The sequence below is a fragment of the Lithobates pipiens genome, unplaced genomic scaffold (assembly GCF_037356315.1).
Source record: "Lithobates pipiens isolate NorthernLeopardFrog02 unplaced genomic scaffold, aLitPip1_a1.2 Scaffold_8, whole genome shotgun sequence".
Taxonomy (NCBI): domain Eukaryota; kingdom Metazoa; phylum Chordata; class Amphibia; order Anura; family Ranidae; genus Lithobates; species Lithobates pipiens.
This window is the reverse complement of record NW_027507903.1, coordinates 692137139-692208814: the sequence shown is the minus strand read 5'-3', so window position 1 is coordinate 692208814 and position 71676 is coordinate 692137139. Positions and strand designations below refer to the sequence as shown.

Here is a 71676-nt window from a genome sequence, read left to right as displayed (position 1 = left end):
AGGAGACCCAACCCAGGAGACCCAACCCAGGAGACGCAACCCAGGAGACCCAACGCAGGAGACCCAACCCAGGAGACGCAACCCAGGAGACCCAGCCCAGGAGATGCAACCCAGGAGACCCAACGCAGGAGACGCAAACCCAGGAGACGCAAACCCAGGAGACGCAAACCCAGGAGACCCAACCCAGGAGACCCAACCCAGGAGACGCAACCCAGGAGACGCAACGCAGAAGACGCAACGCAGAAGACGCAACCCAGGAGACCCAACGCATGAGACGCAAACACAGGAGACCCAACTCAGGAGACCCAACCCAGGAGACCCAACGCAGGAGACGCAACCCAGGACACCCAACCCAGGAGACCCAACCCAGGAGACGCAATCCAGGAGACGCAACCCAGGAGACCCAACGCAGGAGACCCAACGCAGGAGACCCAACCCAGGAGACCCAACCCAGGAGACGCAACCCAGGAGACCCAACCCAGGAGACGCAACCCAGGAGACCCAACGCAGGAGACGCAACCCAGGAGACCCAACCCATGAGACGCAACCCAGGAGACCCAACCCAGGAGACGCAACCCAGGAGACCCAACGCATGAGACGCAAACCCAGGAGACCCAACCCAGGAGACCCAACTCAGGAGACGCAACGCAGGAGACGCAACGCAGGAGACGCAACCCAGGAGACCCAACCCAGGAGACCCAACCCAGGAGACGCAACCCAGGAGACCCAACGCAGGAGACCCAACCCAGGAGACCCGACCCAGGAGACCTGACCCAGGAGACCCAACCCAGGAGACCCAACCCAGGAGACCCAACCCAGGAGACCCAACCCAGGAGACGCAACCCAGGACACCCAACCCAGGAGACGCAACCCAGGAGACCCAACGCAGGAGACGCAACCCAGGAGACCCAACGCAGGAGACGCAACCCAGGAGACCCAACCCATGAGACGCAACCCAGGAGACCCAACCCAGGAGACGCAACCCAGGAGACCCAACGCATGAGACGCAAACCCAGGAGACCCAACCCAGGAGACCCAACCCAGGAGACGCAACGCAGGAGACGCAACGCAGGAGACGCAACCCAGGAGACCCAACCCAGGAGACGCAACCCAGGAGACCCAACGCATGAGACGCAAACCCAGGAGACCCAACCCAGGAGACCCAACCCAGGAGACGCAACGCAGGAGACCCAACGCATGAGACGCAAACCCAAGAGACCCAACCCAGGAGACCCAACCCAGGAGACCCAACGCAGGAGACCCAACACATCAGTCATGCAGACATGACGTTGTGACCCCCCTAGGTTTGGCTGTGCCCTCTGAAGAATCCCACGTCATTGTCCATGAAACCAACCACTTCCCATCATTCCTCTCCACAGCAGAAGAATGCAGTTACTATGGGTGACTTGTTGCTATGGGTGAAGTGTTGCTATGGGCGACGGGTTGCTAGGGCTGAAGTGTTGCTATGTGTGATAGGTTTCTATGGGTGAAGTGTTGCTATGTGTGATGGGTTTCTATGGGTGAAGTGTTGCTATGTGTGAAGTGTTGGTATGGGTGATGGGTTTCTATGGGTGAAGGGTTGCTATGTGTGATGGGTTGCTATGGGTGAAGGGTTGCTATGGGTGAAGTGTTGCTATGGGTGATGGGTTTCTATGGGTGAGGCGTTGCTATGGGTGATGGGTTGCTATGTGTGAAGTGTTGCTATGGGTGATGGGTTGCTATGGGTGAAGTGTTGCTATGGGTGATGGGTTGCTATGAGTGAAGTGTTGCTATGTGTGATGGGTTTCTATGGGTGATGGGTTGCTATGTGTGAAGTGTTGCTATGTGTGATAGGTTGCTATGGGTGAAGTGTTGCTATGTGTGATGGGTTGCTATGTGTGATGGGTTTCTATGGGTGAGGCGTTGCTATGGGTGAAGGGTTGCTATGTGTGATGGGTTGCTATGGGTGAAGTGTTGCTATGTGTGATGGGTTGCTATGGGTGAAGTATTGCTATGTGTGATGGGTTTCTATGGGTGAGGCGTTGCTATGGGTGATGGGTTGCTATGGGTAAGGCGTTGCTATGGGTGATGGGTTTCTATGGGTGAGGTGTTGCTATGGGTGAAGGGTTGCTATGTGTGATGGGTTTCTATGGGTGAGGCGTTGCTATGGGTGATGGGTTGCTATGGGTGAAGGGTTGCTATGGGTAAGGCGTTGCTATGGGTGATGGGTTTCTATGGGTGAAGTGTTGCTATGGGTGAAGGGTTGCTATGTGTGATGGGTTTCTATGGGTGAGGCGTTGCTATGGGTGATGGGTTGCTATGGGTGAAGGGTTGCTATGGGTGATGGGTTGCTATGGGTGAAGGGTTGCTATGGGTGAAGGGTTGCTATGGGTGATGGGTTGCTATGGGTGAAGTGTTGCTATGTGTGATGGGTTGCTATGGGTGAAGGGTTGCTATGGGTGAAGTGTTGCTATGTGTGATGGGTTTCTATGGGTGAGGCGTTGCTATGGGTGAAGTATTGCTATGTGTGATGGGTTGCTATGGGTGAGGCGTTGCTATGGGTGATGGGTTGCTATGGGTGAAGGGTTGCTATGGGTGATGGGTTGCTATGGGTGAAGGGTTGCTATGGGTGAAGGGTTGCTATGGGTGAAGGGTTGCTATGGGTGAAGTGTTGCTATGTGTGATGGGTTGCTATGGGTGAAGGGTTGCTATGGGTGAAGTGTTGCTATGTGTGATGGGTTGCTATGGGTGATGGGTTGCTATGGGTGAAGGGTTGCTATGGGTGATGGGTTGCTATGGGTGATGGGTTGCTATGGGTGATGGGTTGCTATGGGTGATGGGTTGCTATGGGTGAAGTGTTGCTATGTGTGATGGGTTGCTATGGGTGATGGGTTGCTATGTGTGATGGGTTGCTATGGGTGAGGCGTTGCTATGGGTGAAGGGTTGCTATGGGTGATGGGTTGCTATGGGTGATGGGTTGCTATGGGTGATGGGTTGCTATGGGTGAAGTGTTGCTATGTGTGATGGGTTGCTATGTGTGATGGGTTGCTATGGGTGAGGCGTTGCTATGGGTGATGGGTTGCTATGGGTGAAGTGTTGCTATGTGTGATGGGTTGCTATGGGTGAAGTGTTGCTATGTGTGATGGGTTGCTATGTGTGATGGGTTGCTATGGGTGAGGCGTTGCTATGGGTGACGGGTTTCTATGGGTGAGGCGTTGCTATGGGTGAAGTGTTGCTATGTGTGATGGGTTGCTATGGGTGAGGCGTTGCTATGGGTGATGGGTTGCTATGGGTGAGGTGTTGCTATGGGTGATGGGTTGCTATGGGTGAGGCGTTGCTATGGGTGATGGGTTGCTATGGGTGAAGTATTGCTATGTGTGATGGGTTGCTATGGGTGAGGCGTTGCTATGGGTGATGGGTTGCTATGGGTGATGGGTTGCTATGGGTGAAGTGTTGGTATGGGTGAGGCGTTGCTATGGGTGACGGGTTTCTATGGGTGAGGCGTTGCTATGGGTGACGGGTTTCTATGGGTGAAGTGTTGCTATGTGTGATGGGTTGCTATGGGTCAAGTGTTGCTATGTGTGATGGGTTGCTATGGGTGAAGTGTTGCTATGTGTGATGGGTTGCTATGGGTGATGGGTTGCTATGGGTGAAGTGTTGCTATGTGTGATGGGTTGCTATGGGTGATGGGTTGCTATGGGTGAAGGGTTGCTATGGGTGAGGCGTTGCTATGGGTGATGGGTTGCTATGGGTGAAGTGTTGCTATGTGTGATGGGTTGCTATGGGTGAGGTGTTGCTATGTGTGATGGGTTGCTATGGGTGAAGTGTTGCTATGTGTGATGGGTTGCTATGGGAGAGGCGTTGCTATGGGTGATGGGTTGCTATGGGTGAAGTGTTGCTATGTGTGATGGGTTGCTATGGGTCAAGTGTTGCTATGTGTGATGGGTTGCTATGGGTGAAGTGTTGCTATGTGTGATGGGTTGCTATGGGTGATGGGTTGCTATGGGTGAAGTGTTGCTATGTGTGATGGGTTGCTATGGGTGATGGGTTGCTATGGGTGAAGGGTTGCTATGGGTGAGGCGTTGCTATGGGTGATGGGTTGCTATGGGTGAAGTGTTGCTATGTGTGATGGGTTGCTATGGGTGAGGTGTTGCTATGTGTGATGGGTTGCTATGGGTGAAGTGTTGCTATGTGTGATGGGTTGCTATGGGAGAGGCGTTGCTATGGGTGATGGGTTGCTATGGGTGAAGGGTTGCTATGTGTGATGGGTTGCTATGGGTGATGGGTTGCTATGGGTGATGGGTTGCTATGGGTGAGGTGTTGCTATGTGTGATGGGTTGCTATGGGTGAGGCGTTGCTATGGGTGATGGGTTGCTATGGGTGATGGGTTGCTATGGATGAGGCGTTGCTATGTGTGATGGGTTGCTATGTGTGATGGGTTGCTATGGGTGATGGGTTGCTATGGGTGAGGCGTTGCTATGGGTGATGGGTTGCTATGGGTGAAGTGTTGCTATGTGTGATGGGTTGCTATGGGTGATGGGTTGCTATGGGTGAGGTGTTGCTATGTGTGATGGGTTGCTATGGGTGAGGCGTTGCTATGGGTGAAGTGTTGCTATGTGTGATGGGTTGCTATGGGTGAGGTGTTGCTATGGGTGATGGGTTGCTATGGGTGAAGTGTTGCTATGGGTGACGGGTTTCTATGGGTGAGGCGTTGCTATGGGTGATGGGTTGCTATGGGTGATGGGTTGCTATGGGTGAAGTGTTGCTATGGGTGATGGGTTGCTATGGGTGAAGTGTTGCTATGGGTGACGGGTTTCTATGGGTGAGGCGTTGCTATGGGTGATGGGTTGCTATGGGTGATGGGTTGCTATGGGTGAAGTGTTGCTATGTGTGATGGGTTGCTATGTGTGATGGGTTGCTATGTGTGATGGGTTGCTATGGGTGAGGCGTTGCTATGGGTGATGGGTTGCTATGGGTGAAGTGTTGCTATGTGTGATGGGTTGCTATGGGTGAGGCGTTGCTATGGGTGAAGGGTTGCTATGGGTGAAGTGTTGCTATGTGTGATGGGTTGCTATGGGTGACCGGTTGCTATGGGTGACCGGTTGCTATGGGTGATGGGTTGCTATGGGTGAAGGGTTGCTATGGGTGAGGTGTTGCTATGGGTGAGGTGTTGCTATGGGTGATGGGTTGCTATGGGTGAAGTGTTGCTATGTGTGATGGGTTGCTATGGGTGAGGCGTTGCTATGGGTGAAGGGTTGCTATGGGTGAAGTGTTGCTATGTGTGATGGGTTGCTATGGGTGACCGGTTGCTATGGGTGACCGGTTGCTATGGGTGATGGGTTGCTATGTGTGATGGGTTGCTATGTGTGATGGGTTGCTATGGGTGATGGGTTGCTATGGGTGAAGTGTTGCTATGGGTGATGGGTTGCTATGGGTGATGGGTTGCTATGGGTGACGGGTTTCTATGGGTGATGGGTTGCTATGGGTGATGGGTTGCTATGGGTGAAGTGTTGCTATGTGTGATGGGTTGCTATGGGTGATGGGTTGCTATGGGTGAAGTGTTGCTATGGGTGATGGGTTGCTATGGGTGATGGGTTGCTATGGGTGATGGGTTGCTATGGGTGAAGTGTTGCTATGGGTGATGGGTTGCTATGGGTGATGGGTTGCTATGGGTGATGGGTTGCTATGGGTGAAGTGTTGCTATGGGTGACCGGTTGCTATGGGTGAGACGTTGCTATGGGTGAAGCGTTGCTATGGGTGAGACGTTGCTATGGGTGAAGCGTTGCTATGGGTGAAGCGTTGCTATGGGTGAGACGTTGCTATGGGTTAAGCGTTGCTATGGGTGATGGGTTGCTATGGGTGAAGCGTTGCTATGGGTGATGGGTTGCTATGGGTGAGGCGTTGCTATGGGTGAGGCGTTGCTATGGGTGAGGCGTTGCTATGGGTGACCGGTTGCTATGGGTGAGGCGTTGCTATGGGTGACCGGTTGCTATGGGTGAGGCGTTGCTATGGGTGACCGGTTGCTATGGGTGAGGCGTTGCTATGGGTGACCGGTTGCTATGGGTGAGGCGTTGCTATGGGTGACCGGTTGCTATGGGTGAGGCGTTGCTATGGGTGACCGGTTGCTATGGGTGAGGCGTTGCTATGGGTGACCGGTTGCTATGGGTGACCGGTTGCTATGGGTGACCGGTTGCTATGGGTGACCGGTTGCTATGGGTGACGGGCTCTTTCACCCAGTACAGGGCCCTGTAGAGGTGACCAATCAGGAGGCAGAGATTTCTGGGTACATCTTACCTTCTGTCATTGTATGATGTCATTGTGTGACGTCATGGGAGGATCTCACACCCCGCCCCCTCTCTCCCCTGCACTCTGATACACACCGCTCTCCGAATCCTGTCAGGAACTCCTCTCGGCCAATCAGAGAGCGGCACCACGGACTTGTGACGCGGAGCGGCGAATCACAGAGCCGATGGGTTCCAATTTCCCGCCAAAAACTGAAAAGGGGGCGAGTCTAGTCCTCCGGCCATTCAGCGGGCGTCTGGCGGTGACGGACCCGGCGGCCGTCCAATCAGAAGTCTCCTCTCCGGTATAAGAGGCGGGCGGCCCCGGGGAGGCTCGGCTCTCGGTGACAGGTGGGGGGAGGGGAACAGCTGACTCCGCGAACAGAAGGACACGCCCAACCGACCCAACATGACGGAGGTGGAGCCCCGGGGGGGCCCCGAGCCGGCCCTACAGGAGCCCGACCAGGAAACCGCGACCCCGCCCACCCGGACCCAGGACCAGGCCAACAAGAAAGTGCTGGGTGAGGGCCGTATATATATATATATGTGTATGGACTGGTGTATATGTGTGTGTGTATATAGACTGGTCCCATATACCGGACCCAGGCCAACAAGAAAGTGCTGGGTGAGGGCCGTATACCCGCAGTATGGACCGGGCTGTATATATTATATATGTGTATGGACCGGGCCGTGTATATATATATATATATATATATATATATATATATACTGGACCCAAGCCAACAATATAGTGCTGGGTGAGGGCCATATACCCTGCGTATGGACCGGGCTGTATATATTATATATGTGTATGGACCGGGCCGTGTGTATATATATATATATACTGGACCCAAGCCAACAATATAGTGCTGGGTGAGGGCCGTATACCTGGCGTATGGACCGGGCTGTATATATTATATATGTGTGTGAGGGCCGTATACCCGGCGTATGGACCGGGCTGTATATATTATATATGTGTGTGAGGGCCGTATACCTGGCGTATGGACCGGGCTGTATATATTATATATGTGTGTGAGGGCCGTATACCTGGCGTATGGACCGGGCTGTATATATTATATATGTGTGTGAGGGCCGTATACCTGGCGTATGGACCGGGCTGTATATATTATATATGTGTGTGAGGGCCGTATACCCGGCGTATGGACCGGGCTGTATATATTATATGTGTGTGAGGGCCGTATACCCGGCGTATGGACCGAGCTGTATATATGTGTGTGTGTGTGAGGGCCGTATACCTGGCGTATGGACCGGGCTGTATATATTATATATGTGTGTGAGGGCCGTATACCCGGCGTATGGACCGGGCTGTATATATGTGTGTGTGTGAGGGCCGTATACCCGCAGTATGGACCGAGCTGTATATATGTGTGTTTGTGTGTGAGGGCCGTATACCCGGCGTATGGACCGGGCTGTATATATTATATATGTGTGTGAGGGCCGTATACCTGGCGTATGGACCGGGCTGTATATATTATATATGTGTGTGAGGGCCGTATACCCGGCGTATGGACCGAGCTGTATATATGTGTGTGTGTGTGTGTGAGGGCCGTATACCTGGCGTATGGACCGGGCTGTATATATTATATATATGTGTGTGAGGGCCGTATACCTGGCGTATGGACCGGGCTGTATATATTATATATGTGTGTGAGGGCCGTATACCCGGCGTATGGACCGAGCTGTATATATGTGTGTGTGTGAGGGCCGTATACCTGGCGTATGGACCGGGCTGTATATATTATATATGTGTGTGAGGGCCGTATACCCGGCGTATGGACCGAGCTGTATATATGTGTGTGTGTGTGTGAGGGCCGTATACCTGGCGTATGGACCGGGCTGTATATATTATATATGTGTGTGAGGGCCGTATACCCGGCGTATGGACCGGGCTGTATATATTATATATGTGTGTGAGGGCCGTATACCCGGCGTATGGACCGAGCTGTATATATGTGTGTGTGTGTGTGAGGGCCGTATACCTGGCGTATGGACCGGGCTGTATATATTATATATGTGTGTGTGAGGGCCGTATACCCGGCGTATGGACCGAGCTGTATATATATGTGTGTGTGAGAGGGCCGTATACCTGGCGTATGGACCGGGCTGTATATATTATATATGTGTGTGAGGGCCGTATACCCGGCGTATGGACCGGGGTGTATATATGTGTGTGTGTGTGAGGGCCGTATACCCGCAGTATGGACCGGGCTGTATATATGTGTGTGTGTGAGGGCCGTATACCCGCAGTATGGACCGAGCTGTATATATATGTGTGTGTGTGTGTGAGGGCCGTATACCCGCAGTATGGACCGGGCTGTATATATGTGTGTGTGTGAGGGCCGTATACCCGCAGTATGGACCGAGCTGTATATATGTGTGTGTGTGTGTGTGTGTGTGAGGGCCGTATACCTGGCGTATGGACCGGGCTGTATATATTATATATGTGTGTGAGGGCCGTATACCCGGCGTATGGACCGAGCTGTATATATGTGTGTGTGTGTGTGAGGGCCGTATACCTGGCGTATGGACCGGGCTGTATATATTATATATGTGTGTGAGGGCCGTATACCCGGCGTATGGACCGGGCTGTATATATGTGTGTGTGTGTGTGTGTGAGGGCCGTATACCTGGCGTATGGACCGGGCTGTATATATTATATATGTGTGTGAGGGCCGTATACCCGGCGTATGGACCGAGCTGTATATATATGTGTGTGTGTGAGGGCCGTATACCCGGCGTATGGACCGAGCTGTATATATGTGTGTGTGTGTGTGTGAGGGCCGTATACCTGGCGTATGGACCGGGCTGTATATATTATATATGTGTGTGAGGGCCGTATACCCGGCGTATGGACCGGGCTGTATATATTATATATGTGTGTGAGGGCCGTATACCCGGCGTATGGACCGAGCTGTATATATGTGTGTGTGTGTGAGAGGGCCGTATACCTGGCGTATGGACCGGGCTGTATATATTATATATGTGTGTGAGGGCCGTATACCCGGCGTATGGACCGGGGTGTATATATGTGTGTGTGTGTGAGGGCCGTATACCCGCAGTATGGACCGGGCTGTATATATGTGTGTGTGTGAGGGCCGTATACCCGCAGTATGGACCGAGCTGTATATATGTGTGTGTGTGTGTGAGGGCCGTATACCCGCAGTATGGACCGGGCTGTATATATGTGTGTGTGAGGGCCGTATACCCGCAGTATGGACCGAGCTGTATATATGTGTGTGTGTGTGAGGGCCGTATACCCGCAGTATGGACCGGGCTGTATATATGTGTGTGTGTGAGGGCCGTATACCCGCAGTATGGACCGAGCTGTATATATGTGTGTGTGTGTGAGGGCCGTATACCTGGCGTATGGACCGGGCTGTATATATTATATATGTGTGTGAGGGCCGTATACCCGGCGTATGGACCGAGCTGTATATATGTGTGTGTGTGTGTGAGGGCCGTATACCTGGCGTATGGACCGGGCTGTATATATTATATATGTGTGTGAGGGCCGTATACCTGGCGTATGGACCGGGCTGTATATATTATATATGTGTGTGAGGGCCGTATACCCGGCGTATGGACCGAGCTGTATATATATGTGTGTGTGTGTGTGAGGGCCGTATACCTGGCGTATGGACCGGGCTGTATATATTATATATGTGTGTGAGGGCCGTATACCCGGCGTATGGACCGAGCTGTATATATGTGTGTGTGTGTGAGGGCCGTATACCTGGCGTATGGACCGGGCTGTATATATTATATATATATATGTGTGTGAGGGCCGTATACCCGGAGTATGGACCGAGCTGTATATATGTGTGTGTGTGAGGGCCGTATACCTGGCGTATGGACCGGGCTGTATATATTATATATGTGTGTGAGGGCCGTATACCTGGCGTATGGACCGGGGTGTATATATATTATATATGTGTGTGTGAGGGCCGTATACCCTGCGTATGGACTGGGCTGTATATATGTGCGGATGGACCAGGCTGTGTGTATGTATGTGTATATATATATATATATATATATGAACCGGGCTGTATATATGTGTGTGTGTGTGTATGGACCGGGCTGTATGTGTATATAAACTGGTCCAATATACCGGACCCAGGCCAGCAAGATAGTGCTGGGTGAGGGCTGTATATGGACCAGCCCAATATATGGGACCACTGTGTGTAAAATATCACACACTAGAAGAGCGATAAGGAAGTGCTAGGTGTGAGGTGTATAGGACCGGTCCAATATATGGAAGACTGATAGTCTGGTGTGTATATGATTGGTTCCCCATCTGCATGTTGGAGGATTTGATCCTGATCACAGGAGCTTACACTCTAGTGAGCAGCTGTGGACATCTTACTACACCCGTCTACAGCTTGAATTGCAGTCGTGTGTGTGTGTGTATATATATGTGTGGATGTTGCCTTTTGACAGGCTTGGCGCTGAGCAGTGTTGGGTGTACCAACATGGCCCCCGGGCCACCTTACAAATGTTGGGTGTACCAACATGGCCCCCGGGCCACCTTACAAATGTTGGGTGTACCAACATGGCCCCCGGGCCACCTTACAAATGTTGGGTGTACCAACATGGCCCCCGGGCCACCTTACAACTGTTGGGTGTACCAACATGGCCTCCCTGGGCCATCTTGGCGACCTGTTAGCTCTGGTAACGGAAGTGACGTTCAGCCACGACCATCTTGGTACTCCCTGCAGTCTGAAGTCTCGCACGTCACACTTTTTCCCGGTCAGCTGGACTTGTATGAAGGGGGTTCAGGATTCAGAAGTTTGAACGCTCTTTTGATGGGGTATAAAATGGGGCGTGTTCCGTCATTAACAAACCTGTGACATCACAAGGCTCTCGCCGCTGGTTTTACAATTCAACATCAAAAACGGTCACATGTCATGCTCCGCTTACTGGTATAGTGTGAAAGCAATACTCAGCCGGGTGTACAAAGATGTCCGCTTGGTGCGGCCAAGTGCAGGGTGTACCAAGATGGTGGTGACGGAACCTCTTCTGTTACCAGATCTGACGGATTCTCTAATCGTGATTTAAAATCTTCACGTTATACAGAAAATGGGATTTTTAAAAAAAAAATATAAAAATTTCCAAAAAAAATGTCATTTGAAAGGCGGCTGAGCCGATGGCGTGTGACATAAAATATCGACAACCGCCGTTTTATTCTCTAGGGTCTCTACTGAAAAGAAAATAGATTTTAACTTGGAACCATCAGATGTCAGTAGAAGGTTTGAGTGTTCAAGGGGTTCAACTTCCCATCCATTGAGGAATTGTTACGGTGGGGGGGGGGGTGGGGAGAGAGGAGGGGGAGGGGACCCGAGTTTATTAACATGACATCTACCATAAGGCTGTCTAGTAGCGCAGGGGACGTGGGTTGGGCACAGCGAAATCTGCACTACAGGAAACCCTCCAGCAGATGGAGACAAAGCTCCATCACCAAGAGATGGAAGAATGGAGGTCGGTTTGCGTTGATTACTCTGCACCCCCCGCGGGGGGGGGGGGGGGAGATTAGGGGTGTGGGATCATGAGTTTAGGCTAAAATGTATTGAGTTTTTTTTTTTGGGGGGGGGGGGGGGTGGATGTGGCAGATGGTGGGATGTGGTGGGGTTGGTACGGGAGGGGCTGCAATTATCAGATTAGCAGGTGGGGTGGTGGAGGGGTTGGCACAGGTGGGGGGTGCAATTAGCAGGTGTGGTGGAGGGGTTTGCAGGTGTGGTGTTGGAGTGGAAGGGTTGGTACATGTTGGGGGGGGGGGGGGGGGGGTTGGTGTGTGGAGCAATTAGCAGGTGGTGGAGGGGTTGGTAGATGGGGTGCGGTTTGGAGTTTACAGGTTGGCACGTGGAGGGGTTGGTAGATGGGGGGGGGGGGGGGGGGGGATGAGTTGGCACATGTAGGGTAGAGGGACTTGCGGGTGGGAGTGGAGGGGTTGGCAGATGGTGGGTGGAGGAATGGGGGGGTGGGGGGGAGTTGAGGCCAGTGGGGGGATTGGCAGGGTGGGTGGAATTTTTGATGGAGGGATTGGCCGTGTGTGTGGGGCCCCCCCATGCCAGAGTCTCTCTTGGGGTAGTGTGGTCAGATCCCCCCCCCCCACCCTCTAGGAAGACTCTTGGGCTCAGACCTAATGGCCTAATCAGCCGGTTGCCATGCTGCTGTGGCGGTGGGTGGAACTGGCACCACTTATCTTGCAGAGATGAATGACTTTCCAGTGTTGAGTATGTGGAGTTCCCGGAGATGACCTCCATATTGGGTGAGGTCTCCTAGAGGGAGTGAATGACCCCCCCCCCCCCCCCCCATGCCATAGATCAGGGTGGTGCAGGCTGGTGGTGGTGCGTCTGACTGGCGTTTTTTCTTGTGTTGCAGCCACCCAGGTGCAGGGCACGGTGAAGTGGTTCAATGTGCGGAATGGATACGGCTTTATAAACAGGTATGACATGGCGGGCTCTTCTCTTTGGGCTCTTCTCTTTGGGCTCTTCTCTTTGGGCTCTTCTCTTTGGGCTCTTCTCTTTGGGCTCTTCTCTTTGGGCTCTTCTCTTTGGGCTCTTCTCTTTGGGCTCTTCTCTTTGGGCTCTTCTCTTTGGGCTCTTCTCTTTGGGCTCTTCTCTTTGGGCTCTTCTCTTTGGGCTCTTCTCTTTGGGCTCTTCTCTTTGGGCTCTTCTCTTTGGGCTCTTCTCTTTGGGCTCTTCTCTTTGGGCTCTTCTCTTTGGGCTCTTCTCTTTGGGCTCTTCTCTTTGGGCTCTTCTCTTTGGGCTCTTCTCTTTGGGCTCTTCTCTTTGGGCTCTTCTCTTTGGGCTCTTCTCTTTGGGCTCTTCTCTTTGGGCTCTTCTCTTTGGGCTCTTCTCTTTGGGCTCTTCTCTTTGGGCTCTTCTCTTTGGGCTCTTCTCTTTGGGCTCTTCTCTTGGGCGGGGTTGGCAAGGGAGGGGGGTGCAATTAGCAGGTGGGGGGGGTGTGGTGGTGGAGGGGTTGGCACGGGTGGGGGGTGCTATTGGCAGATGTGGTGGTGGAGGGGTTGGCACGGGTGGGGGGTGTGGGGTTGGCATGGGTGTGGGGTTGGCCCAGGTGGGGGGTGCAATTGGCAGATGTGATGGAGGGGTTGGCACGGGTGGGGCGGTGCAATTGGCAGATGTGGTGGTGGGGGGGTGCAATTGGCAGATGTGGTGGTGGGGGGGTGCAATTGGCAGATGTGGTGGTGGAGAGGTTGGCACGGGTGGGGGGGTGTGGGGTTGGCCCAGGTGGGTGGTGCAATTGGCAGATGTGATGGAGGGGAGGGCACGGGTGGGGGGGTGCAATTGGCAGATGTGGTGGTGGAGGGGTTGGTATGGGTGGTGGATGCAATTGGCCGGTGTGGTGGTGGAGGGGTTGGTATGGGTGGGGGGTGCTATTGGTAGATGTGGTGGTGTTGGCACGGGTGTGGGGTTGGCATGGGTGGGGGGTGTGGGGTTGGCCCAGGTGGGGGGTGCAATTGGCAGATGTGATGGAGGGGTTGGCACGGGTGGGGGGGGGTGTAATTGGCAGATGTGCTGGTGGAGGGGTTGGTATGGGTGTGGGGTGCAATTGGCAGATGTGGTGGTGGGGTTGGAGTGGAAGGGTTGGTACATGTGGGTGGTGTGTGGAGCAAAATGGGGGTGATGATATGATATAATTACTAATATTAGTCTGGGGGGCGCTCTCCTCCGGGGGGGGGGGGGGGCGCTCTCCTCCTCCTCCTCTGGGGGGCGCCCTCTCCTCCGGTACACTAACACGAGACCTTTCTTACAGGAATGACACCAAGGAAGACGTCTTTGTCCATCAGGTAAGTGCCGGGCTCTCTGGGCGGTGTGCCCGGGGCTCTCTGGGCGGTGTGCCCGGGGCTCTCTGGGCGGTGACTCCGGGAGGGGATCCGCTAATATGGAAAGTAACCGTTTTTTCTTCACAGACGGCAATAAAGAGAAACAACCCTCGGAAGTTTCTTCGCAGCGTTGGGGACGGGGAGACGGTAGAGTTTGATGTGGTGGAAGGAGAGAAGGTGGGTGTTGGTCCTTGTAATGACGTGGTGGGGGGGGGGGGGGTGTTGTCGCTCCTTGGCGGCTCTTGTTTTATCCTCTTATCTCTGTTCAGGGCGCGGAAGCCGCCAATGTGACTGGCCCCGGGGGTGTGCCGGTGAAGGGCAGCAGATTTGCCCCAAACAGACGGAGGTTCCGTAGGCGCCCATTTCGGCCCAGAGGGGATATGGCCGGGTCTGGTGGCGAAGGTGGGAATGCAGAGCCTCTGAGTGAGGGGGAGAGAGGAGAGGATGCCTCCCCCCAGCAAAGACCACCACCACCACGTAGGCGCCCACCACCTTTCTTCTACAGGCGTCGCTTTGGAAGAGGCCCCAGGCCACCTGGTCAGCAGCAGGCCTCAGAGGTAAGCTTAAAACTTGTATATTGGTTTCCTGTGGCACCATGTAACGCCTGGGCACATATCCCGCTGGCTGATTCTACCGATGGAAGTGGAGGCACAAGTTGGGGCTTCAATCTGTAGTGGGTGCAGGGTGTATTGGGAGTTACACGTTGGGTCTCATGTCTGGAGGGTGGATTAGGAGGCAACTTTGGGTTTTTGGTCTGGGCAGGGTGGTTTAGAAGGCATATGTTGGGTTTTGTGTCTGAGGGTGGATTAGGAGGCACACGTTGGGTTCTCGGGTGTGCAGGGTGGCTTAGGAGGTAACTTTGGGTTTTTGGTTTGAGGGTGGATTAGGAGGCACATGTTGGGTTTTTAGTCTGCGGAGGGAGGATTAGGAGGCCCACGTTGGGTTCTCGTGTCTGCGGAGGGTGGATTAGGAGGCACACGTTGGGTTCTCGTGTCTGCGGAGGGTGGATTAGGAGGCCCACGCTGGGTTCTTGTGTCTGCGGAGGGATGAATAGGAGGCCCACGTTGGGTTCTCGTGTCTGTGGAGGGTGGATTAGGAGGCCCACGTTGGGTTCTCGTGTCTGCGGAGGGTGGATTAGGAGGCCCACGTTGGGTTCTCGTGTCTGCGGAGGGAGGATTAGGAGGCCCACGTTGGGTTCTCGTGTCTGCGGAGGGTGGATTAGGAGGCACACGTTGGGTTCTCGTGTCTGCGGAGGGTGGATTAGGAGGCCCACGCTGGGTTCTTGTGTCTGCGGAGGGATGAATAGGAGGCCCACGTTGGGTTCTCGTGTCTGTGGAGGGTGGATTAGGAGGCCCACGTTGGGTTCTCGTGTCTGCGGAGGGTGGATTAGGAGGCCCACGTTGGGTTCTTGTGTCTGCGGAGGGTGGATTAGGAGGCCCACGTTGGGTTCTTGTGTCTGCGGAGGGTGGATTAGGAGGCCCACGTTGGGTTCTCGTGTCTGCGGAGGGTGGATTAGGAGGCCCACGTTGGGTTCTCGTGTCTGTGGAGGGATGAATAGGAGGCACACGTTGGGTTCTCGTGTCTGTGGAGGGTGGATTAGGAGGAACACGTTGGGTTCTCGTGTCTGCGGAGGGATGAATAGGAGGCACACGTTGGGTTCTCGTGTCTGTGGAGGGTGGATTAGGAGGCACACGTTGGGTTCTCGTGTCTGTGGAGGGTGGATTAGGAGGCACACGTTGGGTTCTCGTGTCTGTGGAGGGTGGATTAGGAGGCCCACGTTGGGTTCTCGTGTCTGCGGAGGGTGGATTAGGAGGGACACGTTAGGTTCTCGTGTCTGCGGAGGGTGGATTAGGAGGCACACGTTGGGTTCTCGTGTCTGCGGAGGGATGAATAGGAGGCACACGTTGGGTTCTCGTGTCTGCGGAGGGTGGATTAGGAGGGACACGTTGGGTTCTCGTGTCTGCGGAGGGTGGATTAGGAGGCCCACGTTGGGTTCTCGTGTCTGCGGAGGGTGGATTAGGAGGCCCACGTTGGGTTCTCGTGTCTGCGGAGGGTGGATTAGGAGGGACACGTTAGGTTCTCGTGTCTGCGGAGGGTGGATTAGGAGGCCCACGTTGGGTTCTCGTGTCTGCGGAGGGATGAATAGGAGGCACACGTTGGGTTCTCGTGTCTGCGGAGGGTGGATTAGGAGGCACACGTTGGGTTCTCGTGTCTGCGGAGGGTGGATTAGGAGGCACACGTTGGGTTCTCGTGTCTGTGGAGGGTGGATTAGGAGGCACACGTTGGGTTCTCGTGTCTGTGGAGGGTGGATTAGGAGGCCCACGTTGGGTTCTCGTGTCTGCGGAGGGTGGATTAGGAGGGACACGTTAGGTTCTCGTGTCTGCGGAGGGTGGATTAGGAGGCACACGTTGGGTTCTCGTGTCTGCGGAGGGATGAATAGGAGGCGCACGTTGGGTTCTCGTGTCTGCGGAGGGTGGATTAGGAGGCACACGTTGGGTTCTCGTGTCTGCGGAGGGTGGATTAGGAGGCACACGTTGGGTTCTCGTGTCTGTGGAGGGTGGATTAGGAGGCACACGTTGGGTTCTCGTGTCTGTGGAGGGTGGATTAGGAGGCACACGTTGGGTTCTCGTGTCTGTGGAGGGATGAATAGGAGGCACACGTTGGGTTCTCGTGTCTGCGGAGGGTGGATTAGGAGGCCCACGTTGGGTTCTCGTGTCTGCGGAGGGTGGATTAGGAGGCACACGTTGGGTTCTCGTGTCTGCGGAGGGTGGATTAGGAGGCACACGTTGGGTTCTCGTGTCTGTGGAGGGTGGATTAGGAGGCACACGTTGGGTTCTCGTGTCTGCGGAGGGATGAATAGGAGGCGCACGTTGGGTTCTCGTGTCTGCGGAGGGTGGATTAGGAGGCACACGTTGGGTTCTCGTGTCTGCGGAGGGTGGATTAGGAGGCACACGTTGGGTTCTCGTGTCTGTGGAGGGTGGATTAGGAGGCACACGTTGGGTTCTCGTGTCTGCGGAGGGATGAATAGGAGGCGCACGTTGGGTTCTCGTGTCTGCGGAGGGTGGATTAGGAGGCACACGTTGGGTTCTCGTGTCTGCGGAGGGTGGATTAGGAGGCACACGTTGGGTTCTCGTGTCTGTGGAGGGTGGATTAGGAGGCACACGTTGGGTTCTCGTGTCTGCGGAGGGATGAATAGGAGGCGCACGTTGGGTTCTCGTGTCTGCGGAGGGTGGATTAGGAGGCCCACGTTGGGTTCTCGTGTCTGCGGAGGGTGGATTAGGAGGCACACGTTGGGTTCTCGTGTCTGCGGAGGGTGGATTAGGAGGCACACGTTGGGTTCTCGTGTCTATGAAGGGTGGATTAGGAGGCGCACGTTGGGTTCTCGTGTCTGCAGAGGGTGGATTAAGTAGGCCCATGTTGGGTTCTCGTGTCTGCGGAGGGTGGATTAGGAGGCCCACGTTGGGTTCTCGTGTCTGCGGAGGGTGGATTAAGTAGGCCCACGTTGGGTCTTGTATTGGCCTTGGTTGGGGTCAGAGTACTAGAAGTCTCCATGGTCTTCTGTCTCTCCTGTAGGATGCGGAGAATAAAGATCCAGCATCGGCAGAAGCTCGGCCTGGTGGAGATGACCAGCAGAGGCCGCCTCCACGTCGCTTCCGTCCCAGATGGCGCAGGTATGAGCACACGGGCACTTGAGCCAACATTGGGTGCAGCATGGGTGTATCTGGAAGGGGTGGTGTTTGGAGGCAAATTTTACTGCTTGAGGGTGATGTTTAACCACCTGATCTTGTTGGGCCAACAGTTCAAGTCTAGGGGCAGTAAAGATGTTGGGCCATCAGACTTCCATGAAGAGCTGGGGTGCCATCTCCAGTGTACCCTCAGGGTTCCCCCAGTGCTCATTTCCAGGGCAGGAAGAGTAGCTGCCTCCTTCCAGAAGCTATGGGGAGAGCTTTGATGTCCTAAACGTTCAGTTGGAGGGGATAGTGAAGGTACACCAGAGTTCAGATTAAGAACAGACCAAGGTGGACTTTTCTGCTGGTGGGCACTCTCGGTGAGGCGCTATGAAGAGGTCGTTTTTATACAAGCTTCTCATTCCCCCAACTCTATAGAAGTGTGGGCACAAGGTTTACCATAGACTTGCTCCCCTGTAGCTGGTGTGCATACCCGGAATGCCTCACGAATGGCGTGTGATGAGGACGGGCGCTGTGGTTGAATGGTGCTGTGGTAGAATGCGCTGATCCTTGGCATGTCTCTGGGTATCCAGGCCTGAGGACTTGGAGCAGCATTTATATTTCTCTGGGTGTTCTAATGTTTTTTTCCCTGTATCTCCTCACAGACCTTTCCGCCCTCGACCCCCGCCAACGCAGACCGCCGAAGGAGGAGAGAATGCTCCCAAACCCGCAGCTAACGAAGAGCTCCGTCCAGAGCCTCAGCGTCAGAGGAACCGCCCCTATTTCCAGCGTCGGAGGAGGGGAGGAGGGGCAGCAGGGCAGGCCGCAGCCCCGGTGGGTTTTCTGGGTCTTTGCATATGAAGGTTCTTTTGAGGATAATGAGACCATTTCTAACCTGGATTTTTTTTCTTTTCTACAGGGTGAGGAAAAGAATGCAGCTGAGCCCAGCCAGAGCCCCCCGTCAGAAGATGCTGCAAAGCCATCGGGTGGCCCTACAGAGGCTGGGAAGAGCCAGGCTGAGGTACGTGTTCAACCATCTCCTAGACGTCTCCAGTATCATGGCTGCCTGTAGCTTCAGATCCTCATCTTTTAGAGTGATGATGGCTTTTTAGCAAGCCCTGCCCTCTAGATGAGCTTTATTATGGCTGAGGTCCGTTAAATTTGCTTCCCCATATTCCATCGGCATCATAAAGACTAAACGCTGATTGGTTTAGGCTCCAGACCTGTTGCTTTTGGTGTCTGGAGCTCAACTTGTCGGGGTTGGTATTCCGGTGTGGAGCTTCTAATGACCAATGTATTGTGTGGTGCTCCTGATGGTGGGGCTGGATGTTCCTATTTGGTAGTAATTCCAGTATCTACTCCATTCAGGCCTCTTCTTCTCCTCCACCCCCAGCTGTGGTAGCAGATGTCCCTGCTCCAGAGTGACCCCTCAAATACCAGCTGCATCTGTTATCAGGTATTGTAGAGGCCTTCCCATGTACACCCCCCCCCCCCCTGTCGGATGTTATAGATGGGGGTGGGCTCTTCTTGGTGGGCTCTTCTTGGTGGGCTCTTCTTGGTGGGCTCTTCTTGGTGGGCTCTTCTTGGTGGGCTCTTCTTGGTGGGCTCTTCTTGGTGGGCTCTTCTTGGTGGGCTCTTCTTGGTGGGCTCTTCTTGGTGGGCTCTTCTCAGTAGGTTGAGGTGGTGGTGGTGTGGATGAACTTCTCTGGGTGGGCTCTTCAGAGGTGGTGGTGTGGATGAACTTCTCTGGGTGGGCTCTTCAGAGGTGGTGGTGTGGATGAACTTCTCTGGGTGGGCTCTTCAGAGGTGGTGGTGTGGATGAACTTCTCTGGGTGGTTGGCTCTTCAGAGGTGGTGGTGTGGATGAACTTCTCTGGGTGGTTGGCTCTTCAGAGGTGGTGGTGTGGATGAACTTCTCTGGGTGGTTGGCTCTTCAGAGGTGGTGGTGTGGATGAACTTCTCTGGGTGGTTGGCTCTTCAGAGGTGGTGGTGTGGATGAACTTCTCTGGGTGGTTGGCTCTTCAGAGGTGGTGGTGTGGATGAACTTCTCTGGGTGGTTGGCTCTTCTTGGGTGGGCTCTTCTTGGGTGGGCTCTTCAGAGGTGGTGGTGTGGATGAACTTCTCTGGGTGGTTGGCTCTTCTTGGGTGGGCTCTTCTTGGGTGGGCTCTTCAGAGGTGGTGGTGTGGATGAACTTCTCTGGGTGGTTGGCTCTTCTTGGGTGGGCTCTTCAGAGGTGGTGGTGTGGATGAACTTCTCTGGGTGGTTGGCTCTTCTTGGGTGGGCTCTTCAGAGGTGGTGGTGTGGATGAACTTCTCTGGGTGGTTGGCTCTTCTTGGGTGGGCTCTTCAGAGGTGGTGGTGTGGATGAACTTCTCTGGGTGGTTGGCTCTTCTTGGGTGGGCTCTTCAGAGGTGGTGGTGTGGATGAACTTCTCTGGGTGGTTGGCTCTTCTTGGGTGGGCTCTTCAGAGGTGGTGGTGTGGATGAACTTCTCTGGGTGGTTGGCTCTTCTTGGGTGGGCTCTTCAGAGGTGGTGGTGTGGATGAACTTCTCTGGGTGGTTGGCTCTTCTTGGGTGGGCTCTTCAGAGGTGGTGGTGTGGATGAACTTCTCTGGGTGGTTGGCTCTTCTTGGGTGGGCTCTTCAGAGGTGGTGGTGTGGATGAACTTCTCTGGGTGGTTGGCTCTTCTTGGGTGGGCTCTTCAGAGGTGGTGGTGTGGATGAACTTCTCTGGGTGGTTGGCTCTTCTTGGGTGGGCTCTTCAGAGGTGGTGGTGTGGATGAACTTCTCTGGGTGGTGGGCTCTTCTTGGGTGGGCTCTTCAGAGGTGGTGGTGTGGATGAACTTCTCTGGGTGGTGGGCTCTTCTTGGGTGGGCTCTTCAGAGGTGGTGGTGTGGATGAACTTCTCTGGGTGGTGGGCTCTTCTTGGGTGGGCTCTTCTTTGGTGGGCTCTTCTTTGGTGGGCTCTTCTTTGGTGGGGGTGGTGGTGGTGTGGACGAACTTCTCTGGGTGGTGGGCTCTTCTTTGGTGGGCTCTTCTTTGGTGGGCTCTTCTTTGGTGGGCTCTTCTTTGGTGGGGGTGGTGGTGGTGTGGACGAACTTCTCTGGGTGGTGGGCTCTTCTTTGGTGGGCTCTTCTTTGGTGGGCTCTTCTTTGGTGGGCTCTTCTTTGGTGGGCTCTTCTTTGGTGGGGGTGGTGGTGGTGTGGACGAACTTCTCAGGGTGGTTGGCTCTTAGGAGTGAGGTGATAGCTCATCTCTTGGGGAGGGGGCACACTTGTTTGGACTTTGACCCATGTCTTTTTCTTTTCTTCCTCAGGTGCCTTGGATTTCCATCTTACTGCAGCATTCATCTTTGGAGCACAATGTGGGATGACATGGGGCGTGTCACTATGTATGGGATTGTATGCACTTTAGGGCTTTATTTCTTTATTGCACTGACTTGTGCTGTAGTAAAGATGGAAAACCACAATCTGTGTTCTGTCGTTTGTTCAGTCTATGGATGGGGGGTGTAAAATCGCTATGGGGAATGGCTGTCCTTGAGTTAGGTGCCAGCTGGTCCTGGCGGGTGGGACGGGGGGTGTTGACTGGAGAGAAACGAAGGTTGTACATGGTGGTCTGGATCCTTCAGTCAATGGGAGTACATACATTCATCTCTGTAACCTCAAAACACTGCATTCTTCACCCAGAACTTGAGTCAGCCCTGCGTGGGGGTTCCTCACCGTCAGCCCTGCGTGGGGGTTCCTCACCGTCAGCCCTGCGTGGGGGTTCCTCACCGTCAGCCCTGCGTGGGGGTTCCTCACCGTCAGCCCTGCGTGGGGGTTCCTCACCGTCAGCCCTGCGTGGGGGTTCCTCACCGTCAGCCCTGCGTGGGGGTTCCTCACCGTCAGCCCTGCGTGGGGGTTCCTGCGTGGGGGTTCCTCACCCACAGCGTATTGACTTGGATGACAAGGTGTCCTTCATTCTTGGATGGCCATGTTACGTGAGACCACATTTGAGTAAATCTACCTCCTGGGCATGTTCTTCAATCTACCTGGCATCTTCCACCTCAAAGTCCTACCTGTTCAGGAGGTGCTGGCAGGGCATGTTCCTCAGGTGTGTACCCCTTAGCGGTAACAAGTGGATGGTGGACAATGAGGAGATGGTTCCCCAGTGAACAGATATGGGGTAGCCAGTCTTGGTAGGAAAAAGGAGCTACTACAGTGAGCTGGTGGGATTTCATGTGTTGAATGAGTTGAGGCAAACAGATTAAACTGCCCTAACAAAGCTGGAGAACGCACCCCTGAGGACGGGTTCTGGGACTATTCTATAATGGTTTGGTAGTTGCACCCCCTCCATTTCCACCTTGTATTGCCTGTGCTGGTCAGACTACTTTGCATGATCCAGTGGTGGTTCTACAAGTTATGAAACCACTTCTGGTGTACAGATAACCTGGTGCACTGGAGCTCATCCACAACTTGCCACAGAATTCCACCTGCCAAGTCCATAGCCTAGGTCAGTGATGGGGAACCTTGGCACCCCCAGATGTTTTGGAACTACATTTCCCATGATGCTCTGGCACTCTGCAATGTAGTTGAGCATTATGGGAAACGTTCCAAAACATCTGGGGTGCCAAGGTTCGCCATCACTGGCCTAGGTGGTATTTTAAAGCCAGGTCTTGGGTTTTGCCGTACAATGGCCAACGCCAAGGATGCGTCTCATTGGGTGGAGGAGCACAGAATGGGTGAGGCCTTCTAAGCAAGCGCCTCATCCAATATCTGCTTTGGCATACCTTGCTCTCAACCCAGACCCACCAGCAGAACTTGTGCCTTTAGCTTCTCCTGCTGGTGGTCTGTACTGTACCTAGCGACTGTCCTAACTCCAGACTCGCCTTTTACTGTCTGCGTATGTTCCTACACAAAATTCTTGTGTAGAAACATCCAATGTTCTTGCAGTCTTGTGTAGGATGAGTTCATCCTTCGTAGTCCTGGATCAGAACCTACTACTTCCCAGGTGGCCAATACATGTCTTTAGGAAGAGGACCTACACCAGTGATGGCCAACCTTGGCACCCCAGATGTGTTGGAACTACATTTCCCATGATGCTCCACTACACTGCAGGAGCATCATGGGAAATGTAGTTCCAACACATCTGGGGTGCTGAGGTTCGCCATCACTGACCCTACACCATTTGATAGGTTGTGTGATGACCATGCTGGCCCATCACAAGGCTTCCATCTGTGGGTCTCGACTGCCATTCTGACAAGGTGCTCGGAGTGGTGGAGCTGTGTGATTGGATACTTTGCAGCTCCAGGGCGGAGTAGTAAAATATAAATGCTCCATCTGTTTTCGGTCTAAGCTGCCTCGTCTCCGGGTCTGTAATTCCTCACATGCTCCTCCACTGGTGAGGTCTGTCAAGGAGTCGGTATTATGTTCTTGGCTGTGAATAGAAGAATTTTTTAGACCATACACCAGTGGCCTGCCCCTAAAAGGGTGTGTTATAGGCGAGGTGATTATTGCTGGAAGAGGATGTAAAGGTCTATTAAACCGGCACCCTGAAGCTCTATCAGGTGTTGGGCGGTTGGAGGTGCTCGTGCGTTGTGGTCGCTGGCACAGCAGAAGTGCTACATTGTTCTCAGACCTGCCAAACCTGTCCTCGTAATCTTCAACACCGGGCTCACTAAGCTGCTGTGCCAGAGACGACTGTGTAGATTTTGAGGCCCGCGCCCCTCTGCGGGGTGATTGATACAGATGGGCCACATGCCCCCCCCATGTGGGGTGATCCCTACCTGGATGATGGGGTTCCCTTACAGGGTGGTGTGTTTTTATGGCAGACTTCCCTTCCAGTGACCCTTCAGACCAGGGGTCTCAAACTGGTGGCCCTCCAGCTGTTGCAAAACTACAACTCCCATGAGGCTTTGCTAGGCGGACGGTTACATGCATTACACCCTTGGGCAGACGCATGATGGGACTCATAGTTCCACAACAGCTGGAGGGCCACCAGTTTGAGACCCCCCCCCCCCCCCCGGCTTCAGACCATCTGCGGCTGTAAAAACCCAGCATGATTTTTATGTTTTTGACCCTTTACGACTCTCACAGGCTGTAGAACGGAGGTCCCCATTGCACCACATCGTGTAGTGATCAATGCTGTAGGGAGGTGCCCCATCTGACTTCTGTTCACGCAATGTTGGGATTGATTTGCTAGCTCTTACTGTGATGGAGGGACAGAGATCAGTCGCTCAAAGCTGAATCTACTTGGAGAAATTCCTTAACTGACTTCTGTAAGCTCCACGTGGCCTGCCATGCTTGTACTTCAGGGGTTCAAGACACTTGCTACACCTGTGGTGCCTATTGGTCTATCTCCCCCCAAGTCTCTTGGGTTTTGGCAGCTAGTGCCTAGTTGTCTTTCATGTTTCCCCCACACAATGTGAGGTGGCTCCTCTGCTGAGCCTCTCCTAGAACATGTGGATATCTGCTCACAAGTCCATCAACTTTGCTTTACATGGTCCTCTTCACCAACCGAGTTGGTCCAAAGTGGTTCCCCGCTAGACTAAAATGGGGTACGCACAAAAATTCTGTACTAGACACGATTGTTCAATTTGCATATAGTGCGTACACCACATTCAGTTTAGACTTGGAATGGATGAGCCTGACGTTGTCCTGCTGGTGACTGGTGGTGTATTACTTGGCCTCTCATGGCATGCTCCTCAAACTGCCCAGTGGAACAGTCTGTTCTATATGAACGCCTATGGAAGCCCCCCTAACACCAGTGAAGATGCAGGTTCTTCAGAGCTTCATAATGACCATATCATGTGTTGCTTCTCCCATGGGTGGCTTTAATGAAATGCAATGCCCCTGTGGACCTCAATGAAGATGTGGTCACTCTGAGTAGGGCACCTCAAGGGGAGGTATTGCTGTCTGTAGCAGAATAGAAGGTAGAATCAGCACTTGGGTGTCCAAGAATTACTATGTGACCTGCATACCTTCACCTAGTTTCCAGAGCACCCAGAAGGCTCAGTTGTGCGAATAGTGAGTTTCCCATTGGGCTGTGCTGCTTCACCGACCAATAACCATGGTTTGGGGGGGACATGTTTTATGTATATGTAATGAGGCTGCCTGGGTTTGGTTGGAAGCGGCCTCCTCTCTCCTGCTAGTGGTGGAGAACCATTTATGGGATCCCAGACCCTCTATAGAGAGTAATTCTACGTGGAGAAGGTAGGTTCTCCCTTTTGGTGGGGTCTGATAAGGAGTGACATTGGTACCTCCTGCTGAAATGAGATCATTGAACCACAATAGACTTCAGGCGTTCAGAGTGGACTGTGTAGAATGTGGCAGTGGGAAGGGAACAGTAAAGCACAATCTGTGTAGCACCGCTCAGCATAAACACCCATTGGCCCTACACCATTATGGCCATAACATTCTGGCTGTGATTAACATTAATCATCTGGTTACAATGGCATCTGAAGGTGGGGGGGATATGTTAGGCAGCAAGTGAACATGTTGTTCCTGAAGGTGTGATGAAAGCAGCAGAAAAATGGACCAGTGTAAGGATTTGAGGGACTTTGAGAAGGACCAAAATGTAATTGTCTAGACAATGGGCTCATATGGAGTTTGGTGGGATGAGGCCCATTGATGGAGGTAGGGGGGAAAGGAAAGCCCATTGATTTGGGGGAGGGGGGCAAAGTAAGGCCCATTGATGGGGGGGGTGGGGGATGAGGTCCATTGATGGAGGTAGGGGGAAAGGAAAGCCTATTAACTTTGGGGGGGGGGGGGGGAGTAAGGCCCATTGGAGGAGGTGGGAGGCCCATTGATGGAGGTTTGAGGTAGGGGGGGAAGGCTCAATGATGAAGGTTGAGGTGGGGTGGGGGGGGGGGGGGGGGGGGAAGGCTCATTGAAGAAGGTTGAGGTGGGGGGAAGGTCCATTGATGGAGGTAGGGGAATAAGGAAGGCCTATTGATGAAGGTTGAGGTGGGGGGGAAGGCTCATTTGGTGGAGGTAAGGGCTCATTGATAGAGGTGGGGAGAAAGGCTCATTGACAGAGGTTGGGGGCTCATTACTGGAGGGTGGAGAGGGAAGGCTCATTGACGGAGGTGGTGGTGGGGTGAGAGGCCCATTGATGAAGGTTGAGGTGGAGGGGAAGGCTCATTTGGTGGAGGTTGGGGACTCATTACTGGAGGGTGGAGAGGGAAGGCTCATTGACTGAGGTGGTGGTGGGGTGAGAGGCCCATTGATGAAGGTGGAGGTTGAGAGGGAAGGCTCATTGACGGAGGTTGGGGACTCATTACTGGAGGGTGGAGAGGGAAGGCTCATTGACGGAGGTGGTGGGGTGGGAGGCCCATTGATGAAGGTTGAGGTGGAGGTTGAGAGGGAAGGCTCATTGACGGAGGTTGGGGACTCAGTACTGGAGGGTGGAGAGGGAAGGCTCATTGACGGAGGTGGTGGTGGGGTGGGAGGCCCATTGATGAAGGTTGAGGTGGAGGGGAAGGCTCATTTGGTGGAGGTTGAGAGGGAAGGCTCGTTGACGGAGGTTCTGGTGGGAGTTCCATTGATGAAAGTTGAGGTGGGTGGGGAGGCTCACTGGTGGAGGTGGGGTGGAAGGCTCATTGCCTGAGGTTGAGGGCTCATTAATGGAGGTTGGGGAGGGAATGCTAATTTATCGGGGGGGCTCATTGATGGAGGTGGGGAGGGAAGGCTGGCACGTATAATCCAACCTAATAGAAGAACTACTGGAGCTCACATTACTGGTGAAGGTAATTCTGGTTTTGATAGGTGTTGGAGCATCACAGTTTGTTGTGTATGGGGCGGTGTAGGCCGGTCACGATGCCCATGCTGACCCCTGTCCACAGCCAAACGCACCTACAATGGGCACGCGAGTAACAGAACTGGACCACAGAGCAATGGAAGGAGGTGACCCGGTCTGATGAATTCAGGAATGGTTTGAGGAACATGAGTTTGAGGTGTTGACTTTGCCTCCAGATCTCATTCCAAGGGACAATCTGTGGGATGTGCTGGAAGAACAAGTCTGATCCATGGAGTCCCCACCCCCAGGACTTCCAGAATCTACTAGTGGGGGCATGGCGCCAGATACCACCGTGTACCTTCAGAGGTCTAGTGGCCTCCATGCCTTGAAGGGTCAGGAAAGGAGGATCTACTCGTGAAGTTCTGTGTGATGGGTGTATGTGGAAACCATTGTATATACCTCATAATTTATTATCACGGCAAGATTATATACATATTTATACAGAATATATACCTCTATAGTGCCCTCTGTAGGGGGACCTCCGCCATTTCTCAGGTGATAGGAAAAAATATATATATGAAATTATACACAATATAAGAAAATCTATCTCGGTGATATTCGATTCCGGCTCTTCCTGGACGAGGTGACGGTGGTTGCTGTACGGCATGCGCAGTGATTTCCAGAGCGGAGGCCACCCTCGGCGTAATCCCTACCATTCATATGTCATCACACGTAATACTTGGGTTATGAATTCTCTCACCACATACATTTGGCTATATCCTGGCAATGGGAAGGTCCTGGAGATGATGGGGGGGTTGGGTGGTATCTCCCTCCATCCAGCTACTTGCCCCCTTGGTTGGCATTTGTTATCTAGAACTGGCGCTCTTGATAGGTACAGAATAACGCCGCGCCGTCCGTAACGCCGCAACACAAACCTTCAGAAGTTTTTTTTTTTTGGTGAGTTTCGGTAAAGTTTTTGGCTTCGTTCCAGGCAGGTTCCTTCAGAGCTTCGCTCATCTCCTGACTTTATGCCTCCTCTCCACCGCCAAGACTGTCCAGCTCGGTGCTGGCCGCCTTCATCTCGTGGTCCAACAGCGACGGGTTCCTCCTCCTCCGAAAATCGTGGGCAATCTCATCGAAGGATCTGCCCCTGGTTTCCGGGACGCGGAAATACGTGAAGATCAGGAAACCCAACAATAAGGCAGCGAAGAGGAGGAAGACGTACGGCCCACAGAGGTCCTGGAAATGAGAAGAGAACGTGAGATACGGGCAAAGGGAACCTCGTCTTCAGCGACCTACCTGGAGGTAGGTGACCAACACGCTCTACAGGCCAATGGAGACATTAGAAAATTGTTTCATCCAATAAATCCCTCTGACATTTCAAATTTAGACACGTGGAGAACCAAAACCTTTCTTTGGATTCCTTATTTCATTCAATTGGTTTAGTGGAATTCGATTTGTTAATTCTAATTCAACTGAAAATTGGAAAATTTCGGATTCAAATTTATTGTATTCAAAATTTGAATTGCGGAGGACCATTTTTATTATTTTCTATTCTATTTTTTTTTTGTATTTTATTTAAAAAAAAAAATATTTTTTTTTTTATTCTGTATTCTATTCGGAAATTTTATTTTCTAAAAGGTTAAAAATAAAATTTGAACAACAATAAAAAAAAATGAATGAATCTGAAATAATGAAACCAAAATTACGTCTAAAATTCCAATATTTGAATACAAAATTGAATTTGAAAACAAAAATATAATAAAATAGAAGAGAACAGAATAAAAAAAATTAAAGGAACATAAAGAATATAAGCATCTTCTGAAATTCAAATAAAATACAAAAAAAATAATCAAATTTTATTGTATTTAAATTATTATTATTTTTTTGGGGTGGGGGGGATTTCTATTCAATTATTTTATTCTGTATTCTATTCAATTATTTTTTTTTTTTCCTTTTTCGGAAAACAAAATTTCCGAACAATAAAAAAAAAAATGAATGAATCCAAAATAATGAAACCAAATTATGTCTAAAATTCCAATTTGAATACGAAATTTCTATTTTATTCTATTCTTGTTTTCAAATTCAGAGAACAGAATAAAAAATAAAGGAATATAAAAAATATAACCATCTTCTGAAATTCAAATACAATAAAATTTTGATTTTTTTTTTTTGTATTTTATTTCAATAATTATTTTTTTTTGGGGCGGGGGGATTTCTATTCAATTATTTTATTCTGTTCAAATCTTTTTTTTAATCTTTCACAAAACAAAATATCTGAACAACAATAAAAAAAAAAAAAAAAAAATGAATGAATCTGAAATAATGAAACCAAAATTACGTCTAAAATTCCAATATTTGAATACAAAATTGAATTTGAAAACAAAAATATAATAAAATAGAAGAGAACAGAATAAAAAAAATTAAAGGAATATAAAGAATATAACCATCTTCTGAAATTCAAATAAAATACAAAAAAAAATAATCAAATTTTATTGTATTTAAATTATTATTATTTTTTTGGGGTGGGGGGGATTTCTATTCAATTATTTTATTCTGTAGTCTATTCAAATTTTATTTTTAATCTTTCAGAAAACAAAATTTCCGAACAACAATAAAAAAAAAAAAAAAATGAATGGATCCGAAATAATGAAACCAAATTATGTCTAAAATTCCAATTTGAATACGAAATTTCTATTTTATTCTATTCTTGTTTTCAAATTCAGAGAACAGAATAAAAAATAAAGGAATATAAAAAATATAACCATCTTCTGAAATTCAAATACAATAAAATTTAGATTTTTTTTTTTTTGTATTTTATTTCAATAATTATTTTTTTTTGGGGCGGGGGGATTTCTATTCAATTATTTTATTCTGTTCAAATCTTTTTTTAATCTTTCACAAAACAAAATATCCGAACAACAATAAAAAAAAAAAAAAAAATGGAATTACGTACCGGTAATGTCCTTTTCCAGGAGTCTTTCAGGACAGCCACCTTTGAGAGACACTGGCTCCTCCCCTCTTAGGAAACACCGCCTTGATTTTCATGATTTAAGCCTCCTCCTCCCTTCGTTCCTCAGTTCTTCCAGAGTACCTCCGGCCAACTGGGGAGACACAAGAACACGTCAAATAAACAAACTTTTAAGTCTTACCTGACGGCCTCATGTAATGAGTTCCCGATGATCTGCAAAAAACTTGGGTGGGAACCGGTGCTGTCCTGAAAGACTCCTGGAAAAGGATGTTACCGGTACGTAATTCCATTTTTCCCCAATCGTCTTTCAGGACAGCCACCTTTGAGAGGATAAGCGAGTACCTTGTCTTAGGGTGGGACCTACTGCTTGCAGCACCTTGTGACCAAAGGGCTTGGTCTTTGGCTGAGAGAAGATCCAATCTATAGTGCTTCACGAACGTAGAAAACTTGAACCACGTTGCGGCTCTACAGATCTGTTCAGGAGACACACCAGCCCACATTGTCTGCGGAGTTGCCGCTGTCCTGGCTGAGTGTGCTTTAATTCTAACTGGAGGCTTTAATACCCCAACCGCGCAAGTCTGCCCAATGGCTGACCTTAATCATCTGGTTAGCGTACGTCTAAAGGCTTTGGAACCCTTCCTAGCCCCTGGAAGTAACACTAAAAGTAAATCAGACTTCCTGAACTGGCTTTGTGTAACCAAAATAATGAAGGACACGTCCAAGAAGATGTGTCCTGTTTGCTCACTGGTTTTGAACGAAAAATAGGCAGCATAATCTCTCGGACTCTCTGAGGATTAGAGACTACCATTAGGTAAAAAGGCCAGAATGATCTTAAAAACTGAATGGTCTGGAAAGGGAGTGCCTTAACAGAAAGGGTTTCGAGTTTACTCACTTTCCTTGCCGTAGTGATCGCCACAAAAAACACAGTTTTGAGAGTGATCAACCATAACCAGCCAGATTCCAATTGCTGAAAAAGGTTCCTTTGTGGGAACCTGTAAAACTAATGAGTGACCCCGACTGGGAAGGGGGCGACCAAAGGCTTGGTCTTTGCCTACTTAAGGCTCTAAGAACCTTACTATACCAAGGTCTGATGTTAGATGCCCTTCCAGGAATACGCTAAAAGCGAAAACCTGACTCTTCAATGTTTATGGGGCTAAACCTTTATCTGCCCCTGACTGCAGGAACTCTAGAACGGCTACAAGGCTGTGCACATTGAAGGAGTTCTCTGAGCATCAGCTGTTGAACCGTCTCCATACCTTCAAGAAAATGGTCTGAGTTTCTATTTACCTGCAATTCAGAAGAGTGGCTATTAAACAGTCTGAGACCTCTTTGCCCTTCAGCAATTCCTTCTCAGTAGCCAAGCTGCAAGAATCCACCTGGGGACCGCAGACTGGACCCTGGGAAAAGGGACACTCCTAGACCGGGAAAACCCGGGGGGGGGGGGGGGGTTCTACTGACAGGCCCTTCAGAATGGAGAACCACGGCCTCCTGGGCCCAAGAGGTGTGATTAGAAAATAGGTAGTAATCTCCACCTGAAAACTTCCCTGACCCTGCAGGAATCAGAACGGGAGGGGAGAAAGCATAGCACTTAGAGAAACCCTAACTCTGTGCTTTAGTGTGTCTGCTCCCGACCTCCCATCTCCCCTGTTCATGGAACAGGAGATGGCTTCCTTTGCGTTTTCCCTTGAGAAAAAGAGAGGTCCATCCAAGGAATCCCCCAACTCTGGGTGATCCATTCGAAGAACCTCCTGCTTGAGAACCTGGTTGCTCTGAGGAAATCTAATATCAGGATTTGCTCTCCTTCAAAACAGATCACTGAAAAGACAGGATTTCAATATTCGGCCCATCTGAGGATGGCCTTCGCTAGGACCCATAAAGGATCCGCTCCAGGAGTCCCCGTCCTGTCGACGCAAGCCACTGCCAAGGGATTGTTTCCATGACTCTTACATGAAGTCTCCAGAGAACTCTGAGAGGTCCTGAGAACCAGATCTACTGTTCTCAACTCCCTCCAATTTGAGGATCTCTTAGATTCCTTCCTGTACCAAACAGGAGTCTAGGTGTGTACCCCAACCTAAGCCGTTCGTATCGGTTGTAACCACCCTGGATACTGGGAAACTCCATTCTAGGTCTTGTAACAAACGTGCTCCCTTTCCCAAAGGGACCTCTTTACCTGAGTTGGAACCAAAGAGTCCCAAGACCCCTGACTGTGGTCCCAAATCTTCAAGATGAATAGTTTACAGAGGACGGTAACATGACCCCGTCCACTGAACTGCTAGGAGCGTGGCTGTCAGTAAACTCAACCTGCCTAACTGAGTTTTTGACAGTTGCCCTGGAGAAACAACAGTGCTCTGTCTATCTTCTGGATCTTCTCCAAGGAGGGAAGACCTTTTGTTCTGTTGAGCCCAGCACCTACCCCAGGAAGGTGACCCCCTGGTAAGGAATTTAAGTTGGGTTTCTCTAGGTTCAGAGGCCAACCCATGCTCACAAACAGGTCTTTTGTTACCTGTTGATCCCAAATCGACTGCGTCAGAGAAGGTACAAACCGGAGAAGATCTTCAGGACACACGATCACCGAGACTCCCCTGAGACGCAGGAATGCCAGAACTTCTACCATCACTTTGGTGAAGATAGGAGGAGGAAAGGGATAGCCCAAAAGGGAAGTGCTTTGAACTGAATGTGTAGCACCCCTACAGAAGTTATCACTGCCAGCCTAAGGAAACGCTGGTGGTTCTCTGCAATGGGAATATGCAGGTATGCATCCATACTATCCATGCCCTGAAAAAGTTTTGGTGGAAGAGGTGCCCTCACCCAGTGACCAAAACCAACGAAAGCCATCTGTAGGTGACTAAGACACACAGACGTTTCATGTTCAGGATGAGCCTGAATTTTCCCAAAGGCTTGTGAACCACCAAAATGTGAGAATAGGAGCCCTTTCTATATATCCTGCTGGGACCTGTATTACCACTTCCTGTTCCTCTAACTCCTGAAGAGGAAAGAAGGGCACATTTTGGTAGCTCAGTGACAAGGAGTCTCAAAAGAGGAGAGCTCTGAAAACTCCAAACGGTAACCTCTTACGATGATCCCCAACACAAACTGATTGGAGGTGATCATCTCCCACTGGGGGAGGAAGGCCCCTTTTTTACTGCTCCCCATATTTCTTCTTAAGGGGAAAGGCCTTTTTCTTATCAGCCGTGCGATCTAGCACTGCTTCAAGACCTGGCCAAAACAGCAGTAAACAGTAGCAGTAACAGCAGTCTCCTGTAAAAAGGATTCCAGAGCTTTGCTTTGGACGCCTTGTCCCCCTGCCATGTCTTCAGCCTTAAGGCCCTCCAGGCTGAGTTGGCCAGAGCCGAGGACCTTGCATACATTCGCATGGATTGAGTCGAAGCACCCGCAGTGTATGCTGACTCCTTAAGCACCATGGGAGAGGAGGATAGAAAAGTCTCCTCTGCTGTCATTGCTTCATGCATTAATCTGGATAAGCCAACACTTCATATTACGAGCCACCACTGTGGCTTCTATGTCAGGCTTAAAGATTTTCTTATTATAAATCCCAGGCATCCTTCAGAAGTGAATCCATCCAACAGCAGGTTTCCTGTAAAAAGGATTACACAGAGCTTTTGCCTTGGACGCCTTGACCCCCTGCCATGTCTTCAGCCTTGGAGCCCTCCAGGCTGAGTTGGTCAGAGCCGAAGATCTTGCATACATTCGCCTGGATTGAATCGAAGCAGCGTATGCCAACACCTTAAGCAGTATGGGAAAGGAGGATAGACTTCAGAAGTGAGTCCATCATTTCAAACATAGGGTCTGAAAGTATTCCCATGTCCCTGAGGACAGGTCAGTATGCCTGGACGTCTGAAGAAAGGTAGTCTCTAACCTGGGAGATTCTATTCCAGACAAGAGCTTCCTCTTCCGCCCAAGAAAAAACCTTTGCTTTAAAGCACCAGAAAAGAAAGGTTTTCCTTCGGGACCCCGCCATCCTGATGGCATCGATCAAGACATCATGAACCGGGAACACCCGCTTCCCCCAGGTCCTAGTACATCTGATCGTGGGGTGACAATGCCTTCTTCCTAAAGTGGTATGAATAGCTCTCAAGAGCTTATCCACTTCATCCAGGGGGAAGTTTATATCGAGGGGTTCTTTTGGGTTCCCCACCCAAGCCCTCACCTTTATCAGAGTCCCTTGGGAGTCTGAGACGGCACTGTCAACTTCTTCCTCAACTTCCTCTCTGGAACCCTCTAGACTCTCCCTTAACCTGCAGGAGGAACATCCATCGGGTTAGGTGGAACACTCTGCTGTGCTGGTGAAAGAGTGCTCTGGAGCTGAGGCCACTGGAACCTTCCCAGAAGCCGCCAGATATGCACCGTGTTCTGCTGCCTGTTTCCTGATGGCGCTCAAACAGGGACCTGAACCCTCTGAGGCCACTGGAACCTTAGGTTAAAGGTCTGACTGAGCTATCCGGTGCCTCAATACACTCTTTACCAAGTGCCTTTGAACCAGGGATTCCCCCAAAGAGGCTCTATATGAAGGACGCTCCCTCCTAGAACCAAGGGGAGACTTGCTCATGTCCTTCAGAGACCTAGAGATAAAAGAGCAGCATAAAATCCTAAAAAAAACAAACACCAGCACTACTTAAGAGGACCACCGGGAGTGCCCTCCCCTAGGATCAATCTCCATCTGGATCCCAGACGCACTGCCCTTCCCCCCGACCACCTAGGGGGAAAAAACACCAGTGGAGCTACTGGTTGTAAGGTAAGGGAACCCCTCGCCAGGGCTTTTACCTTTGAGTGGCTGGTGCCGTTACTCCTGGAGCTCCCGAAGCCACTGCTTTGGACATTCTCCTGTTTGAGGAAGAGTGGTACGAACGTGCCTCCAACAGCTACCTGTGCAACTGTAGAAAGAGAGGCTGCACCAGCCGAACGCTAGGTTCCCCTCCACGTGCCGCGTCCGGAACCGGAAGACGCGGATCCAACGAAGAGGTCCGCCCCCACCGGAATTGACGTCGCCCGCCAACCGGTCCGGCCTCTGGCTCCCAGCCGACTGGATACACAGGGGGGCCTTGGACGTCCTCGTTGCAGCGCCCCACTGGGCGAAACGCAGGGATGAACCTCCCCAAAAACTTCCTGCTTTCCCCAAGCGAAGATTGGAGTGCGTGTAGAAAAGGTCAGTCAAGAGTTCAGCTTCCCCAGCCGACCGGACTGCCTGTTCCGTTAAAACACCCGCGGGTGAACGGACGGACGACCCTGTAAAACTTCCTGCTTTCCCCAAGCGAAGTTTAGGGTATACGGACAGTACGAACGCTTCAGCTCCCCGCTGATCAGACTGTCAAGGGCCGACCGATAGACGGTCGGGTAACCGAGTGGGGCCGGGGCTCCGCTCGGATAGCTTCAGTCTCACCAACCGAATTCAGCTAAGGTTCCTTAGCGATGTCTCCCCACCGGAGGAAACACCATAACTGAGGAACGAAGGGAGGAGGAGGCTTAAATCATGAAAATGAAGGCGGTGTTTCCTAAGAGGGGAGGAGCCAGTGTCTCTCAAAGGTGGCTGTCCTGAAAGACGATTGGGGAAAAAAAAAAAATGAATGAATCTGAAATAATGAAACCAAAATTACGTCTAAAATTCCAATATTTGAATACGAAATTGAATTTGAAAACAAGAATAGAATAAAATAGAAGAGAACAGAATAAAAAAAATTAAAGGAACATAAAGAATATAACCATCTTCTGAAATTCAAATAAAATACAAAAAAAATAATCAAATTTTATTGTATTTAAATTATTATTATTTTTTTGGGGTGGGGGGGATTTCTATTCAATTATTTTATTCTGTAGTCTATTCAAATTTAATTTTTAATCTTTCAGAAAACAAAATTTCCGAACAACAATAAAAAAGAAAAAAAATGAATGAATCCGAAATAATGAAACCAAATTATGTCTAAAATTCCAATTTGAATACGAAATTTCTATTTTATTCTATTCTTGTTTTCAAATTCAGAGAACAGAATAAAAAATAAAGGAATATAAAAAATATAACCATCTTCTGAAATTCAAATACAATAAAATTTTGATTTTTTTTTTTGTATTTTATTTCAATAATTATTTTTTTTTGGGGCGGGGGGATTTCTATTCAATTATTTTATTCTGTTCAAATCTTTTTTTTAATCTTTCACAAAACAAAATATCTGAACAACAATAAAAAAAAAAAAAAAAAAATGAATGAATCTGAAATAATGAAACCAAAATTACGTCTAAAATTCCAATATTTGAATGCAAAATTGAATTTGAAAACAAAAATATAATAAAATAGAAGAGAACAGAATAAAAAAAATTAAAGGAATATAAAGAATATAACCATCTTCTGAAATTCAAATAAAATACAAAAAAAAATAATCAAATTTTATTGTATTTAAATTATTATTATTTTTTTGGGGTGGGGGGGATTTCTATTCAATTATTTTATTCTGTAGTCTATTCAAATTTTATTTTTAATCTTTCAGAAAACAAAATTTCCGAACAACAATAAAAAAAAAAAAAAAATGAATGGATCCGAAATAATGAAACCAAATTATGTCTAAAATTCCAATTTGAATACGAAATTTCTATTTTATTCTATTCTTGTTTTCAAATTCAGAGAACAGAATAAAAAATAAAGGAATATAAAAAATATAACCATCTTCTGAAATTCAAATACAATAAAATTTTGATTTTTTTTTTTTTGTATTTTATTTCAATAATTATTTTTTTTTGGGGCGGGGGGATTTCTATTCAATTATTTTATTCTGTTCAAATCTTTTTTTTAATCTTTCACAAAACAAAATATCTGAACAACAATAAAAAAAAATAAAAAAAAAATGAATGAATCTGAAATAATGAAACCAAAATTACGTCTAAAAATTCCAATATTTGAATACAAAATTGAATTTGAAAACAAGAATATAATAAAATAGAAGAGAACAGAATAAAAAAAATTAAAGGAACATAAAGAATATAACCATCTTCTGAAATTCAAATAAAATACAAAAAAAATAATCAAATTTTATTGTATTTAAATTATTATTATTTTTTTGGGGTGGGGGGGATTTCTATTCAATTATTTTATTCTGTAGTCTATTCAAATTTTATTTTTAATCTTTCACAAAACAAAATTTCCGAACAACAATAAAAAAAAATAAAAAAAATGAATGAATCCGAAATAATGAAACCAAATTATGTCTAAAATTCCAATTTGAATACGAAATTTCTATTTTATTCTATTCTTGTTTTCAAATTCAGAGAACAGAATAAAAAATAAAGGAATATAAAAAATATAACCATCTTCTGAAATTCAAATACAATAAAATTTAGATTTTTTTTTTTTTTGTATTTTATTTCAATAATTATTTTTTTTTGGGGCGGGGGGATTTCTATTCAATTATTTTATTCTGTTCAAATCTTTTTTTAATCTTTCACAAAACAAAATATCCGAACAACAATAAAAAAAATAAAAAAAAAAAAATAAAAAAAAATGAATGAATCTGAAATAATGAAACCAAAATTACGTCTAAAATTCCAATATTTGAATACGAAATTGAATTACAAAAAAAATAATCAAATTTTATTGTATTTAAATTATTATTATTATTATTTTTTTGGGGTGGGGGGGATTTCTATTCAATTATTTTATTCTGTAGTCTATTCAAATTTAATTTTTAATCTTTCAGAAAACAAAATTTCCGAACAACAATAAAAAAGAAAAAAAATGAATGAATCCGAAATAATGAAACCAAATTATGTCTAAAATTCCAATTTGAATACGAAATTTCTATTTTATTCTATTCTTGTTTTCAAATTCAGAGAACAGAATAAAAAATAAAGGAATATAAAAAATATAACCATCTTCTGAAATTCAAATACAATAAAATTTTGATTTTTTTTTTTTTTGTATTTTATTTCAATAATTATTTTTTTTTGGGGCGGGGGGATTTCTATTCAATTATTTTATTCTGTTCAAATCTTTTTTTAATCTTTCACAAAACAAAATATCCGAACAACAATAAAAAAAAAAAAAAAAAAAAAAATGAATGAATCTGAAATAATGAAACCAAAATTACGTCTAAAATTCCAATATTTGAATACGAAATTGAATTTGAAAACAAGAATAGAATAAAATAGAAGAGAACAGAATAAAAAAAAAGGAATATAAAGAATATACATCTTCTGAAATTCAAATACAATAAAATTTGATTATGTTTTTTTGTATTTTATTTAAATTATTATTATTTTATTTTTTTTGGGGGGGGGGGGGGATTTCTATTCAATTATTTTAGTCTGTATTCTATTCAAATCTTTTTTTTAATCTTTCAGAAAACAAAATTTTTGAACAACAATAAAAAAAAAAAAATGAATGAATCCGAAATAATGAAACCAAATTACATCTGAAATTCCAATATTTGAATACGAAATTGAATTTGAAAACAAGAATAGAATAAAATAGAAGAGAACAGAATAAAAAATTAAAGGAATATAAAGAATATAACCATCTTCTGAAATTCAAATACAATAAAATTTGATTATGTTTTTTGTATTTTTTTAAAATTATTATTATTTTTTTTGGTGGGGGGGGATTTCTATTCAATTATTTTATTCTGTATTCTATTCAATTTTTTTTTAATCTTTCAGAAAACAAAATTTCCAAACAAAAATGAATGAATCTGAAATAATGAAACCAAATTACGTCTAAAATTCCAATATTTGAATACGAAATTGAATTTGAAAACAAGAATAGAATAAAATAGAAGAGAACAGAATAAAAAATTAAAGGAATATAAAGAATATAACCATCTTCTGAAATTCAAATACAATAAAATTAGATTATTGTATTTGAATTTCAGAAGATGGTTATATTCTTCATATTCCTTTATTTTTTTTTTTTTATTCTGTTCTCTTCTATTTTATTCTATTCTTGTTTTAAAATTAAATTTCGTATTTAAATATTGGAATTTTAGATGTAATTTTGTTTCATTATTTCGGATTCATTACATTTTTTTTTTATTGTTTTTGTTTTCTGAATTTGTTTCTAATTTAATTTTAGAATTTGTAAAAACAAAAAAAAATTTAAATCCTCCTTCAAATTAATTCTATTCCAATTTCAGAAGACTGTTATTTTTTTTTTTTTATTCCATTTCCTAATTATTCTATTTCAAAATTTGAATAAAAAAAAAAAAAAACTTAAATCGGCCTTCAAATTCATTCTATTCGAATTTCGGAAGACGGTTATTTTTTATTCTATTTTCTAATCTATTCTATTCAAAATTTGAATTAAAAAAAAAAAAAAAAAATTTTTTAATAGAATAGATTAGAAAATAGAATAAAAAATAACCGTCTTCTGAAATTGGAATAGAATGAATTCGAAGGCCGATTTAAATTTTTTATTTTTTTTTTAATTCAAATTTTGAAGAGCCCCCATCCCTCTGTGCTTGCACGCAGAAATGAACGCATATACGCAAATCGCGACCGAAACTGTAAACCGCGTTCATGCCGCACGTGTTAGGTATCGCCGCGATCGTTAGAGCGAGAGCAATAATTCTGTAGCTCCTCTGTAACTCTGAACCGGTAACCTGTAGAGATTTTTAAAGCGTCGCCTATGGAGATTTTTAAGTACCGTAGTTTGTCGCCATTCCACGAGCGGGCGCAATTTAAAAGTGTGACATGTTGGGTATCTATTTACTTGACGCAACATCATCTTTCACATTATACAAAAAAAATGGTAACTTTACTGCACTGTTTGTTTGTTTTTTGTTTTTTTTTGTTTTTAAAACGTGAAAGTATTTTTTTTTTTTTTTTAAATCGTGAAAGTATTTTTTTTTTTTTTTTTTTTTTTAAATCGTGAAAGTATTTTTTTTTTTTTTTTTTTTAAATCGTGAAAGTATTTTTTTTTTCCCCCAAAAAAAGCTGCGTTTGAAAGACCGCTGCAAAAATACTGTATGACATAAAATATTGCAACGACCACCATTTTATTCTCTGGAACCTCTGCTTAAAAAAAAAATATATATAAATAAAAAAAAAAAAATTATATATTATGATATAAATATTTATTTAGGGGTTACAAGTAATTTTCAAGCAAAAAAAAAAAAAAAAAAAATACAGATTTTAACCACTCAAGGACCGAGTCTATTTCTGAGATTTAGTGTTTACAAGTTAAAAAATCTCAGAAATAGACTCGGTCCTTGAGTGGTTAAAATCTATTTTTTTTTTACTTGAAAATTACTTGTAACCCCCAAATAAATATCTATATTATAATAAAAAAATAAATATATTTTTATATATATATTTTTATATATATATATATATATATATATATATATATATATATATAATGCATATGTATGTGTGTGTATAATGTGTTTGGGGGTTCTAACACCCTAGAGAATAAAATGGCGGTCGTTGCAATACTTTTTGTCACACCGTATCTTACTCAGCGCACTTTTTTTGGAAAAATATACACTTGTCTTATTTTTTTTTCCATCCAAAAAAAAACAGTAAAGTTAGCCCAATTTTTCTGTTATATTGTGAAAGATAATGTTACACCGAGTAAACTGATACCCAACATGTCACGCTCCAAAATTGTGCCCCCCCCCCCCCCCCCCCCCGCTCATGGAATGGCGACAAACTTTTACCCTTAAAAATCTCCATAGGCAAAGTTTTAAACAAAAATTCTACAGGTTGCCAGTTTTGAGTTACAGAGGAGTTCCGGGGCTAGAATTATTTCTCTCACTCTACCGATCGCGGCGATACCTCACATGTGTGGTTTGAACCCCCCGATTTCATATGCGGGAGCTACTCGCGTATGCGTTTGCTTCTACACGTGAGCTTTGCAGGACGCGTTAAATAATAATACTTTATTTTTATTTTATTTTTTTTTTTAAAGAACATTCTAAAAATAAATAATAATAAAAAAAAATGTTTTATTATTTTTACACTGTTCTTAAAAAAAATAGAAACATTTTTTTTTTTTTTTAAAGAAGTCTAAAAATAAAAAATAAATTAATAATAAAAAATTTTTTTTATTATTTTTACACTGTTCTTTAAAAAAAAATATTTTTCTATTTTTTTTAAGAACAGTGTAAAAATAATAAAAATTATTTTTTTTATTATTATTTATTTTTTATTTTTAGACTGTTCTTTAAAAAAAATGTATTTTTCTATTTTTTTTAAGAACAGTCTAAAAATAAAAAATAAATAATAATAAAAACATTTTTTTATTATTTTTACACTGTTCTTTAAAAAAAAATGTATTTTTCTATTTTTTTTAAGAACAGTCTAAAAATAAAAAATAAATAATAATTAAAAAAATAATTTTTATTATTTTTACACTGTTCTTAAAAAAATAGAAAAATACATTTTTTTTTTGTTTTTTTAAAGAACAGTCTAAAAATAAATAATAATAATAAAAAAAATGTTTTATTATTTTTACACTGTTAAATAGAAAAATACATTTTTTTTATTTATTTATTTTTTTACACTGTTCTTTAAAAAAACTAAAAAAAATGGTGTCACTTTTGTTCCTATTACAAGGAATGTAAACATCCTTTGTAATAGAAAAAAAAAGTATGACAGGACCACTTGCATATGAGATCTGGAGGTCAAAAAGACTTCACATCTCATATTTACACTAAAATGCAATAAAAAATTAAAAAAATAAAGATAAAAATAGACATTTTTTTTTTTTTTTTAAATTATATTTAATTTTAAGGGCTATGGGTAGAAGTGGCTTCCGCCCTGCAATGTTATGGAGACGGTTGGGGGGGCGGGGGGGCATCTTCCCCTCACTGGTCTCCATACCAAACCAAGGAGAGGACCCGACCGCCTCCACCGCTGCCGACGGCTCCGGTATGAGGAGGAGGGCACTGGAGCGTGGGGGGGTGGGCTCTCCCACCGGCCATAAAAGTGATCTTGCGGTGAATCCGCCGCAGAGGCCACGTTTATCTTGTAGTGGACCGCCCGCTGAAGAAGAGGAGGATACCGGGGTTATGGAAGGTGCTGCCATAACAACGATAAAGTGCCATGGTATAATGACGGCGGGCGGAACAAATGTCAGAAGAAGGCTCGGGGCATGAAGGGGTTAAATTTGGATAAACACTCAAATGGAAAAAAAAATAAAAAATTTGGAACAAAAAAAAAAGGCGCAACACGTCCGGTGAAAATGTTGGTTTCTTACCGCCACGTATGGGAATCCCATCCCGATGATGAAGTTTGACGTCCAGTTGGTACATCCGGCGATGGCCATGGCTGCCGGCCGAGGACCTTGACTAAAGAGTTCCGCCACGATAAACCACGGGATAGGACCCGGCCCCACCTCGAAGAACGCCACGAATCCAAAAATGGCGGCCATGCTGAGAGAGCTGATGGCGGGGACGCTTTCCTGGAGAGACGGGGGAGGGAAATAAATGAGACACGACTTCTGGTGCCAAAACGGCAACCCAACCAGTTTTCTAGAACCGGGAAACAGACGTTTCGCTTCCGGGAACCGCAAGAGTTGGGTTCTCTTATTGGCAAGAAGAAGGTCTGCTCCGGTGCAGGAACCGCGTCCGGCTTTACCTTAGAACTCCTAAACCCCGCCCCCCAGGAGCCCCCCGTGTACTGCTCACCTGTAGGACCATGGCCACCGTCATCAATAAGGCACAGAGGATCATTCCCGCAAGGCCCACCAGGTGTAGGGTCCGTCTTCCTGCCCTCTCCACAAGGAACAGCTGCAAAGAAAACAACGAGAGCCCAACGATCATGGAAGAGAACCTGAACTGTAGAGACGGAACGAGGCAAAGTGGGGCCCTGGGGGCACGTAACAGCTTTGATTGACATTCATAGGAACTTATGTATATAGGGAAGCCGTCCCGTCTATATCGTCTCTACCGGTATGGCCCCACCCACTGCCCAGATCCTAGATGGGGAACCTCGGCACCCCACATGTTTGGGAACTACATTTCCCATGATGCTCCACTACACTGCAGAGTGCCAGAGCATCATGGGAAATGGAGATTATAAAACATCTGGGGTGCCGAGGTTCCCCATCACTGGCCTAGATTTGTCCAATGGCGGTTTGCCCCGGTTTACCGCAGGAGCCGGGAAGGTCCTAACTGGGGCCCCCGGTCCCTAGTCTGCCTTGTGGATGATTCAGCTCTGTGTGTGTGTGAGCTCCATCCCGGCTCATGTTCTTTGGTGTCACACAAAAGACTTTCCTACATAAACCCTTCGCCAATAACGGGGCGCTCCGACGTCAATGGCCCCCCAAGATTTGGTGATTAGAGATGTGCGCGGCGGGATTTTCATTTTGGCTTCGTTCCTTAAGATAAATCCTTTTGTTTCATCAGATTTGTTATGTTTACAATTATTCCTTTTAGGAATTTGTTTCGTATATTAATTATTTTCAAATCGATTCGAATTGCAAAAGAAGGTTATATGCATTCTATTCTATTTTCTTCATTTTCTATTCTCTTCTATTATTTTCATTTTCTAATTTATTCTTTTATTTTATTTTACGTTCTATTCTTTTATTGTAATTCTTTTATTTTCTATTTTATTATTAATACCATTAATATAATTTATATTTATATAGCACCAACGGTTTTCACAGTGTTTTACAACATATTATTTTCTATTCTTTTTATTTTCATTCTCTATTCTATTCTTTTATTTTCATTCTCTATTCTATTCTTTTATTTTCATTCTCTAATTTATTCTTTTATGTTCATTCTCTATTTTCATTCTTTTATTTTCATTCCCTATTTTCATTCTCTATTTTATTTTATGTTCATTCTCTATTTTATTCTTTTATTTTTATTCTTTTATTTTCATTCCCTATTTTCATTTTCTATTTTATTTTATTTTCCATTCTCCTCATTTTTATTTTATTTTCATTCTCTATTTTTCATTCTCCTCATTTTTATTTTATTTTCATTCTCTATTTTTCATTCTCCTCATTTTTATTTTATTTTCATTCTCTATTTTTCATTCTCCTCATTTTTATTTTATTTTCATTCTCTATTTTTCATTCTCCTCATTTTTATTTTATTTTCCATTCTCTATTTTATTCTTTTTTATTTTTATTCTTTTATTTTCATTCTCCTCATTTTTATTTTATTTTCCATTCTCTATTTTTCATTCTACTAATTTTTATTCTCATTTTTTATTTTAGTTTCCATTCTCTATTTTTCATTCTACTAATTTTTATTCTCCTCATTTTTATTTTATTTTCCATTCTCCTCATTTTTATTTTATTTTCCATTCTCCTCATTTTTTTTTTATTTTCCATTCTCTATTTTTCATTCTACTAATTTTTATTCTCCTCATTTTTTATTTTAGTTTCCATTCTCTATTTTTCATTCTACTAATTTTTATTTTCCTCATTTTTTATTTTATTTTCCATTCTCCTCATTTTTATTTTATTTTCCATTCTCCTCATTTTTATTTTATTTTCCATTCTCTATTTTCCATTCTCCTCATTTTTTATTTTAGTTTCCATTCTCTATTTTTCATTCTACTAATTTTTATTCTCCTCATTTTTATTTTATTTTCCATTCTCCTCCATTTTTATTTTATTTTCCATTCTCCTCATTTTTATTTTATTTTCCATTCTCCTCATTTTTTATTTTAGTTTCCATTCTCTATTTTTCATTCTACTAATTTTTATTCTCCTCATTTTTATTTTATTTTCCATTCTCTATTTTTCATTCTACTAATTTTTATTCTCCTCATTTTTTATTTTAGTTTACATTCTCTATTTTTCATTCTACTAATTTTTATTCTCCTCCATTTTTATTTTATTTTCCATTCTCCTCATTTTTTATTTTATTTTCCATTCTCCTCATTTTTATTTTATTTTCCATTCTCCTCATTTTTATTTTATTTTCCATTCTCTATTTTCCATTCTCCTCATTTTTTATTTTAGTTTCCATTCTCTATTTTTCATTCTACTAATTTTTATTCTCCTCATTTTTATTTTATTTTCCATTCTCTATTTTATTCTTTTATTTTTATTCTTTTATTTTCATTCTCCTCATTTTTATTTTATTTTCCATTCTCGATTTTTCATTCTACTAATTTTTATTCTGCTCACTTTTTATTTTATTTTTCATTCTCCTCATTTTTATTTTATTTTTCATTCTCCTCATTTTTATTGTATTTTTCCATTCTATTATGTTTTATTCTATTTGTTTCTATTCTATAAAAGCAGCCTAAGTCGGAATCATCATCTTATTTCACATTTATATCTCGCTGTATTTATTGCAATTTGAACTTTATATTCAAATTCGGATAATTCATTTGTTTATAACATTTTTATTTGGGATTCATTGAAATTCATTACGATTGTAAGTTGGAAAATTCAGATACATCCGAATCTCCGAATATTGAAAATTTCTTCCAAATTTCGATTGGTAACAAAAAACGAATCGCACGTGTCTGTTGGTAACGTGAGACCCAGGAAATCAGTTTTGAAAAGGAGGGGGGGGGGGGGGGGGATGGTGTAGCGCTCTTCACTTGTCCCACATACTCCACTAATAGTTGTCCTAAGAAGCTCTATCGCTCCTGTGGACTTTTTATTTATTTATTTTTATTTTTCAACAAGCTTAAAAAGCATTAACGTTATGCCCGCCCCCGAGGAGCCTCGCTTAGCGTTTTCACTAAACTCCGGGCGTGGCTGGCAGCTTGTGACCTCTGAGATGTGGAACTGTGATTGCTTCCAACTTTGTGCACAATAAGAGCTCCTCTCCCGATATAAAAGCCCCAACCCAACCCAACCCAACCCAACCCGATCCAACCCGATCCTTCTCTTCTACCCGGCAGAACCGGAAAAAGAAGATCCCGCTGAAAAGAACTCTCATATAATAAGAAGTGTGTGGCCAGGTCGGTATGGAGCAGTGATGGTGAACCTCGGCACCCCATGATCCCGAGGCAATGTCTTGGAACTACGTTTCCCAAGATGCCCCACTACATCCCGAGGCAATGTCTCGGAACTACGTTTCCCAAGATGCCCCACTACATCCTGAGGCAATGTCTTGGAACTACGTTTCCCATGATGCTCCACTACATCCCGAGGCAATGTCTTGGAACTACGTTTCCCAAGATGCCCCACTACATCCCGAGGCAATGTCTTGGAACTACGTTTCCCATGATGCTCCATTACATCCCGAGGCAATGTCTCGGAACTACGTTTCCCAAGATGCTCCACTACATCCCGAGGCAATGTCTTGGAACTACGTTTCCCATGATGCTCCACTACATCCCGAGGCAATGTCTTGGAACTACGTTTCCCATGATGCTCCACTACATCCCGAGGCAATGTCTTGGAACTACGTTTCCCATGATGCTCCACTACATCCCGAGGCAATGTCTTGGAACTACATTTCCCATGATGCTCCACTACATCCCGAGGCAATGTCTTGGAACTACGTTTCCCATAATGCTCCACTACATCCCGAGGCAATGTCTTGGAACTACATTTCCCATGATGCTCCACTACATCCCGAGGCAATGTCTTGGAACTACGTTTCCCATGATGCTCCACTACATCCTGAGGCAATGTCTTGGAACTACGTTTCCCATGATGCTCCACTACATCCCGAGGCAATGTCTTGGAACTACGTTTCCCGTAATGCTCCACTACATCCCGAGGCAATGTCTTGGAACTACGTTTCCCGTAATGCTCCACTACATCCCGAGGCAATGTCTTGGAACTACGTTTCCCATGATGCTCCACTACATCCCGAGGCAATGTCTTGGAACTACGTTTCCCATGATGCTCCACTACATCCCGAGGCAATGTCTTGGAACTACGTTTCCCGTAATGCTCCACTACATCCTGAGGCAATGTCTTGGAACTACGTTTCCCGTAATGCTCCACTACATCCCGAGGCAATGTCTTGGAACTACGTTTCCCAAGATGCTCCACTACATCCCGAGGCAATGTCTTGGAACTACGTTTCCCGTAATGCTCCACTACATCCCGAGGCAATGTCTTGGAACTACGTTTCCCATGATGCTCCACTACATCCTGAGGCAATGTCTTGGAACTACATTTCCCATGATGCTCCACTACATCCCGAGGCAATGTCTTGGAACTACGTTTCCCGTAATGCTCCACTACATCCCGAGGCAATGTCTTGGAACTACGTTTCCCATGATGCTCCACTACATCCTGAGGCAATGTCTTGGAACTACATTTCCCATGATGCTCCACTACATCCCGAGGCAATGTCTTGGAACTACGTTTCCCATGATGCTCCATTACATACTGAGGCAATGTCTTGGAACTACGTTTCCCATGATGCTCCACTACATCCTGAGGCAATGTCTTGGAACTACATTTCCCATGATGCTCCACTACATCCTGAGGCAAGGTCTTGGAACTACGTTTCCCATGATGCTCCACTACATCCCGAGGCAATGTCTTGGAACTACGTTTCCCGTAATGCTCCACTACATCCCGAGGCAATGTCTTGGAACTACATTTCCCATGATGCTCCACTACATCCCGAGGCAATGTCTTGGAACTAAGTTTCCCATGATGCTCCACTACATCCCGAGGCAATGTCTTGGAACTAAGTTTCCCATGATGCTCCACTACATCCCGAGGCAATGTCTTGGAACTACGTTTCCCATGATGCTCCACTACATCCCGAGGCAATGTCTTGGAACTACGTTTCCCATGATGCTCCACTACATCCCGAGGCAATGTCTTGGAACTATGTTTCCCATGATGCTCCATTACATCCCGAGGCAATGTCTTGGAACTACGTTTCCCAAGATGCTCCACTACATCCCGAGGCAATGTCTTGGAACTACGTTTCCCATGATGCTCCATTACATCCCGAGGCAATGTCTTGGAACTACGTTTCCCAAGATGCCCCACTACATCCCGAGGCAATGTCTTGGAACTACGTTTCCCATGATGCTCCACTACATCCCGAGGCAATGTCTTGGAACTACATTTCCCATGATGCTCCACTACATCCCGAGGCAATGTCTCGGAACTACGTTTCCCAAGATGCTCCACTACATCCCGAGGCAATGTCTTGGAACTACGTTTCCCGTAATGCTCCACTACATCCCGAGGCAATGTCTTGGAACTACGTTTCCCATAATGCTCCACTACATCCCGAGGCAATGTCTTGGAACTACATTTCCCATGATGCTCCACTACATCCCGAGGCAATGTCTTGGAACTACGTTTCCCATGATGCTCCACTACATCCTGAGGCAATGTCTTGGAACTACGTTTCCCATGATGCTCCACTACATCCCGAGGCAATGTCTTGGAACTACGTTTCCCGTAATGCTCCACTACATCCCGAGGCAATGTCTTGGAACTACGTTTCCGTAATGCTCCACTACATCCCGAGGCAATGTCTTGGAACTACGTTTCCCATGATGCTCCACTACATCCTGAGGCAATGTCTTGGAACTACATTTCCCATGATGCTCCACTACATCCTGAGGCAAGGTCTTGGAACTACGTTTCCCATGATGCTCCACTACATCCCGAGGCAATGTCTTGGAACTACGTTTCCCGTAATGCTCCACTACATCCCGAGGCAATGTCTTGGAACTACATTTCCCATGATGCTCCACTACATCCCGAGGCAATGTCTTGGAACTAAGTTTCCCATGATGCTCCACTACATCCCGAGGCAATGTCTTGGAACTAAGTTTCCCATGATGCTCCACTACATCCCGAGGCAATGTCTTGGAACTACGTTTCCCATGATGCTCCACTACATCCCGAGGCAATGTCTTGGAACTACGTTTCCCGTAATGCTCCACTACATCCCGAGGCAATGTCTTGGAACTACGTTTCCCATAATGCTCCACTACATCCCGAGGCAATGTCTTGGAACTACGTTTCCCGTAATGCTCCACTACATCCCGAGGCAATGTCTTGGAACTACGTTTCCCGTAATGCTCCACTACATCCCGAGGCAATGTCTTGGAACTACGTTTCCCATGATGCTCCACTACATCCTGAGGCAATGTCTTGGAACTACATTTCCCATGATGCTCCACTACATCCTGAGGCAAGGTCTTGGAACTACGTTTCCCATGATGCTCCACTACATCCCGAGGCAATGTCTTGGAACTACATTTCCCATGATGCTCCACTACATCCCGAGGCAATGTCTTGGAACTACGTTTCCCAAGATGCCCCACTACATCCCGAGGCAATGTCTTGGAACTACGTTTCCCATGATGCTCCACTACATCCCGAGGCAATGTCTTGGAACTACATTTCCCATGATGCTCCACTACATCCCGAGGCAATGTCTCGGAACTACGTTTCCCAAGATGCTCCACTACATCCCGAGGCAATGTCTTGGAACTACGTTTCCCGTAATGCTCCACTACATCCCGAGGCAATGTCTTGGAACTACGTTTCCCATAATGCTCCACTACATCCCGAGGCAATGTCTTGGAACTACATTTCCCATGATGCTCCACTACATCCCGAGGCAATGTCTTGGAACTACGTTTCCCATGATGCTCCACTACATCCTGAGGCAATGTCTTGGAACTACGTTTCCCATGATGCTCCACTACATCCCGAGGCAATGTCTTGGAACTACGTTTCCCGTAATGCTCCACTACATCCCGAGGCAATGTCTTGGAACTACGTTTCCCGTAATGCTCCACTACATCCCGAGGCAATGTCTTGGAACTACGTTTCCCATGATGCTCCACTACATCCTGAGGCAATGTCTTGGAACTACATTTCCCATGATGCTCCACTACATCCTGAGGCAAGGTCTTGGAACTACGTTTCCCATGATGCTCCACTACATCCCGAGGCAATGTCTTGGAACTACGTTTCCCGTAATGCTCCACTACATCCCGAGGCAATGTCTTGGAACTACATTTCCCATGATGCTCCACTACATCCCGAGGCAATGTCTTGGAACTAAGTTTCCCATGATGCTCCACTACATCCCGAGGCAATGTCTTGGAACTAAGTTTCCCATGATGCTCCACTACATCCCGAGGCAATGTCTTGGAACTACGTTTCCCATGATGCTCCACTACATCCCGAGGCAATGTCTTGGAACTACGTTTCCCATGATGCTCCACTACATCCCGAGGCAATGTCTTGGAACTACGTTTCCCATGATGCTCCATTACATCCCGAGGCAATGTCTTGGAACTACATTTCCCATGATGCTCCACTACATCCCGAGGCAATGTCTTGGAACTACGTTTCCCAAGATGCCCCACTACATCCCGAGGCAATGTCTTGGAACTACGTTTCCCATGATGCTCCACTACATCCCGAGGCAATGTCTTGGAACTACATTTCCCATGATGCTCCACTACATCCCGAGGCAATGTCTTGGAACTACGTTTCCCAAGATGCTCTTGTACTCTTCCCAAGATGCTCCACTACATCCCGAGCCAATGTCTTGGAACTACGTTTCCCATGATGCTCCACTACATCCCGAGGCAATGTCTTGGAACTACATTTTCCATGATGCTCTTGCCCTCTGCCTCGGGATGTAGTGGGGCATCATGGGAAATGTAGTTCCAAAACATTGCCTCAGGATGTAGTGGGGCATCATGGGAAACGTAGTTCCGAGACATTGCCTCAGGATGTAGTGGAGCATCATGGGAAACGTAATTCCAAGACATTGCCTCAGGATGTAGTGGGGCATCATGGGAAACGTAGTTCCGAGACATTGCCTCAGGATGTAGTGGAGCATCATGGGAAACGTAGTTCCAAGACATTGCCTCAGTATGTAGTGGGGCATCATGGGAAACGTAGTTCCGAGACATTGCCTCAGGATGTAGTGGAGCATCATGGGAAACGTAGTTCCAAAACATCTGGGGTGCCAAGGTTCACCATCACTGGTCTAGAGACTGTGGACTGTGTCATCGGCCTAAACAGAGAAAGGAGATAGATCTTTTCCCGTACCGACACCACCGTAAAGGCCGTGTTGACGATTCCTGCCCCGATGGTGGCGTAGATCGGCTGCTCCACTCCGGCTTTAGCAAAGATATCGGTGGAATAATAGAAGATCTGAGGAAAGACAATGAAAACCGGTCACATCTCAAGCCTCCTTCACGTTGCCGAGGGACTTTACACGGGACGGCCAGTGGAGAAGACTCACCGCATTGATGCCGGAAAGTTGTTGGGAGAGTTGGAGGATTATGGCCACCATCATGGGTTGCCGGTATTGTCTGGACCTGAAGATCTGCGGGATGGTGACCTTCTGCTCCATGTCCATCCGTCTCTTCTCTTCCTTCATCTCCGAGAGGGCACCCGATACATCCATGAGACCGGTCAGACGCCGCAGACCTGGGAAAAGGGGGCAAGGGGGTGAGACGTGGCAGGAGACCCACCAAGCTTATTGTCACTGGTCCACGCCGTATGGTGACCCTCCACACTCCGATATACTCCACTCATACTGTGGTCAGTGTCCCCTCCTGCCCTTTATACTCCGTGCCAGGCCAAGCCAAGGGCAAGTATGCCAAACTGCCCCCCCCCACCCAAGAAATGTGGCACTAATCTGCATGATTACCCTCTAACCATAAATTCCCCCTCCTGCTCATACAAATCTGCCCCCCCCTGCTGAATGAAATGCCCCCTCCACCCCCCCCCCCCAAAAAAAAAGACCTCCAAGCACAAATCTTCCACCCCTCAAATTTCCCCTCCAAGTACTCATTCACCCTCCTACACTCCAAATCCCCCTCCTAGCACAAACTGCCCCCAATCATCCCTACTACCACCCTATCCCACCTCCTAGCACAAACCTCCCCCAATCATCCCTACTACCACCCCCATCCCATCTCCTAGCACAAACCTCCCCTAATCATCCCTACTACCACCCCCATCCCACTTCCTAGCACAAACCTCCCCCAATCATCCCTACTACCACCCCCATCCCACCTCCTAGCACAAACCACCCCCAATCATCCCTACTACCACCCCCATCCCACTTCCTAGCACAAACCTCCCCCAATCATCCCTACTACCACCCTCATCCCACTTCCCAGCACAAACCTCCCCCAATCATCCCTACTACCACCCCCATCCCACTTCCTAGTACAAACCTCCCCAATCATCCCTACTACCACCCCCATCCCACTTCCTAGCACAAACCACCCCCAATCATCCCTACTACCACCCTCATCCCATCTCCTAGCACAAACCGCCCCCAATCATCCCTACTACCACCCTCATCCCACTTCCTAGTACAAACCTCCCCCAATCATCCCTACTACCACCCCCATCTCACCTCCTAGCACAAACCACCCCCAATCATCCCTACTACCACCCCCATCCCATCTCCTAGCACAAACCGCCCCCAATCATCCCTACTACCACCCTCATCCCACTTCCTAGTACAAACCTCCCCCAATCATCCCTACTACCACCCCCATCTCACCTCCTAGCACAAACCACCCCCAATCATCCCTACTACCACCCCCATCCCACTTCCTAGCACAAACCTCCCTCAATCATCCCTACTACCACCCTCATCCCACTTCCTAGCACAAACCTCCCTCAATCATCCCTACTACCACCCTCATCCCACTTCCTAGCACAAACCTCCCTCAATCATCCCTACTACCACCCTCATCCCACTTCCCAGCAAAAACCTCCCCCAATCATCCCTACTACCACCCCCATCTCACCTCCTAGCACAAACCACCCCCAATCATCCCTACTACCACCCCCATCCCATCTCCTAGCACAAACCGCCCCCAATCATCCCTACTACCACCCTCATCCCACTTCCTAGTACAAACCTCCCCCAATCATCCCTACTACCACCCCCATCTCACCTCCTAGCACAAACCACCCCCAATCATCCCTACTACCACCCCCATCCCATCTCCTAGCACAAACCGCCCCCAATCATCCCTACTACCACCCCCATCCTACTTCCTAGCACAAACCACCCCCAATCATCCCTACTACCACCCCCATCCCATCTCCTAGCACAAACCACCCCCAATCATCCCTACTACCACCCCCATCCCACTTCCTAGCACAACCCACCCCCAATCATCCCTACTACCACCCCCATCCCACTTCCTAGCACAAACCTCCCCCAATCATCCCTACTACCACCCCCATCCCACTTCCTAGCACAAACCTCCCCCAATCATCCCTACTACCACCCCCATCTAACCTCCTAGCACAAGCCACCCCCAATCATATCTACTGCCACCCCCATCTCATCTCCTAGCACAAACCGCCCCCAATCATCCCTACTACCACCCCCATCCCACTTCCTAGCACAAACCACCCCCAATCATTCCTACTACCACCCCATCCCACTTCCTAGTACAAACCTCCCCCAATCATCCCTACTACCACCCCCATCCCACTTCCTAGCACAAACCTCCCCCAATCATCCCTACTACCACCCCCATCCCACTTCCTAGCACAAACCACCCCCAATCATCCCTACTACCACCCTCATCCCACTTCCTAGCACAAACCACCCCCAATCATCCCTACTACCACCCCCATCCCATCTCCTAGCACAAACCACCCCCAATCATCCCTACTACCACCCCCATCCCACTTCCTAGTACAAACCTCCCCCAATCATCCCTACTACTACCACCCCCATCCCATTTCCTAGCACAAACCTCCCCCAATCATCCCTACTACCACCCCCAATCATCCCTACTACCACCCCCAATCATCCCTACTACCACCCCTATCCCACATCCTAGCACAAACCTCCCCCAATCATCTCTACTACCACCCCCATCCCATTTCATAGCACAAACCACCCCCAATAATCCCTACTAGCACCCCCCCCGCCAAAAAAAGAAAGAAATTGGGCACCAACCTGCACGATTACCCCTTAAGCATTAATTCCCCCTCCTCACAGTACAAATCCATCCCCCTGCTTAAATTCGCTCTCCCAACACAAATTTCTGCCCCCTCCATCCCCCAAATTACCCCTCCCAAAAAATGCCCCCTACAAGTATGCATTCTCCCCCCAAACTCCAAATCCCCCTATTGGCACAAATCCTCCACCCCTCAAATTTTCCCTCCAAGTACACATTCTCTCCTCCCTACACCCCACACAATTCTCCCTTAATCACCACTCCTAGCCCCCCCCCCCCCCAATTATTTTCCCTCTGAGAACAATTATTACCCTCTGCTGCTCCCTCCCCCTCACATTCCTCCTCCCAACACTAATTCCCTCCTCGCTTAATCTTCTCACGGTGTCCCCCCCCCCCCCCCCAGGGAACCATTCCCTCCCGTCCACCCCTTGTTCTAGCCCTGCTTATACAGGTGGGTGCCACTTACTGGTCTTGGCATGCCCCTCCTGCTCGCACACAATGTACAGGAAGCGGGGGCTCTCCGGACAGAATGGCAGCAGCACTGACTGCAGAGCAGCTGGGATCAGAGTCACCCAGAAGAGGACCGGCCACCGAGAGCTTGTGCCCAGGAACACATCCAGACCCAGGACCTGAGAAAACGAGACACAAAGGTGAAGAAAAGAGGTGGGGGAGACCATGAGGACAGAGAACGAGGACCATCCATCAGATTACCTGAGCCACAAGAATACCGATGACCAGCGATAGCTGGTGGAGGGTGCCCAGCGCCCCTCGCAGGTGTGTTGGGGAAATTTCTCCTACATACATTGGAACCAACCCAGAGGCCAGACCTGGCATAACACAGAGAAGGTTTTACTGAGATATCACGAGGAGGTGATGGAACAAATGAAGCAAAGAGAAGGACCAACAGATTTGTGTTACATTACATGACCAAGAAATATTCGAACACGCTCATAGTATGTGAGCCGACCCTCAAACTATTTATGTCATGTGGTCACGCACCCTCTATCCCGAAAGCTGGCGATGTCATGTTGGCAATGTGGTGATATCACGTGACCAATGTTGAGGAAGGTCTACAAGGACCTCTCTTGGACAATAGAGTCCAATAGGTGGCCTGCATTTTCATCGTACTGTGTGATATCTAGGGATGGCCTTGCGGTTCGCCCCGGCGCTTGGTTCGTGGTGAATTTTGCGGGTCGCGATTCGCCAAACCGGTGGACTTCTGGCGCTGTTCGTGCGGCGGACATATGCGTTTACATTGTGAAAGAACTTTGACCCATGATGACACATCCATCATGGGGTACAGGACAGCCAATGGAAACATTTCAGCACATGGACAATTGGACATTCCCCCTAACTTATAAATAGACCTGATCTGGCGGCCATTTTACATTCTGTCTTATGTCAGTGTAGGGACAGGACGCTGTGTGCAGCAGGGAGAGACTGTAGTGACACAAATCACTAGCTATTAGGTCCACAAAAGTCCTTTTAAGGACTGGTATAGGTGTAGTACAGTATATAGGGTTCTGGTGCACGGCTGCTGACTTCTGTGCTGCTGATTGCTGAGTGCACTGCTGACCGATTCTGCAGCTGTCTTTTGTCAGTGTAGGGAGGGACAGGACGCTGTGTGGAGCAGGGACAGTCAGTTTAATCACTATCTATTACTATTAGGTCCACAAAGGTCCTTTTAAGGACTGGTATAGGTGTACAGTATATAGGGTTGTACACGTATAATATACTTTCTTTCAAATATAGAAAGCCTATTATACTTGACTGCTGTGCTGAGTGCTGCCCGATTCTGCAGCTGTCTTTTATCAGTGTAGGGACTGAGGGACAGTCTGCAAATCACTAGCTACTAGGTCCACAAAGGTCCTTTTAAGGACTGGTATAGGTGTACTATTTGGTGTGCAGTATATAGGGGTGTAATACACGTATAAAATACTTGCACATATAGAAAGCATAGTGCTCTCTATCATGTGCTGGTGTCAGTGCTCTCTATCACGGTGCTGGTGTCAGTGCTCTCTATCACGGTGCTGGTGTCAGTGCTCTCTATCACGTGCTGGTGTCAGTGCTCTCTATCACGGTGCTGGTGTCAGTGCTCTCTATCCTCGGTGCTGGTGTCAGTGCTCTCTATCTCGGTGCTGGTGTCAGTGCTCTCTATCACGGTGCTGGTGTCAGTGCACTCTATCACGGTGCTGGTGTCAGTGCACTCTATCACGGTGCTGGTGTCAGTGCTCTCTATCACGGTGCTGGTGTCAGTGCTCTCTATCACGGTGCTGGTGTCAGTGCTCTCTATCACGTGCTGGTGTCAGTGCTCTCTATCACGGTGCTGGTGTCAGTGCTCTCTATCCTCGGTGCTGGTGTCAGTGCTCTCTATCTCGGTGCTGGTGTCAGTGCTCTCTATCACGGTGCTGGTGTCAGTGCACTCTATCACGGTGCTGGTGTCAGTGCTCTCTATCACGGTGCTGGTGTCAGTGCTCTCTATCCTCGGTGCTGGTGTCAGTGCTCTCTATCTCGGTGCTGGTGTCAGTGCTCTCTATCTCGGTGCTGGTGTCAGTGCTCTCTATCTCGGTGCTGGTGTCAGTGCTCTCTATCTCGGTGCTGGTGTCAGTGCTCTCTATCACGGTGCTGGTGTCAGTGCTCTCTATCACGGTGCTGGTGTCACTGCTCAGTCTCTATTGCGGTGCTGGTTTCAGACAGTGAGGGAGATAGCAGCGGAGAAGCCAATCAGCAGGCAGTGCCAGCACCATGGCTGAGGATCAGCACTGGACTGGCACCTCCGGACCACCGCAGTGGAGCCCTGCATAGGTGGGGGTAAGGGCCGGGCAGAGGGAAGGGCTCAAGCACAGGTTGACACACTGGGACACTGGCCCAGGACTGCGCTGCCCTGACTGTGGCACTGATCATCTCCTGTACCCCCTTCATATCCTACCCTGACCTTCCCTCTCCTCCATGGCCTTCATGCGCTCCTGAGTCCTGAATTGTCAAAATTTCCCATATAAAAAAAAGAATGCTTGTAGTTGTCGATCCCAGATTCACCTCATACATGTGTTGTGTCATTGGCCATGTGGTGGGACTATGTGTACACAGCTAGTAATTATTTTGTGGCTGAAAATATGACCTGGAGGTTTTTAAGGTTCGCCTCCCATTAAAGTCAATGGGATCCGCCGCAAACTTTGCGTTTGCGGTTCGCTTTCGCGAAACGTCCCGTCAGAAGTTCGTCCATCACTAGTGATATCTTCCAATGGTCTGTTTTTCGCCTTTCCTACCTGAATATACTCCAATAATGAACCTTCCCAGGATCATCATCTCATACGACTGGCTGATCTGACATAGTCCCATCATGGCCCCACCAATGAAGGCGAAGATGTTATTCACAATCATGGCTTTCTTCCTGTTCAGGGATGGAAGAAAAGAAAAACAAAACACGATCAGCACAGAAAACTGAGACTCCATTTTCCAAATTTGATTGAAAGCTTCTGGTACAACTTTCACATCATCATAATGATCTGTAATTCTACTTATCCAGTCCTGGAATGTACTGACTGATCCGACTGCATGGCCAGGAAGATTATTTCCAGGATCACCTCAATGCTCACTGGACAATACTGTTCAATGCTCAGTGAGGAGGTGGAGGAGACACAGGAAACTACCATAAACCTGGAAATTACTGTCTAATTCCTGGATGTACTGTTTGACAGGGGTGCCTAAACCAAAATATTGGCTGAATGGAAACACCAATTTTTTTAGGCATGTAAACAGTAAATACGATCTACCAAAACTAATTATACATCGTCCTGGCTCCTCCTTCCCTCGTATTCTCCATATTCCCTGATCTCCGTGTACATCGTCCTGGCTCCCCCTTCCCTGATCTCTATATACATCGTCCTGGCTCCCCCTCCCCTCGTATTCTCCATATTCCCTGATCTCCGTGTACATCGTCCTGGCTCCCCCTTCCCTGATCTCTATATACATCATCCTGACTCCCCCTCCCCTCGTATTCTCCATATTGCCTGATCTCCGTGTACATCGTCCTGGCTCCCCCTTCCCTGATCTCTATATACATCGTCCTGACTCCCCCTCCCCTCGTATTCTCCATATTCCCTGATCTCCGTGTACATCGTCCTGGCTCCCCCTCCCCTCATATTCCCTGATCTCCGTGTACATCGTCCTGGCTCCCCCTCCCCTCATACTCTCCATATTCCCTGATCTCCGTGTACATCGTCCTGGCTCCCCCTCCCTCGTATTCTCCTTATTCCCTAATCTCCGTGTACATTGTCCTGGCTCCCCCTCCCCTCGTACGCTCCATATTCCCTAATCTCCGTGTACATCGTCCTGGCTCCCCCTCCCCTCATACTCTCCATATTCCCTGATCTCCGTGTACATCGTCCTGGCTCCCCCTCCCCTCGTATTCTCCATATTCCCTGATCTCCATGTACATCGTTCTGGCTCCCCCTCCCCTCGTATTCTCCATATTCCCTGATCTCCGTGTACATTGTCCTGGCTCCCCCTCCCCTCGTACTCTCCATATTCCCTGATCTCCATGTACATCGTCCTGGCTCCCCCTCCCCTCGTACTCTCCATATTCCCTGATCTCCATGTACATCGTCCTGGCTCCCCCTCCCCTCATACTCTCCATATTCCCTGATATCCGTGTACATCGTCCTGGCTCCCCCTCCCCTCATACTCTCCATATTCCCTGATCTCCGTGTACATCGTCCTGGCTCCCCCTCCCCTCGTATTCTCCATATTCCCTGATCTCCGTGTACATCGTCCTGGCTCCCCCACCCCTTGTATTCTCCATATTCCCTGATCTCCATGTACATCGTCCTTGCTCCCCCTCCCTTCGTACTCTCCATGTTCCCTGATCTCCATGTACATCGTCCTGGCTCCCCCTCCCCTCATACTCTCCATATTCCCTGATCTCCGTGTACATCATCCTGGCTCCCCCTCCCCTCGTATTCTCCATATTCCCTGATCTCCGTGTACATCATCCTGGCTCCCCCTCCCCTCGTATTCTCCATATTCCCTGATCTCCGTGTACATCGTCCTGGCTCCCCCTTCCCTCGTATTCTCCGTATTCCCTGATCTCCGTGTACATCGTCCTGGCTCCCCCTCCCCTCGTATTCTCCATATTCCCTGATCTCCGTGTACATCGTCCTGGCTCCTCCTTCCCTCGTATTCTCCGTATTCCCTGATCTCCGTGTACATCGTCCTGGCTCCCCCTCCCCTCGTATTCTCCATATTCCCTGATCTCCGTGTACATCGTCCTGGCTCCTCCTTCCCTCGTATTCTCCATATTCCCTGATCTCCGTGTACATCGTTCTGGCTCCCCCTCCCCTCGTACTCTCCATGTTCCCTGATCTCCATGTACATCGTCCTGGCTCCCCCTTCCCTCTTATTCTCCACATTTTATGTATTCCATCCAAATTGTTCCTGGCTGCAATATTCTGGTCAACCACAATCCTCACTTACCGTCCCAGCCACTGAGACACGACCCCGACACACAAAGAGGACACCATGCCACCAATAGAGAAAATGGCCACCGACAGCGCCCACAACGTGCGTAGGTGGCCGACATCGATGGAATGAGACTCGGGACTGTTGCGACTGATGTACGATTCATTGTAGCTTTGTTCTATGATCTGAGAGACAAAATCACGGGGTAAAGATAATGAAGAACACAGCCTGCACCCCCCCCCCCCCCATAGTATAGGAATATAGGAAGTCAGCAGTGTGTGGGAAAATATCTTCCCCTCAGGAGAACTTTCATAGCTCCTTATTGATCGGCTGACACTATAAACATGTCGGGTGATTAGTATTTTAATGGTATCACGTCTTTAATTTCTGCATTACAAACACTGAGAGCTCGCAGCTGCTTCTCCCATAATCCCTGATCCCAGGACTTTGCTGTCCCCGTGTTTTGTGGCACACAATGTGACATTTTTGGCACTTCGATAACTGAATGTCCTTGTAATGTAGACACTCACTTCACACCGCCTATAACTTTTATATTGCTCATCAGGGCTCGACCCAGCCAACGCCTCTTCCCGAGGGTAGGGGCCCTCACCTCATACTCGGGGGGCAGAGGCCCTCGCCTCATACTCCCAGGGACAGAGGCCCTCTCCTCATACTCCCGGGGACAGAGGCCCTCTCCTCATACTCCCGGGGACAGGAGGCCCTCTCCTCATTCTCCCAGGGACTGAGGCCCTCGCCTCATACTCCCAGGGACAGAGGCCCTCTCCTCATACTCCCGGGGACAGAGGCCCTCTCCTCATACTCCCGGGGACAGAGGCCCTCGCCTCATACTCGGGGGACAGAGGCCCTCTCCTCATACTCCCGGGGACAGAGGCCCTCTCCTCATACTCCCAGGGACTGAGGCCCTCGCCTCATACTCTCAGGGACAGAGGCCCTCTCCTCATACTCCCGGGGACAGAGGCCCTCTCCTCATACTCCCGGGGACAGAGGCCCTCGCCTCATACTCGGGGGACAGAGGCCCTCTCCTCATACTCCCAGGGACAGAGGCCCTCTCCTCATACTCCCGGGGACAGAGGCCCTCGCCTCATACTCCCGGGGACAGAGGCCCTCGCCTCATACTCCCGGGGACAGAGGCCCTCGCCTCATACTCCCGGGGACAGAGGCCCTCTCCTCATACTCCCGGGGACAGAGGCCCTCTCCTCATACTCCCGGAGACAGAGGCCCTCGCCTCATACTCCCGGGGACAGAGGCCCTCTCCTCATACTCGGGGGACAGGAGGCCCTCTCCTCATACTCGGGGGACAGAGGCCCTCGCCTCATACTCCCAGGGACTGAGGCCCTCGCCTCATACTCCCGGGGACAGAGGCCCTCTCCTCATACTCCCGGGGACAAAGGCCCTCTCCTCATACTACCGGGAACAGAGGCCCTCGCCTCATACTCGGGGGACAGAGGCCCTCTCCTCATACTCCCAGGGACAGAGGCCCTCTCCTCATACTCCCGGGGACAGAGGCCCTCGCCTCATACTCCCGGGGACAGAGGCCCTCGCCTCATACTCCCGGGGACAGAGGCCCTCGCCTCATACTCCCGGGGACAGAGGCCCTCTCCTCATACTCCCGGGGACAGAGGCCCTCTCCTCATACTCCCGGGGACAGAGGCCCTCTCCTCATACTCCCGGGGACAGAGGGCCTCTCCTCATACTCCCGGGGACAGAGGCCCTCGCCTCATACTCCCGGGGACAGAGGCCCTCGCCTCATACTCCCGGGGACAGAGGCCCTCTCCTCATACTCGGGGGTTAGGAGGCCCTCGCCTCATACTCCCAGGGACTGAGGCCCTCGCCTCATACTCCCGGGGACAGAGGCCCTCTCCTCATACTCCCGGGGACAGAGGCCCTCTCCTCATACTACCGGGAACAGAGGCCCTCGCCTCATACTCGGGGGACAGAGGCCCTCTCATCATACTCCCGGGGACAGAGGCCCTCTCCTCATACTCCCGGGGACAGAGGCCCTCTCCTCATACTCCCAGGGACAGAGGCCCTCTCCTCATACTCCCAGGGACAGAGGCCCTCTCCTCATACTCCCGGGGACAGAGGCCCTCGCCTCATACTCCCAGGGACAGAGGCCCTCTCCTCATACTCCCGGGGACAGAGGCCCTCTCCTCATACTACCGGGGACAGAGGCCCTCGCCTCATACTCGGGGGACAGAGGCCCTCTCCTCATACTCCCGGGGACAGAGGCCCTCTCCTCATACTCCCGGGGACAGAGGCCCTCGCCTCATACTCCCGGGGACAGAGGCCCTCGCCTCATACTCCCGGGGACAGAGGCCCTCTCCTCATACTCCCGGGGACAGAGGCCCTCTCCTCATACTTCCGGGGACAGAGGCCCTCTCCTCATACTCTCGGGGGACAGGAGGCCCTCGCCTCATACTCTCGGGGGACAGGAGGCCCTCGCCTCATACTCTCGGGGGACAGAGGCCCTCTCCTCATACTCCCGGGGACAGAGGCCCTCTCCTCATACTCCCGGGACAGAGGCCCTCGCCTCATACTCGGGGGACAGAGGCCCTCTCCTCATACTCCCGGGGGATAGAGGCCCTCGCCTCATACTCCCGGGGATAGAGGCCCTCGCCTCATACTCCCGGGGGATAGAGGCCCTCGCCTCATACTCCCGGGGGATAGAGGCCCTCGCCTCATACTCCCGGGGATAGAGGCCCTCGCCTCTTACTCCCAGGGACAGAGGCCCTCTCCTCATACTCCCAGGGACAGAGGCCCTCGCCTCATACTCCCAGGGGACAGAGGCCCTCGCCTCATACTCCCTGGGATAGAGGCCCTCTCCTCATACTCCCGGGGACAGAGGCCCTCGCCTCATACTCCCGGGGACAGAGGCCCTAGCCTCATACTCCCGGGGACAGAGGCCCTCGCCTCATACTCCCGGGGATAGAGGCCCTCGTCTCATACTCCCAGGGACAGAGGCCCTCTCCTCATACTCCCGGGGGACAGGAGGCCCTCGCCTCATACTCCCGGAGGACAGAAGCCCTCTCCTCATACTCGGGGGACAGAGGCCCTCTCCTCATACTCCCGGGGGACAGAGCCCCTCTCCTCATACTCGGGAAACAGAGGCCCTCGCCTCATACTCCCGGGGGACAGAGCCCCTCTCCTCATACTCGGGAAACAGAGGCCCTCGCCTCATACTCCCGGGGATAGAGGCCCTCGCCTCATACTCCCGGGGGACAGAGGCCCTCTCCTCATACTCCCAGGGACAGAGGCCCTCGCCTCATACTCCCGGGGGACAGAGGCCCTCTCCTCATACTCCCGGGGACAGAGGCCCTCGCCTCATACTCCCAGGGACAGAGGCCCTCTCCTCATACTCCCAGGGACAGAGGCCCTCGCCTCATACTCGGGGGACAGAGGCCCTCGCCTCATACTCCCGGGGGACAGAGGCCCTCTCCTCATACTCCCGGGGACAGAGGCCCTCGCCTCATACTCCCAGGGACAGAGGCCCTCTCCTCATACTTGGGGGACAGAGGCCCTCGCCTCATACTCCCGGGGGACAGAGGCCCTCTCCTCATACTCGGGAAACAGAGGCCCTCGCCTCATACTCCCAGGGACAGAGGCCCTCTCCTCATACTCCCGGGGACAGAGGCCCTCTCCTCATACTCCCGGGGACAGAGGCCCTCGCCTCATACTCCCGGGGGACAGAGGCCCTCTCCTCATACTCCCGGGGACAGAGGCCCTCTCCTCATACTCCCGGGGACAGAGGCCCTCTCCTCATACTCCCGGGGACAGAGGCCCTCGCCTCATACTCCCAGGGACAGAGGCCCTCGCCTCATACTCCCGGGGACAGAGGCCCTCTCCTCATACTCCCGGGGACAGAGGCCCTCTCCTCATACTCCCGGGGACAGAGGCCCTCGCCTCATACTCCCGGGGGACAGAGGCCCTCTCCTCATACTCCCAGGGACAGAGGCCCTCTCCTCATACTCCCAGGGACAGAGGCCCTCGCCTCATACTCCCGGGGGACAGAGGCCCTCTCCTCATACTCCCAGGGACAGAGGCCCTCTCCTCATACTCCCAGGGACAGAGGCCCTCTCCTCATACTCCCAGGGACAGAGGCCCTCGCCTCATACTCGGGGGACAGAGGCCCTCGTCTCATACTCCCGGGGGACAGAGGCCCTCGTCTCATACTCCCGAGGGACAGAGGCCCTCGTCTCATACTCCCGGGGGACAGAGGCCCTCGTCTCATACTCCCGGGGGACAGAGGCCCTCGTCTCATACTCCCGGGGGACAGAGGCCCTCTCCTCATACTCCCGGGGACAGAGGCCCTCTCCTCATACTCCCGGGGGACAGAGGCCCTCTCCTCATACTCCCGGGGACAGAGGCCCTCGCCTCATACTCCCGGGGGACAGAGGCCCTTTCCTCATACTCCTGGGGACAGAGGCCCTCTCCTCATACTCCTGGGGACAGAGGCCCTCGCCTCATACTCCCGGGGACAGAGGCCCTCGCCTCATACTCCCGGGGGACAGGAGGCCCTCTCCTCATATTCCCGGGGACAGGAGGCCCTCGCCTCATACTCCAGGGGGACAGGAGGCCCTCGCCTCATACTCCCGGGGACAGAGGCCCTCGCCTCATACTCACGGGGACAGAGGCCCTCGCTTCATACTCGGGGGACAGAGGCCCTCGCCTCATACTCCCGGGGACAGAGGCCCTCTCCTCATACTCCCGGGGACAGAGGCCCTCGTCTCATACTCCCGGGGACAGAGGCCCTCGTCTCATACTCCCGGGGGACAGAGGCCCTCGTCTCATACTCCCGGGGGACAGAGGCCCTCGTCTCATACTCCCGGGGGACAGAGGCCCTCGTCTCATACTCCCGGGGGACAGAGGCCCTCGTCTCATACTCCCGGGGGACAGAGGCCCTCGTCTCATACTCCCGGGGGACAGGAGGCCCTCTCCTCATACTCCCGGGGACAGAGGCCCTCGCCTCATACTCCCGGGGGACAGAGGCCCTCGCCTCATACTCTCGGGGGACAGGAGGCCCTCTCCTCATATTCCCGGGGACAGGAGGCCCTCGCCTCATACTCCAGGGGGACAGGAGGCCCTCGCCTCATACTCCCGGGGACAGAGGCCCTCGCCTCATACTCACGGGGACAGAGGCCCTCGCTTCATACTCGGGGGACAGAGGCCCTCGCCTCATACTCCCGGGGACAGAGGCCCTCTCCTCATACTCCCGGGGACAGAGGCCCTCGTCTCATACTCCCGGGGGACAGAGGCCCTCGTCTCATACTCCCGGGGGACAGAGGCCCTCGTCTCATACTCCCGGGGGACAGAGGCCCTCGTCTCATACTCCCGGGGGACAGAGGCCCTCGTCTCATACTCCCGGGGGACAGGAGGCCCTCTCCTCATACTCCCGGGGACAGAGGCCCTCGCCTCATACTCCCGGGGACAGAGGCCCTCGCCTCATACTCCCGGGGACAGAGGCCCTCGCCTCATACTCCCGGGGGACAGGAGGCCCTCTCCTCATACTCCCGGGGACAGAGGCCCTAGCCTCATACTCCCGGGGACAGAGGCCCTCGCCTCATACTCCCGGGGACAGAGGCCCTCGCCTCATACTCCCGGGGACAGAGGCCCTCGCCTCATACTCCCGGGGACAGAGGCCCTCGCCTCATACTCCCGGGGGACAGGAGGCCCTCTCCTCATACTCCCGGGGACAGAGGCCCTCGCCTCATACTCCCGGGGACAGAGGCCCTCGCCTCATACTCCCGGGGACAGAGGCCCTCGCCTCATACTCCCGGGGGACAGGAGGCCCTCTCCTCATACTCCCGGGGACAGAGGCCCTCGCCTCATACTCCCGGGGACAGAGGCCCTCGCCTCATACTCCCGGGGACAGAGGCCCTCTCCTCATACTTGGGGGACAGAGGCCCTCGCCTCATACTCCCGGGGGACAGAGGCCCTCTCCTCATACTCGGGAAACAGAGGCCCTCGCCTCATACTCCCAGGGACAGAGGCCCTCTCCTCATACTCCCGGGGACAGAGGCCCTCTCCTCATACTCCCGGGGACAGAGGCCCTCGCCTCATACTCCCGGGGACAGAGGCCCTCGCCTCATACTCCCGGGGACAGAGGCCCTCGCCTCATACTCCCGGGGGACAGGAGGCCCTCTCCTCATACTCCCGGGGACAGAGGCCCTCGCCTCATACTCCCGGGGACAGAGGCCCTCGCCTCATACTCCCGGGGACAGAGGCCCTCGCCTCATACTCCCGGGGACAGAGGCCCTCGCCTCATACTCCCGGGGGACAGAGGCCCTCGCCTCATACTCCCGGGGGACAGAGGCCCTCTCCTCATACTCCCGGGGACAGAGGCCCTTGCCTCATACTCCCAGGGACAGAGGCCCTCTCCTCATACTTGGGGGACAGAGGCCCTCGCCTCATACTCCCGGGGGACAGAGGCCCTCTCCTCATACTCGGGAAACAGAGGCCCTCGCCTCATACTCCCAGGGACAGAGGCCCTCTCCTCATACTCCCGGGGACAGAGGCCCTCTCCTCATACTCCCGGGGACAGAGGCCCTCGCCTCATACTCCCAGGGACAGAGGCCCTCTCCTCATACTTGGGGGACAGAGGCCCTCGCCTCATACTCCCGGGGGACAGAGGCCCTCTCCTCATACTCGGGAAACAGAGGCCCTCGCCTCATACTCCCAGGGACAGAGGCCCTCTCCTCATACTCCCGGGGACAGAGGCCCTCTCCTCATACTCCCGGGGACAGAGGCCCTCGCCTCATACTCCCGGGGACAGAGGCCCTCGCCTCATACTCCCGGGGACAGAGGCCCTCGCCTCATACTCCCGGGGGACAGGAGGCCCTCTCCTCATACTCCCGGGGACAGAGGCCCTCGCCTCATACTCCCGGGGACAGAGGCCCTCGCCTCATACTCCCGGGACAGAGGCCCTCGCCTCATACTCCCGGGGACAGAGGCCCTCGCCTCATACTCCCGGGGACAGAGGCCCTCGCCTCATACTCCCGGGGGACAGAGGCCCTCTCCTCATACTCCCGGGGACAGAGGCCCTCGCCTCATACTCCCGGGGACAGAGGCCCTCTCCTCATACTTGGGGGACAGAGGCCCTCGCCTCATACTCCCGGGGGACAGAGGCCCTCTCCTCATACTCGGGAAACAGAGGCCCTCGCCTCATACTCCCAGGGACAGAGGCCCTCTCCTCATACTCCCGGGGACAGAGGCCCTCTCCTCATACTCCCGGGGACAGAGGCCCTCTCCTCATACTCCCGGGGACAGAGGCCCTCGCCTCATACTCCCGGGGGACAGAGGCCCTCTCCTCATACTCCCGGGGACAGAGGCCCTCTCCTCATACTCCCGGGGACAGAGGCCCTCTCCTCATACTCCCGGGGACAGAGGCCCTCGCCTCATACTTCCAGGGACAGAGGCCCTCGCCTCATACTCCCAGGGACAGAGGCCCTCTCCTCATACTCCCGGGGACAGAGGCCCTCTCCTCATACTCCCGGGGACAGAGGCCCTCTCCTCATACTCCCGGGGGACAGAGGCCCTCTCCTCATACTCCCAGGGACAGAGGCCCTCTCCTCATACTCCCAGGGACAGAGGCCCTCGCCTCATACTCCCGGGGGACAGAGGCCCTCTCCTCATACTCCCAGGGACAGAGGCCCTCTCCTCATACTCCCAGGGACAGAGGCCCTCTCCTCATACTCCCAGGGACAGAGGCCCTCGCCTCATACTCGGGGGACAGAGGCCCTCGTCTCATACTCCCGGGGGACAGAGGCCCTCGTCTCATACTCCCGGGGGACAGAGGCCCTCTCCTCATACTCCCGGGGACAGAGGCCCTCGCCTCATACTCCCGGGGGACAGAGGCCCTTTCCTCATACTCCTGGGGACAGAGGCCCTCGCCTCATACTCCTGGGGACAGAGGCCCTCTCCTCATACTCTCGGGGGACAGGAGGCCCTCTCCTCATACTCCCGGGGACAGAGGCCCTCGCCTCATACTCCCAGGGACAGAGGCCCTCTCCTCATACTTGGGGGACAGAGGCCCTCGCCTCATACTCCCGGGGGACAGAGGCCCTCTCCTCATATTCCCGGGGACAGGAGGCCCTCGCCTCATACTCGAGGGGGACAGGAGGCCCTCGCCTCATACTCCTGGGGACAGAGGCCCTCGCCTCATACTCACGGGGACAGAGGCCCTCTCCTCATACTCGGGAAACAGAGGCCCTCGCCTCATACTCCCGGGGACAGAGGCCCTCTCCTCATACTCCCGGGGACAGAGGCCCTCTCCTCATACTCCCGGGGACAGAGGCCCTCTCCTCATACTCCCGGGGACAGAGGCCCTCGCCTCATACTCCCGGGGGACAGAGGCCCTCTCCTCATACTCCCGGGGACAGAGGCCCTCTCCTCATACTCCCGGGGACAGAGGCCCTCTCCTCATACTCCCGGGGACAGAGGCCCTCGCCTCATACTTCCAGGGACAGAGGCCCTCGCCTCATACTCCCAGGGACAGAGGCCCTCTCCTCATACTCCCGGGGACAGAGGCCCTCTCCTCATACTCCCGGGGACAGAGGCCCTCTCCTCATACTCCCGGGGGACAGAGGCCCTCTCCTCATACTCCCAGGGACAGAGGCCCTCTCCTCATACTCCCAGGGACAGAGGCCCTCGCCTCATACTCCCGGGGGACAGAGGCCCTCTCCTCATACTCCCAGGGACAGAGGCCCTCTCCTCATACTCCCAGGGACAGAGGCCCTCTCCTCATACTCCCAGGGACAGAGGCCCTCTCCTCATACTCCCAGGGACAGAGGCCCTCGCCTCATACTCGGGGGACAGAGGCCCTCGTCTCATACTCCCGGGGGACAGAGGCCCTCGTCTTATACTCCCGGGGGACAGAGGCCCTCGTCTCATACTCCCGGGGGACAGAGGCCCTCTCCTCATACTCCCGGGGACAGAGGCCCTCGCCTCATACTCCCGGGGGACAGAGGCCCTTTCCTCATACTCCTGGGGACAGAGGCCCTTTCCTCATACTCCTGGGGACAGAGGCCCTCGCCTCATACTCCCGGGGACAGAGGCCCTCTCCTCATACTCTCGGGGGACAGGAGGCCCTCTCCTCATACTCCCGGGGACAGAGGCCCTCGCCTCATACTCCCAGGGACAGAGGCCCTCTCCTCATACTTGGGGGACAGAGGCCCTCGCCTCATACTCCCGGGGGACAGAGGCCCTCTCCTCATATTCCCGGGGACAGGAGGCCCTCGCCTCATACTCGAGGGGGACAGGAGGCCCTCGCCTCATACTCCTGGGGACAGAGGCCCTCGCCTCATACTCACGGGGACAGAGGCCCTCGCTTCATACTCGGGGGACAGAGGCCCTCGCCTCATACTCCCGGGGACAGAGGCCCTCTCCTCATACTCCCGGGGACAGAGGCCCTCGTCTCATACTCCCGGGGACAGAGGCCCTCGTCTCATACTCCCGGGGGACAGAGGCCCTCGTCTCATACTCCCGGGGGACAGAGGCCCTCGTCTCATACTCCCGGGGGACAGAGGCCCTCGTCTCATACTCCCGGGGGACAGAGGCCCTCGTCTCATACTCCTGGGGGACAGGAGGCCCTCTCCTCATACTCCCGGGGACAGAGGCCCTCGCCTCATACTCCCGGGGGACAGAGGCCCTCGCCTCATACTCCCGGGGGACAGAGGCCCTCGCCTCATACTCCCGGGGACAGAGGCCCTCGCCTCATACTCCCGGGGACAGAGGCCCTCGCCTCATACTCCCGGGGACAGAGGCCCTCGCCTCATACTCTGGGGACAGAGGCCCTCGCCTCATACTCCCGGGGACAGAGGCCCTCGCCTCATACTCCCGGGGGACAGGAGGACCTCTCCTCATACTCCCGGGGACAGAGGCCCTAGCCTCATACTCCCGGGGACAGAGGCCCTCGCCTCATACTCCCGGGGACAGAGGCCCTCGCCTCATACTCCCGGGGACAGAGGCCCTCGCCTCATACTCCCGGGGACAGAGGCCCTCGCCTCATACTCCCGGGGGACAGGAGGCCCTCTCCTCATACTCCCGGGGGACAGGAGGCCCTCTCCTCATCCTCCCGGGGGACAGGAGGCCCTCTCCTCATACTCCCGGGGGATAGGAGGCCCTCTCCTCATCCTCCCGGTAGACAGGAGGCCTTCTCCTCATCCTCCCGGGGGACAGGAGGCCCTCTCCTCATCCTCCCGGGGGACAGGAGGCCCTCTCCTCATCCTCCTGGGGGACAGGAGGCCCTCTCCTCATCCTCCCGGGGGACAGGAGGCCCTCTCCTCATCCTCCCGGGGGACAGGAGGCCCTCTCCTCATCCTCACTGAAGAAAAGTCCCAGAAACAGCTGTAACCAGGAAGATTCTCCTGAAATCACTCCTGCTTTCTACAAAGTTACAATGTACAGTCTGATCACCGGGGGGGGGAGATTGAGGAAGTCCCCCCTTACACCAGAGTCTGCAAGATTTCCCCTTACAGTGTAAGGAGGACCTCTGTGAACCCTGATGTAAAGGGGAACAATGTACAACCCTTTACATCAGGGTCCACAGAGTTCCCCTTTACATCAGGGTCCACAGAGTTCCCCTTTACATCAGGGTCCACAAGAGTTCCCACTTTCACTGTAAGGGGGAATCCTGCAGACTCTGATGTAAGGGGAACTCTGGACTCTTGTGTAAGGGGGGCTTTAGTGTCCAGATACCCCCTTAGTTTAGAATTCCCTCTTTACATCACGGTGTGAAGCATTCCCCTTTACATCGGGGTCCACGGTGCTTACACTATAAGGCGGAACCCTGCGGACTCTGATAAAGGGGGGAACTCTGTGGAATCTGATGTAAGGGAGAACTTTGTGGACTGTAATGTAAAAGGGGATCTCTGTGGACTGTAATGTAAAAGGGGAACTTTGTGGAATCTGATGTAAGGGGGGGATCTCTGCGGACTATGATATAAAGGGGATCTCTGCGGACTATGATATAAAGGGGATCTCTGCGGACTATGATATAAAGGGGATCTCTGTGGACTATGATATAAGGGGGAACTCTGTGGACTGTAATTTATAGGGGAGCTCTGATGTAAGGGAGAACTTTGTGGACTGTGTATAAAGGGGAACTCTGTGGAATCTAATGTAAGGGGGATCTCTGTGGACTGTAACGTAAAGGGGATCCCTGGGGACTCTGATGAAAGTAAGAACTTTGTGGACTGTGATGTAAAGGGGAACTCTGTGGAATCTGATGAAAGGGGAATCGCTGTGGACTGTGATGTAAAGGGGAACTCTGAGGACTCTAATGTAAGGGGAACTCTGGGGACTCTTATGTAAGGTGGGGGTGGGGGCGCCGTGGGGCTTTGCTGGTCAGACGGTCCCTGACATCAGAGTTTCCCTTTACACCAAAGTCCAACAGTTGCTGGTTTTCGTGAAGTTCTATTTTTAGTGTCGGCTCGGTCAGTTAGTCCTTTTTTAGGGTCGGCTCGTCAGTTAGTCCTTTTTTAGGGTCGGCTCGTCAGTTAGTCCTTTTTTAGGATCGGCTCGGTCAGTTAGTCCTTTTTTAGGGTCGGCTCGTCAGTTAGTACTTTTTTAGGGTCGGCTCGGTCAATAGTCCTTTTTTAGGGTCCGCTCGGTCATTTAGACCTTTTTTAGTGTCGGCTCAGTCAGTTAGACCCTTTTTAGGGTCGGCTCAGTCAGTTAGACCCTTTTTAGTGTCGGCTCGGTCAGTTAGACCTTTTTTAGGGACGGCTCGGTCAGTTAGTACTTTTTTAGGGTCGGCTCGTCAGTTAGTACTTTTTTAGGGTCGGCTCGGTCAATAGTCCTTTTTTAGGGTCCGCTCGGTCATTTAGACCTTTTTTAGTGTCGGCTCAGTCAGTTAGACCCTTTTTAGGGTCGGCTCAGTCAGTTAGACCCTTTTTAGTGTCGGCTCGGTCAGTTAGACCTTTTTTAGGGACGGCTCGGTCAGTTAGTACTTTTTTAGGGTCGGCTCGGTCAGTTAGTACTTTTTGTTTGCATGAATGCATATGCAATGGAAACATTTCATTTTAAAAAAAAGGAGTCCTTTGTCCTGAGGTTTATGTGTGTCTGTGAGGCTGTCTGTTACATAGTAGGTAAGAATGAATAAAGACAAATGGTCCGTCCAGTTCAACGTGTGTGCGTGTGTGTGTGTGTGTCAATGTCGATAAATATGTCCCATATCCCTGTATGTTGTGGCCAGGCTGGTAGCCATTGATGTCCCAACACTTTCCATATCTACACGACTAACACAAAGTTACCTGACCAGGGCGGCACCATCTTCTGTGGCCGTACCCAACCTTTATCATCTACAACTTCAGAAGCCATTGCAAAGAGAACCTGTCACCACAGCCAATGTTTATTATCCGAGGTGGAGACCCTCAACCCTGGAAGGCTTTGTGTAGCCTGACCCCCCTATAGAAGTCTCGGCTTACTCTTTGCCTGGACTGGCCCCTGGATTGCACATGGACGATGGAGATGGATGGACAGTGACAGCATACACACATAGACCAAATGTTCCCCACAGAAAGAGCTTCTGGCTGTAAATGACTGTACAATGTCTGCAGGATAGCCGAGAACACCAAATCTTATATCCAATAATAACGAGCAATCCTCCCACTAACACATGTCCATCTTTCATGTGCCAGGACAATCTGAGGGACCAAGCCACAATCTGTAGGGACAACCTCATTACAAAATGCATCCTACAGCTACAATCACCCCCGTCCCTCCAATTTCTCACGTTACACCTCCGCTCTACTCTTCAATGGCCTGGAGGGTCGGCACCCTACTCCTCTACTCCACTCTGCAATGGCCAGAGGGTGAGGGTAATTACGTTACACCTCCTCTCTACTCTACAATGGCCTGGAGGGTCGGCACCCTACACCTCTACTCTACTCTGCAATGGCC

General features: G+C 49.9%; 2 protein-coding genes across 2 annotated transcripts; one reads left to right on the top strand and one right to left on the bottom strand.

Annotated features, from left to right (window-relative positions):
* The first annotated feature begins 6562 nt into the window (after positions 1 to 6562).
* On the top strand, positions 6563 to 21258 carry LOC143962436 (Y-box-binding protein 2-A-like). Its single transcript, XM_077471711.1, has 10 exons — positions 6563 to 6781; positions 12660 to 12723; positions 14055 to 14088; positions 14212 to 14301; positions 14394 to 14681; positions 17698 to 17795; positions 18458 to 18626; positions 18712 to 18813; positions 19161 to 19248; positions 21106 to 21258. The coding sequence occupies exons 1-9, from the start codon at positions 6670 to 6672 to the stop codon at positions 19215 to 19217; spliced, it is 1014 nt and encodes a 337-aa protein (XP_077327837.1). The 5' UTR covers positions 6563 to 6669; the 3' UTR covers positions 19218 to 19248; positions 21106 to 21258.
* A 5695-nt stretch (positions 21259 to 26953) lies between these two features.
* Positions 26954 to 58959, bottom strand: LOC143962434 (solute carrier family 2, facilitated glucose transporter member 4-like). Its single transcript, XM_077471709.1, has 9 exons — positions 58774 to 58959; positions 56568 to 56692; positions 54013 to 54128; positions 53768 to 53930; positions 50601 to 50788; positions 50405 to 50509; positions 42102 to 42203; positions 41672 to 41875; positions 26954 to 27743 (listed from the first exon to the last, which is right to left on the bottom strand). Exons 1-9 carry the CDS (start codon positions 58818 to 58820, stop codon positions 27531 to 27533), a joined length of 1263 nt encoding a protein of 420 aa, XP_077327835.1. The 5' UTR covers positions 58821 to 58959; the 3' UTR covers positions 26954 to 27530.
* Between the last annotated feature and the right edge of the window lie 12717 nt (positions 58960 to 71676).

Coding starts and splice junctions, on each gene's coding strand:
- LOC143962436 (XM_077471711.1), top strand. CDS start 6,670: ATGACGGAGGTGGAGCCCCGGGGGGGCCCCGAGCCGGCCCTACAGGAG. Junction 14,302..14,393: donor ATGTGGTGGAAGGAGAGAAG/GTGGGTGTTGGT, acceptor ATCTCTGTTCAG/GGCGCGGAAGCCGCCAATGT. Junction 17,796..18,457: donor TTCCGTCCCAGATGGCGCAG/GTATGAGCACAC, acceptor ATCTCCTCACAG/ACCTTTCCGCCCTCGACCCC.
- LOC143962434 (XM_077471709.1), bottom strand. CDS start 58,820: ATGGTGTCCTCTTTGTGTGTCGGGGTCGTGTCTCAGTGGCTGGGACG. Junction 54,129..56,567: donor CATTATTGGAGTATATTCAG/GTAGGAAAGGCG, acceptor GTGTTATGCCAG/GTCTGGCCTCTGGGTTGGTT. Junction 53,931..54,012: donor TCGGTATTCTTGTGGCTCAG/GTAATCTGATGG, acceptor TCGTTTTCTCAG/GTCCTGGGTCTGGATGTGTT.